The following is a 55,416-nucleotide window of genomic DNA, read 5'->3' as shown; positions in this document are numbered from 1 at the left end:
TGAGACCCGAGGGGAAAGTGTCAGGCAGAAGGAAGGCATGCACGAAGGTCCTGGGGTGGGGGGACATGTGGAATGTCAAGGAACTCAAGGGACAGGGTGCCTGCAGCAGAGGGGCAGGAGCGGGAGGGAGAGCAGGGAAGGGTGTGCTGCACGGGACGGGCTTGCAGAGGTGAAGCGGGCGGGGAGCAACTGGGATTTTATTCCCAGTACTGGGGAGAAGCCAGGGAGGGTTTCAGGCAGGGGGCTGCAAGACCTGATTCTGGTTGTAAGATCACTCTGGGCTGGGGGCGGTGGCTCACGCCTGTAATCCCAGCACTTTGGGAGGCCGAGACGGGCGGATCACAAGGTCAGGAGATCGAGACCATCCTGACTAACACGGTGAAACGCCGTCTCTACTAAAAATACAAAAATCAGCCGGGGGCGGTGGCAGGCGCCTGTAGTCCCAGCTACACGGGAGGCTGAGGCAGGAGAATGGCGTGAACCCGGGAGGCGGAGCTTGCAGTGAGTGGAGATCGCGCCACTGCACTCCAGCCTGGGCGACAGAGCAAGACTCCATCTCAAAAAAAAAAAGAAGATCACTCTGGTGCTGGATGAAGAGTGAGCTGAAGGGGGTGAGGTGTGTCCTTGGGGGCCCCCACTGCTGTTGGGGAGCACATGGACAGCTCTGATCTGGGCTGTGATTCCTTCCGAGTTGTGGGGGTCCTCCCTGCAGACTGGTTTTAGGAAGGGCAAAGTGGAGATGAGTCCAGGGCAGGCTCCAGCTGGGGCATCCCTCCACTGGCCGAGACCACAGCCCAGCCCTGGTCACCAGCAGGTGGAGGCCCTGAGGTGTCCAGTGCCCAGCAGGGTGGCAGCATCTGGGTCAACTGACCCAAGGGCCCAGGGCCTGGCTTAGATCCCAGCTTGAGGAACTATGCTGTGAGGGCCTCGAGCAAGTCCCTTTGCTTCCCTCAATGAACCTCCTCTAAAACATGTTAGCAGGGCCTCTGAGGCCTGCTGACAGGGGCCAGCTCAAGATCAAGGGCGGGGCCCGACAGACCTCAAACTTCAAGTCCGCAGACACTCAATGAACACTCACAAGCTCTCCAACCCCATGCCAGCTCTACCCGTTTTAAAGCAGATTCTGAGTTGGGCTCACGTCATCCCTGGAGAGGCAGGGAAGTGCACAGAAGTCATGCAGACCTGGGGTTAGGCCTGGGCTGTGTGTTCTTGCTGTGACCTTGAGCCAGAGCAGCGCCTCTGCGTGTCCCTCAGGAAGGCAGGCAGTGCCAGTGCAATCTGACTTAGCAGGAGGCAGGCACCGAGGAGCACTCACTATGTCAGGGTACTTTCTCCTTCTTTCCAACAAATCTGCAAGCTGGCCATTCTTATGAACACCCCCTTTTTGCAGATGGGGAGACCGAGACCGGAAGGGGAACGTAATTCACTGGCGGTCCCCCAGCAAATGAGTGGCCTGGATTCTGACCCAGCGTCCTTTGCGGCATTCGCACAGCCAGGACAGAGCACCTAGAGACTCTATGATAAATATTTGTTGAGCACCAACTGGGGCCAGGGCCTCATGCCTATCAGTCAGGGCCGTGGGAATGGCCCGGAGGTCTTGAGTGGAGTGGAGACAGATGCCACCGTGTTTTGGCCCCAGTTGGCTTAGATTCTGCTACTGGGGTCCCAGGAGGGCTCCAGAGTCAGACAGGAGGTCCCCACCAAACCCAAGCCACCTCCAGGGTCCCCCTGTCATCCCAAGTCCAACCCAAGGGAATTCCCACTGGGAAGCCTTCATGACCCTCTAGGCTCTGGCACCCAAGCCCCTTCTCCACGTTCTGCCATGCACGGCACCATCACCCGGGAATGACTCGGGCAGGGGATTCTTATCTGGGGTTGTCTGGAATCATCATCTAAATCCTGCAGGAAGAGGGTTCCCCGAGTCCTTTGCTGACGCAGAGGAGTGGAGAACTCTCCACTCACATAGTTTGGGAAGGGAAGGAATTCTCTCCCCACAAGTCCTTACTGAAGACCTTGGAGATCTGAGCCTGAGCTTCAAGGTACAGATGAAAGTCTAGTTTCCAAAAAATAGGCCATGTGTGTTCCCCCACCCCACCCCAGGCTTGTCTCGTCACCTCAGTGGAGACACCAGCATGCTCTGAAACTCCTCAGCCCCTGCCTGCTACAAGCTGGAGCAGGGCTTCCCCTCCTGGGAAAGGAGTTGCCCGTCTCAGGTCAACTGAGGAGGTCAACTGGGGCTGGGGAGGGCGCTGCTGTAACAGCAGGCACCCAGCACATCTTTGCAGAAGGAAGACAAGGCGGGAGGCTCGGCCCCGCCACCTGGGAGGGGTGACATCATGGGACAAGCCCTGTGTGCTTGCTGGAGACCACTGGGAGCTGTGAGGAGGCTGAGTTCTGTTTCACCTCCCAACAGCTGCCGCCATCACCCATGCCCCACCCTCACCCATGAGGAAGCCCCAGGAACCCCCAACCCCAAGGCAGAGGCTGAGGAAGCCGGGCGGACGCCCAGCACGCTGTGGAGCCATGCAGGGGAGCTTCAGAAAACACATCCCGACACAGGGGACCTCAAAGAGATCAAAATGCATTTAATGTGGTCTAGTCTCATCGCCTACGTCTTTAGATACTGCTATGTATTGAAAATAACATGAAAATTCTCCAGTTTCACCATTTAAAATAATTTGACATTCTTTGACCTCACGCAGGGCAGACACCCTGTACAGGGGCCTCCCAACAGTGGCTCCTCCCCGCCCCCCAGGACCCTCTGGGCGGGGACCAGGCAGCACAGCACCAGCAGAGGCTCAGGGGGCGGCCACCGTGCTCTGAGCAGCAGGCACAGGCTGCGCACAGACACACACTCAAGTACACGGGTTCACATGGGCACACACACAGCCTCCTACACACAAGCCGGATGCACACGCTCACCTCCAGGTGCCTCATCCTGGAACACAAGCTCCGCTCAGGCGCAGACGTGCGTAATCAGGGCAGAGGGTCGGGGACCGTGGGGTTCAACTGTGCCAGTGCCCACCCTCATGGGTAGGTGCCCACCCTCACAGGAAACTTCCACACGGACACACCTGTGGGTAGACAGACACAAAACCACCTGCATACACACACACACGTATAGATCACATATCTGTATTACTAACCCAGTCATACACGTGAAGAGCCGAGTGTGCATGTGTGCGCCACACATGTATGCTATGCAGGCTCACACAGGCACATGCCTCCACACACACACTCCCCAGGGGCCAAGTCTTCCTCGCTCCTGGCTCGTCCCATCCGCCCTCCCGCTTCAAGTGCACTAAAGAGGGAGACTATTTTGGTCTTTAGCACAAGCAATAAATAAATAAATAAATACAGGGGAAGGAAGAAAGAGGGCAGGAGAATCAAGCATCTGCCTGCCTTTGGGGAGACGAGGTGCTGGGGCTGCTCTCCTGCAGGGTGGGGGCTGGGAGGCAAGGGCACAGACCTCCAAGAGGGCCAGGGGGTGGGCCTGGGGCCCCTGGACTCAACTCTGGGTCAGGGGAGCAGAAGGCTGGCTCACTGGCCCTGGGAGGGCACAGGCCCCTACACCAGCACCAAGTGACCAGGGTCACCACTGTCCCTCAGCATGGCCATCAGGGAGGTGAAGGGTCAAGCTCTCCGCTGCCAACTTCACCCCAGCACCCAGGGCTAAGGCTGAGAAAGCCCCTCAGGCTTCGGGGCCAGGCCTGGGAGCAGGAACCGGCTGAGGCACCCCCGGCAGACCCCGAGAGGAAAGAGCTGTCTCGACGGAATCTTCTATGCCAGAAATGAGTGTGGGGCTGAAGCTGGGGCAGGATGCTGAGTCGGGCCTACTCCAGGGTGTAGGGGCCGGGTGTCTTCACTTCCATGGCCCCAGACCTCAGGGCTGAGTCTTCAGCCGCTGAGGAGCGGAGGAGGTGGAGGGAAGAGGCAGACGCCCCCACCGCAGGCCCCCGGCCCCTCTCTGCCTCCCGCACCCCAGCTGCTCACTGCATGACCCCCTCTGCTCTCTGCCTCAGCTTCCCCACTTGGGCCAGAGTCCTTGGTGCCTTCTGGCTCTGAGCTGTCTCCGGGGCAGAGTTGGAGCAAGAGACACATCCTTTCTGATTACCAGCTTCTGGAGAGGTCCGACTAGAGAGCAGTTTTTCTCCGCGGTCCTGGGAAGGGCCTGGCTCCATCACAGACCTGACCCAACCAGCTACCATGAACAAGATGGAGTGGCAGAGCCAGCGGTGACAACAAGGGGACCCCAAACCTCTTCCTGATGAGGGTGCCACAGTGCCTCGACCTGGGGGAGGGTGGTGGAGGAGCGACCCCGGAAGCCTCGGCAGGAATTCTGTTCCGTGGCTGGTTTCTGATTCAGCTTTGAATGGGCGTGGCACTCCCCGGTCATCCCAGTTGATGGGAGGGGGTGATGATTCCTCTCCTTTCCTAAGATCTTTCCTCTGCCATTCAGCGCTGACCAGGGCCTGGCTGTGCCCTGCCTGGACTCCGCTGTGCTGCCCCAGGTGAGGGAGGGACACGACGTGGTCCTATGGCAGGCAGACCTGGCCCCTGCCACCTTCACAAGGCAGACAGAGGGGCTGGAGGAAATTCAGCAGTGGAGGTACGGGCGGGGAGGGGTGGGACAGGGTCGGGGAGACGAGCGAGCCCAGAAAGAACAGGACAACCCGGAGTCTCTAAGGCACGACTCACACTCTGGGCCCGGTGGGGACAGGGCTGCCAGCTTCCTCCTAGCCTGGGATCCCGACTTCCCTTCCAAGGAGCCATCGCGGCCTATGGCTCCTAACCACCCCTCGCTGTGGAAGGGGTGGAGGCCTGGACAGAAACGGAGAGAGAAGCAAAACAGGAAAATCGAGGGTCGGGGGAGGAACCCTCGAAGGTAGGTCCCATGCCTGGCCCTGAGACGCATCTCTAAGGTACAAAGTCAAACTCTAAAAGCTCAAACCAGTTTCTTCCCAGCCCCCACCCACCACCCCAATGACAGTAGAAAGCTTTTCTTATGATCATTAACATGGTCTTGATTTTTCTATCACAAACAGAGCCTAGCTGGTTCGTGAGCTCGACGAAGTGTGGTCCCAGAGCACCCTGCTTGCCCAGGGACTGCGGTGCCCACACACACAGGGAGAGGCCAGTCCCACCTCGGGGAACCCTCTGGAGCCTCCAGCCAGCTGCTGCATCCTGGCAGACCCATGGAATTCTAATTGTTCTTTTTGCCCCCATGAATTAAAAAATTTTTTTCAATTGCATGGTAATTTTTTTTTTTTTTTTTGTAAACAGTCTCACCCAAGCTAAGGTCGAGAAAGCTGAAACCCGGTGTTTCTCCCCAAGTTAAAAACCAGCAAGGAGCACCGCAGCCGGACAGCCTTGGACAGCAGAGGCTGGGCCCACCGTTGAGCTGAGCTGCTTCCCCGCAGGCTGCAGCTCCATCTTCAGGCAGAAGCCCTGGCCCCCGTGGCCTGGACCCCCAGGAGGCCACTTCTTTGCCCTGAGCCTGCGATAGCCTCTGAGGCCGGGGGCTGCCGCTCTGGCTGCCCCCTCTCCGGCCAACCTTCTGAGGCTGTTGCAAAGAAACATAAAACGACTAAAACGCTACTGAGTCTGCAACCCAGGGCACCGGGCCCGTTCTGCTCAAACCCGGGGCCCCTGAGCGATGGCGGGGCCTCTCCCCGGCTGGGGGTGGATGCTGCATGTTGGCCAAGGCTGGCTCAGATCTCTGACTCCCTTCTGTAGGGCCGCTGCTCCAGGGCCCCGCTGCCAGCCTGGAGTCTGTCAAAGTCATGCCTGGCCTGGGGGCTGAGGCCGTCCCGGCTTCGGCCGTCCTGGTCTCCGTCCGCCTCATCCTCCTCGTCACGGCTCAGGAAGGCCAGTTCGTTCTCGTAGCAGAAGGAGTTGGCACTGGGCAGCAGGAACTTATTCTCCACCAGATCCTTCGCGCTGCAGCGAGGCGTAGAGGGCACCTCATAGGTCTTGTGGAAGTGCGAGTAGTCGATCTTGTACTGGTTCTTCTCCTCAAAGAGCACGGGCTCGAAGCGGTGGCCCCACAGGATCTCGTTGGCCAGGTAGGAGCTGCGGGCCTGGGTGGTCATGGCTGTGGCCTCCACCATGCCTTCCAGGATGACCACTATCTCAAAGTCGTCTGTCTCCAGGTCCTGCCGGCTGATGCCGAACAGCGGGCTGGCCTCGTCAATCTCGTGCAGGATGGTGATGGGCGACACGAGAAAGATGCGGTCCAGGCCCTTGTCGAAGCCCACATCGATGTCGATCTGGTCCAGCGGGATGTACTCGCCCTCCTCGGTGACCCGCGGCTTGATGAGCTGCGCGCGCACATGGGCCTCCACGATGTGGCTCTTGCGCAGGTTGCCCACGCGCCACATGAGGCAGAGCTTGCCGTCACGCAGGGCCACCACGGCGTTGTGGCTGAACAGCAGCGTCTGCGCCCGCTTCTTGGGCCTCGCCATCTTGGCCATGATGGCACCGATCATGAAGGAGTCGATGATGCAGCCCACAATGGACTGGGCCACCACCATGAAGACGGCCACCGGGCACTCCTCCGTCACACAGCGCAGCCCGTAGCCAATGGTGGTCTGCGTCTCGATGGAGAAGAGGAAGGCCGCCATGAAGCCATGCACCTGCATCACACAGGGCGTGCGGCCGCGGCCCTCGGCTGGCTCCAGGTCACCGTGGACCACAGCGATGACCCAGAAGATGACGCCGAACAGCAGCCAGGAGGCGAGGAAGGCCAGCGAGAAGATGAGCAGCATGTAGCGCCAGCGGATGTCCACACAGGTGGTGAACATGTCAGCCAGGTAGCGCTGTGACTTCTCGTCCATGTTGGCGAACTCAATGTTGCACTGGCCGTTCTTCTTGACGAAGCGGTTGCGGCACCTGCGCCGCGTGTGCACCTTGCCGTTGCCGAAGCCGTTGGCGCCTGACATGGTGACCAGGTGCAGCCCGTCCTCCTCCGATGACACGATGCTGTAGGGGTTGGCCCGGCTGGCCGCGGTCATCCCGGGGGTTGGAGGACCCTGGCTTGCCCCCAGGCTACCTCCAGGCAGAGCGGCTCCTGCAACAGAGAGGAGGGCATGTCTGGCTGGGCTGGTGGCTCCAGGCTCCTCCACTCCCATCCCAGGGCCCCCGGACATGACTGGAGGACACTTCCACCCTGATTGACCCATGAGTGCTCTGGTCTTGCCTAAGCCAGCTCCCCACTCCACCTTCCCAGTGCAAGTGGCCACCCACTTTGTCCCCCCAGCAACTCCAGCCAGAAACCTCAGCTCCACACCTCACTCCCACACCGAGGGCTCTGAAGAGTCGATTTAGGATCTGACCCTTTCTGCCACCCTCAAGGCCTGAATCTCACCAGTGCCTGCCCAGCCAGTTCGGGGGACACCATGCCAGCCTCTCTGCCTCTACCCGTGGCCCCCCAGTCTCCATGCCAGCCATGGAGAGCCTATGGAAGCTGAGTCGGTGCCTGTCCCTCCCCCGCTCAATGCCAGAGGCTCCCCAGGACATGCAGGACCTGCACAGGGAAGCCACTGACCCCTCAGACCTCACCTCCCAGCCTCCTCCAGCAGATTCCCCTTCCGACCACAGCCCCTGGCCCCAGGCTGTAACTCAAATCCACCCTGGACACCCTCCCCCAAGACATCCTGCCACTGCCTCACCACCTTGGCACCAGAGGTCTCCCTGTGCCCCAGGTAGACCCATGTCCCATCCCCGCTATAGCCACCGCACTGCCCTTTCTGAGGGCACAATGGTGGCAGCAATAACAATGTAGCCGGGGGCACTCACCCATCAACCCCACCCTGAGACCACCACTCCCCAAGGGCGGCACGTTTTCTTTTTCTTTTCTTCTTCTTTGTTTTTTTTTTAAGACTGAGTCTTGCTCTTGTCACCCAGGCTGGAATGCAATGGTGCGATTTCAGCTCACTGCAACCTCCGCCTCCTGGGTTCAAGCAATTCTCTTGCCTCAGCTTCCTGAGCAGCTGGGATTACAGGCCTGCGCCACCACATCCAGTTAATTTTTGTATTTTAAGTAGAGACGGGGTTTCACCATGTTGGCCAGGCTGGTCTCGAACTCCTGACCTCAGGCGATCCACCTGCCGCAACCTCCCAAAGTGCTGGGATTACAGGTGTGAGATGTTTTCTATTTTGCTTCCTGTTGTCCCTCCTAGGGCCTAGAATGGGGCCTGCCACCCCTGTCACCACCCACTTTGAATACCCCAAGCTGGGTCCCACCACCCTCCTGATACCCACACGCCCCAACCTACAGTGTCCACCCACATGCCATGCTTGCAGCCTCTTGGTCACCAGCAGTGCCAAGGAGGGTCAGATCTGGCACCCAGACATGGGCGCTCCCTGGCTGACCTCAGTCGAGGGCCCTCCCCAGCCCCTGCTTCCCATGTCTCTAAGGAAGATTGCAAGGCTACCACCCTGGCATCTGGGCAGTGTTCAGGGGTGTCACCTGTTCCCAGGACCGCCCTCAGCTCACTGCAGGCAGCGCCTGGCTCCAGGCCAGCCTACTGCACATTCAGGCACCCCAAGACAGGCCCTGCAGCAGGGCATCCATGCCAGCCAGAACAAAGCCTGCTCTCAGCCACCGACGTGTCCACACCCAGGACACACAGGCTGCACTGCCCCCACTAAAGGCCCCACACTGGCCTATCAGTGACAGGCTAGGGCATCTGCAAGCTAGGGGCTATGGCACCGCCTGGCCCGCAGCCGCATCTGGATGGCCGCCTGCCTCGGCTAGGCTAGGCTGGAAGCAGGGAGACCTGGGCCTTCCAGCACTAGCCCCACACTGAGAAGCTGGACAGGCCCACCCTTCCCCGCTCACGGGGACCCAGCACCCCCAGTCCCAGTCCAGTCACACCATGACCTCAGAGCTAGACAGAGCCTTGCCCCTTGCATACCTGCAGCCACGTTACTCAGTTACGAAGACACTGAGGCCCCAAGAGAAGGTCCTAGGGGGCTGGGACCACTGCGGACCGGGCGCTGCACACAGCCTTCTGCAGGCCTCTCAAGCCCTCCAGGGAGGGGTGGGCCACCCTGCTTTACAAACAAGGACCTGGAGGCCCAGAAGCCAGAATGGCCTTGCCCCAGTCCCACAGGCAGGAGGCAGCAATCCCAGGATTCAGCTCCGGTCTGGGTGACCCAGCTTCTGGCCACGCCCACACTAGTCCCGGCCTCAGAGCAGGCGCGGCCTCTGACCTCTGCTCCAAACACCTGAGCAACAGGTGACGGTGGAGCCGCCTGCCCAGCCAGGCTGTAGAACACTCCCGAGGGCTGCACCGGTTGCTGAGCCCCGAGCTGGCCAGTCCGAGCAGCACACAGCAACTGCCACCTGAGAGAGATCCAGGGAGAGCAGGCGGGGTCCTGAGCGCCTCGGGGAGCAGACCCATCAGGAGTTGCTCTCAGATCATCTTCTCAACAACCCGGGGGTGCAGGTTCAGAGAGGTTAAGTGACTCCCCCCAGGCCACACAGCCATTAAGCAGGACAGCTGAGATTTAAACCACCTCTAGCGCAGTCTCCCACCATGGGCCCCCAAGCTCTGCAGCGGGCACCTCTCCTCACTCTGCCATCCTCCCCCAACACCGCTGCAGCTGACCACCTCACCATGACGCTGAGGAGCTGGGACGCAGGGCCGGATTGGTGGACACTGCTTCTGCCTGGGCCAGGAGGTGGGGAGCCGGTGGCAGGGGGGACCCCTGAGGCTGTGCTGGGAAGGGGGCTCAGACCCAGATTCCTGGGAGGCAGCCAGGGCCGGGGCACTCAGACGCCGGCGTGAGGCCACCAGCTGACAGGGGCTGGATTTGTGTGGCCCAGGGGCCTTGAGGGACTTCCAGCGGGTCATGGTTGCTCCAGCCCCTGCTCGGAGCAGCTCAAAGCCTGCAAGGAACAGAATCACAAGAATCAAAGGCCAGAGAGCCCGGTCTGCACGTGCTCCCAGCAGCTGGCGGCCTCGAAACTGGCCAGCTACCAGACTGGTGAGGGTGCTGCCACAGCGCCTGGCATCTCTGCCAGGGCTGGGCACCCCGGACCTGCCCAGACAGTGTCGCACAGGCCTGGAAACCCCCACTTCTGTTGACATTCCTCTCTGTGTGGTTTTACCACACAGAGACCATCAACAAGGTCAAGTTCACGCCCCACTCCCTCATTTCCCAGAGCCAAAAACTAACAGACACTTGTCCCAGGACCCTGGAAACTGAGCAGAAGAGAGAGTTGAAGCCCAGAATGTCAGTCCTCAGCCTCACACAGCCCTGCTCTGCCATGTGTGCGTGTGTGAGAGAGACAGACACCCTCCCCGGGGGTGCTGGGAGCTCCCCTCACTGGGTACTTGGTGAATCCAGCACCATGAAGACAGACCCAGAAGGGGACCCTGGCATAGAAACCCCAGCACCACAAGTTAGACAATGTCCCAAGAACACTCCTGCATAAACACAGGCGTGGCAAGAAGTTACACAACCATGCGGCCTTTAAGGACGCAATTTAAAAAATATAGGACAATATCCTCCACCAGGGACACATAGGCCTTTTTGGCTCCTGCTCAATGGGGTGCATATGGTGAAATCAGACAAGACATGAAATCAGAGAATTTGTTTTGCTGCAAGAGGGCTTTTAGCAAGCAAGGAGGCCGGCTCCCCATTTCACAGATGGGAGAACCAAGTCCAAAAGAGAAAAAGAGACTTGTCCCAGGTCACAAAGGAATTCGAGGGCTGGGACAAGGTGCTCACTCCTAAAATTAGGATTGTCTTTCGCAGACACCCAGGTTGGCCTTCCAGGGTCCCAGGGTCGCTGGGAGGGGAATGGGAGAGGGGTGCTGGGGTACACTACCTGAGCTAGACAAGGCGGTTTCAACACCAAGGGGCAGTGAAGCAAACCCAGCAGGCAGAAAGCAGGCAGTGGGGGAGAGCACAGGCCTGGCAGACCCCCGGAGATCCCTGCTTTTCTGCTGGCCACGGTGCCTACAGACGCAGCCTCCCAGCGACCAGTCCACTTGAAGAATGGACCAGGGCCTGGGCTGGGAGCTTTTAGAGAGGATGCCAGACGGCAGCTGCCACGTGACCTAAGGGTAGGGTCCAGGAGTCACCGGGAGGTGCTTCCGGATGGAGCTGGACGCCCCATGCCCACTGCCCTGAGGCCCTGGGCTTCTCAGGTTTCGGTGACATCCGGGAGGAGCCCAGGGCGAGGCCTGGACTCACATTCCCAGACACCAAGAAAACACTGACCGGAAGGGAGAGTGCAGGGGCCTGCACCACCCAGGCTAAGACATAGGGACTCAGAGCGGGAGACGCCATCAGCCCCCATCCCCCACGCAGAGACTGTTCAGCTAGCTGGGGCGCCTCCCGAGGCACGAGCACAGCACTCAGTATCTATCAAGTGCTTACTATCTGCCAGGTGCTCTTCTAAGAGCTTTAATAAACTGATTCATTTACTCCCTACCATCACACTGTAACTAGTATCCCCATTTTCCAGATGAGCAGACGGAAGCTCAGAAAGACTGAGTCACTGTGAGGGTCACACAGCCTTTCAGGAGTGAAGCTTCCAGACTAGGCTGTGAGGGCAAAACCAGTGCCCCACAACACCAACACTGGAGGCCTGACTGTGTGCGTGGCACTGCCATCCTTTTGGTCCCAAGCCCCTGCAATCCCAGGTGGTAAAGAGACATAGACTGCCGCAAATCAGCACTCAAAAGCACAGGTTCAAGGGCCCTCACCAGCACTCCGACCCACAGCCATTCACCCTCATTCGGAGACGGGGCACTCGACCTCATGATCGAGCCTCACCGTTCGAAGACCCCTCAGAGATTGCTCCGGGCAGGGAAGGCTGGCACACGCCCCCCGCCCAAGGTGCCTGCTCCAGCCTCGCCCAGGCAAGCACCATTCCTCAGCCACAGAGCTTCATCCACTGCATCCAGGGCAGCTCAGAATCTTTCCTAATCCAGTCACCATTCATCAGATGCAGCACGGGGGCCTGGAAAGCCCAGCCCTTCCTTTGCAGATGGGGAGACTGAGGCTCTGAGCCAGTGAGAGGCAGGGCTGACTGCAGGGTTTGGGGCTCTCCCTCATGTCAGGCCCTGCCCGGGGTGTAGGATCACAGGGAGGCTAGGCTGGGCACAGGCAGCCAGGAGGGGCACTCCTGGGGGGCACTGCCAGAGTCAGGAGTGGGGGGCAAAGATGTGCTGGGCACCCTGGGGGCAGTGAGGAAGCTTGGCTGGATGGGGGAAAGCCCAGGCTGATGTGGAGGGGAGAGGGAGAGTTGGGGGTTGCATTCCTATGTCTCATAATCTTGGAGGAAGATGATGACCTCTTGTGCCCAATCCCCTTTCCAGGCCAAACTTCCCCACCAGAGACTCAGCTGGCCTCTGTCCACCAAGCTAACCCATGGCCCACAAACATTTGGGTCCAATGCCATGCCGGCTTCCCATGCCAAACGCAGGCTAGGCCTGAGGAGAAAGGTAGCAGCAACACATCACTGTGTGTGGGGCATGGGGTGGGGGGTGCCCCGCTGGTATCTCAGGCCCTTGCCACCTCAGGCCCACCTGTCTCAATTCCTACACCAACCACAGTGCTTCTCTGCCCAAAAGCTGTCTCTAGCCATGGGCACGCTCTGCCATTCAGAGGGCAGGCTGGGGAGCTGATGCTGCCAGGACAGCTTTTGGTCAGTGACTGACAGGAACAGGTGGCTGGGCCCTGGCGAGTTGCCCCTGGGAGGGGCACCACTTCCCTGGCCTCCGCATGGGGCTCCAGTGCCCCAGCAGTAACTGTATCAATGACATGCCCTTTATCACCTCCTTCTCTTTCTCACCTCATTTCCTTACTCCTGAGATCACCTCCCAGGAAACTACTTGCGCTGGAACCTTTGTCTCCTGGGCCTTCCTCATAGGGTCTCTGGTAGCCTCTCCACAGCAAAGGCTCCTTAACCCTGGCATCCCCTCCTGGATGCCCCAGACATCAATTCTCCTCCTCCTCCTCCCCTGGCCCCCTTTAGGGTCCTCTAGCACTGGGCTTTTCCCGTTCAGGCCAGAAGCTACTTCCCAACTCGTGTGAGAGTTGATCTTGCCCAGGCCCTTCTCTGACCAAGCTCAGAGGCCCAGAGAGGCTGATGCAGGTACTAGCAAAGAGGGGCACCCAGGAAATGCTCCCCAGCCAGATGAAGGGTGAAGGACTAAGCGGCTGAATGGGATGGATGAGGAGATGGGTGGAATAGTGATTGAATTAACAGGTGGGTGGTCGGGCAGATGGGTGGATAAATTGGATTGACAGATGGGTGGGTGGACAATAGGGGTGACCAGATAGATGGACTGGCTAGGTGGGTGGAAGGGTGAGTGGATGGATGGTTGAGCAGATGAATGGGTGAGGGAATGGGTGAGGAATGGATGGCATGGGCAAGGGAATGGGTGGAGGGGTGGAGGCATGGCTGGGTGGATGGAAGGCTGAGCAGATAAATGGGTGGGGGAATGGGTGATGAATGGATGGCATGGTGGGTGGAGGGGTGAAGGATGTGCAGATGAGAGTCTGGTGGAAGGAATGCTTAGATGCACAGGAGCACATCAATGACTTCACTCTTACCTCTTGAGTTCTGTCTTCTACGTAATGGTGCTGAGTGGGCAAGGTACTGTCTTCAAGGCTGAATTAGTAGTGGCTGCCATTTCCCAGGCACCAGCTAGAGAGGATCCAGTCACTAGAACACCCTAAAGTTAACAGAGTAAAGCCAAGTTACTGCAGGAGGCGCTGCTCTTCCCAGAGGGGCTCACAAGTAAGACATAATCACATGAACCCACATTTCTGCTCACTTCCCCGGGGCTCCGCAGGAGGTGGAAGAGACTCTGGCCTGCTCCTTTGATGCCCCACACCTTCACAGCATAGCAACCATCCAGAACCAGAGAAGGGCAGAACAAGATGGGGTGTCAGAGAAAAATAACAGCTGACAATTATTGAGTGCCTATTGCATGCCAGACACTATAGTAGGCAGTTTACATACATCATCTCACATAATTCTCACAATCCCACAAGGTTGGAACTATTGTTGTTACTATTCCAGAGAAGTAGGTAATGTGGTAATTCTCCTACTATCACAAAGGAATTCAGGCCCTCAGCCTGTACTCCTATCCACCACCTGCAGAGCCTTCCCAACACCAACCTTGGAGCCAGTTGTGAATAGCTGGGTAGGTGAATGAATGAACGGATGGATGGATGATGGATGGGTGGGTGGATAAATGAATGCAGGGATGAGTGGGTAGGTGGATGGATAAATGCATGGGTGGGTAGATGGATGAATGAATATATGGGTGGGTGGATGGATGGATGGGTGAATAAGTGGTTGGGTGTGAGGGTGGATGGCTGGATGGAGGAAAGAATGGATGAGTGGATGAATGGGTGAATGGATGAGTGGATGAATGGATAATAGGATGGATGGATGGATAAGTGTGAAAGTAGATGATTGGATGGATGGATGAGTGGAAGGGTAGATGGGTGGGTGACTGAGTGGATGGGTAGATGAATGAATGGAGGGATAGATGGGTGAATGTGTAGATGGATGGATGGATGGATGAATGGATGGATGAGTGGATAGATGGGTAATGGCTGGGTGGATGGATGGATAGACGAATGGGATGGATGGATGGATGGATGGATGGTTGGGTGGATGGATGGGTGAGTGAATGAATGGATGGGTAAGTGGAGAAGTGAATGGACAGAGGGATGGCTGGCTGGATGGGTGGGTATATGGGTGAGTGGGTGGATGAACAGATTAATGGATGAATGGGTGATGGGTGCATGGATGGATGGATTTTTGGGTGATGGATGGGTGGAGTGGATGAGTGTATGGGTGGATGGATGGACAGGTGGATGAGTGTATGGGTGGGTAGAGAAATGAATGGATAGAGGGATGGATGGATGGATGGGTGGGTGGATGGATAGATGGGTGAATGAATGGGTGGGCAGATAGGTGGGTAGATGGATAGATGGATGGGTGGATGGGTGCATAGGTGTGAGGGTGGGTGATGAGTGGGTAGATGGATGGATAGGGTGTTTGGGCGAGTGGGATAGATGACTTGATGGATGAGCAGGTGGGCACATGGCTAACTACATGAATGGGCACACATCAGTGATTTGCCAGAGACTTGCCTTGGGTGCACACACATCCTGCATGGTCCCTGCAATCCCCAAGATGCAATTTCCCCACCTGCCAAAAGGGGTACCCTGCCTTCCTATCCAGTGTGCCGTGAGAATCAGAGAAGAGGATGGTGGGAAGGGGCTCTGAGGATCTCCAAGGTAAGCCACCTGACATGCAGCTCACCTCCCCACCACCCAGCCAGGGAATTCATGGGGCCTGCCCTTTCCAAGGTTACAGCCAAGGCTGGTTTGTCACACTGGTTTTTCTGGCTGGGATTAAGCAAACTGTTGGTGAGTCATCCCCACCTCATCAGCCTCCTGGGACAGGTGACAGTGGTTTAGAGGCACATAGACCTAGATTCAAATCCAAGCTCTGCCCCTCATAAGTTGTGTGACCTTGGGTGAGTCACTTCTCCTCTCTCAGATTGTTCTGAAAGGGGATGGCCTGCCTGGTCTCTAGTGGCCCTTCAGTCCCTCTTCATCCTCCAAGTCCCCCAGTCCCCAGCCCCTGCTTCCCCATCCCCCATCATTCTGGGAGCAGATGCCACAGGCCCGCACTTTGCCTCTCTCAGTCATTCCACTCTCAAAACTGATGGGGACACAGAGGTTCAGAGATGGATGGGTGGATGGACAGACAGGTGGATGAGCTGCAGAGGTTCAGAGAGGTTCTGTCACAAGCCAACGTCACACAGCTGGGAACCTCCATGGCAGGGACTTGGGTCCACGCCCTTCCTCGAGTGGGCCAACACTGTGCCTAGCCCTGCATACTCGGCAGCTGGCTGCAGTCATCCCGACACTCACAGCCCTGCCTTGGAGAGGGACAATTCTCCCCTCTGGGCAGATAGGGAAACTGAGGCTGAGAGAAGCTAAGTCACCTGCCCAGTCACCTGGAGCTGGAACTCTGAGCAGTGAAGGTGGATGTTGCCACAGGGCCATGGGAAGCCAGGCAGGGGTGGGGGCCAGAAGCATGGGCAGCAGCCTCTCCCCACATCCCGCTGGTCACCTGGCCTGTACCAGGCTCTCCCAACCTCGTCCCTCACTCCCTACTACCTGGAAGGGGCATTCTCCAGACCACAAGTCCAGCTGGATTTGTTCTTATCTAGGAGGAAGGCAAAATTAGCTCTACTCTACACAGAGGGTACTGAGACATGGGACAGAGAAGTGACTTGCCTGAAGCCACAGGGCAGGGCAGGACCCTGTAAACAGGAGCCAGCTTTCCAGACGCCCCGGCCAGAGCTCCCACCACCTGCAAGGGCCACGGCAGCCACCACGTGAGCTCACCCTGCCAAGTGTAAGTCCCACCAATGTTTCCCGGGGTTATGGTCACAATCCTGGATGGGGAGGTGCGCTGCGGGGGCACTGCTTCCCCATGACCATGACTGAGGGCCAACAGGCCGGGCTGGCCCACAGCCTCCCGCAGGGAAGGGCAGGGCCTGGGCTGAGGCTGGGGCTGAAACTGCCCACGGAACAGGGCAAGGCACTTCCCCTTCCTGAGGTTCAGCTTCCCCTGAAAAACGAGGCTGGTGACGCCTGCCAGGCCTCCCAGAGGATGTGCCATGAAATTGAAGGCGGTGACGAAGGTGCAGGCCAGGCACTGGGCCTGGTCCCAGCGGGTCTCTGGGAGGTGGCAGCTGTCACCCTCCCTGGAGGGGTCTGGCGGCCCCCCAGCTCACTGGGGCCTGAGACTCCTCATCTGCAAAATGAGGAGACCCCACACACCTCAGGAGACTGTCCTGAGGGTAAGCCATGCCCTGGCTTCGGTGTCTGGCCCGCAGAGACTATGCAGCCGTGTGGGTCCTGCAGGCGTTCACTGTGACGGGCGTTCCTGACACCACGCGGGCACCGAGAGCAGAAACAGGCTTCCCAACCAGAAGGAAAGCTGGCTGTGCCCAAGCCTCCCTGTGGCCTGCTGGATGTCCTCAGAAACCCCCCGGGCCCGCAAGGAACCACAAGACACACAAGCCCCCAGGACAGGATCTACCTCGCTGTTCGATGCCCAAGATGTGCCTGGACCACAGAGGATGCTCAGAAAGTGGAAGCTGCAGGAACCTTGAGTGACACTGACCCCTTAGGCCCCTCACATTCTTTGGCATAAAGATGGGGGCTGGACGTATCGACCCCAAGAAGAAGCTGCACCAAGTGGCCAGAAAAGGCAGATGTCCACCCTTGAGCCTTGAGGTGAGGCCGGGTCAGAAGATTCTGGCCCCACAGGGTGGACGACAGTCACACCAAACACCAGGGAATGTTTCTGACGGTATTTTTATCTTGAGAACATCCTTCTTCACAGAGGGTGGGGGCAGGAGGGAGAGAGGATGTCCTTGGCCCCAGGCCCCTGGGAGAAGCAGGGAGCAGAGGCCCCGCAGCAGCGCCCTCTGCTGGTGTGGCCATCGCAGACACTGCCCCTGGGCTCCGGTAAGTCCCAAGAACAGGGGAGACCTGGAGGGTCTTGGGGCCCTCCTGGAACTCCTGGTTCTGCCCCAACTTGCTGTGTGACCTGGGGCAGGGCTCTGTCCCTCTCTGGGTCTCCCTCTTCAAGTCCTCACTGGGCACCAAGGACTTGAAGAGGAAGCACTGGGAGCCTGCCTTCATGGGGCACCCTGCCTCACAGGGCAGACGGTGAGAAGTCAGCAGTCACAACTCACTGGGCCCTCAGGAGCCCAGGGGAGGTGTCTAACCCAGTGGCAGGAGGGGTGCTTCCCAGAGGAGTATCTGCCAGTGGGGAGGCAGCAGCAAGCAGCAGGGGAGAGAACCCCGCCTGAGACCAACCATAGCACAGTGACACAGCTAAGAACAGCTCAGGTCACCCTGGGGGGTTGTGGGGAGCACCAGAGTCCTGCAGTCTTGGTGCAGATTCCAGCTCCATTCTCCAGGCACTGAGCCTTGGGCAAGGCCCTCCCTGACTCTGCAAACCAGGGGGCTGGCCCAGCTACCCCACAGAAGCCCTGCCAGCCCTCCATTCCAGGATCTAAACTATTCGGGGTTTGTGGGGAAGGTGCTAAGAGATGGGCACAGCCTTGACACCGTCCTATCAGGGAAGCTCAGCGTGTGCAGGCACAGAGCCGAGGCAACCCAGGAGACCTTGGATGTCATATTAATGAGCCCAGACTTGATCCCAAAGGCAATGGGGAGCCCAAGGGCCATAAGAGAGCTTGAAACTGTAAGAGTTCTGGGGCAACAAGGCATGAATTCAAATCCTGTCTCCATCCCTTCCTGTGTGGCCTTAGGCAAGCCACATAACCTCTCTGAACCGCAGTTTTCTCACCTGTAAAATGGAACTAATTGTAGCACCTATCTCATGGGGTTTTCATGAGTGAATACACGGAGACTGGACAGCTGGGAGCTCCCTGTCCGCCCCCTCTCTCCCCTCATCACAGCTATGAGGCTCTGCCTCACCCTGCAGAGTCACAGGCCCCTTTAGGGCCTCAGCTGGACCCCACTCCAGGCAAGAAGGAATGATGGGCAGGAACCCCAGCGGGAGGCACAGGTCAGCAAAGGCGCCCTGGCTTCTGATGTTCATACAGCTGTAAATTTTCCAGCTTCAACTTAATTTGAGTCTCAGACATGTCCTGAGCAGCCAGCATGTGCACAGGAGAGCAAGGACCCCAGGTAAGGACACAAGAAACATCCTGGGACCAGAAAGACCACCAAAGGAAAGGCTGGGAAATTTGCCTACGTAAAAATATGTATGATGTTGTCAAAACAAATCATAAGTAAAATAAAAGATAAATAATAAGTGTTATTAAAAAGAACCCATGTGCTTAATATATAAAGAATTCTTATAAATCCAAAGAAAAAAGGACACAGTAGGGATGAGCAGAGAGCTAGGGTTGGGCTTCCAATGTCTGTGGAATGTCCCACACCTCAGCCTGAACTGTCCCCTCACCATGAAATGCCTTTCTCTGTCTCTCAGAATGCAATGCATCCTCCAAGCTCAAAGGCTGCCTCCTCCATGAAGCCTTCCAAGATTTCCCCAAGTCCCTTGCTCCTCCATGAGTACTCCTAGCGTGTTTCTTGAGCCCCTAAGACCCAGTACTTGGCTTCTGCTCACTGCATCAGAGACGTCCCAGGTGAGGTGGCCCAAGCTTCTTTGAGAGAAGGAAATGAAGTGCAGAGAGGAGCCATGCCCAAGGTCACCAGGCTGAGCCGGAGCTGGGCCTAGCACCCAGGTGTCCTGCGTCAGTCCCTCTGTACTCCAGCCACCAACCCTGCACTGAGCCCTCCAAGCCTGTCTTGCTCCCAGCAAGGAAGTCCCCAGCTTGGGAGGTACATTGATCTATTCACAAAGGGCCAGCCAGGATGAGGGCCTCAGCCCCCCCCATAACCTGACTGCTCTCTGTAGGGGAGCACATGACAGTTGCTTCCTTAGCTTCCTTCTTTTGGTTCCCTATTTTGTAAATCTGGCCTTATTTCAGGTACAGAAGATTCCCTGGGAGGACCTGACAGACTCTTAGGGCTCTGGGGTTCACCCTACCATGGGCAGGAGGCTGACCTCAGAGATGTGGAGTCCAGGAAGACAGGGTAGTGCTTTCCAGAAAGTCTATCGCTCTGCCCCAGGCCCCATCTACAGCTCAGATCATGAGCGCAACATGGCCTGGCTCTGCTGCCAGAATCACACTCAGCATTGACTCACTCGCTCGGCGGCGGCTGCCCAGCCTCTACTATGCGCTGACATCGTGCTTGGGGGCCCACCTGCTGCTGGGGCAAGACAAACCAAAAAAAAAAAAAAAAAAAAGGCTGGGGAAAAAAAAAAGAAATTGAGTAAATCCAGAGACGGGTGGAGACTATTCCAGAGGTCAGGGCAGACTGTCTGAGGAGGTGACATCTGATGGAGAGCTGGTGAGAAGAGAATGGTACTCCTTGAAGGGGGAACTGTAGCCACAAAGGCCTTGAGGCTGAGGCGGGGGAAGGGCAGTGGGGCTGGAGCCGAGTGTGCCAGGGAGGTGGAGGAAAGGGAGGCAGGGACAGCAGATGGATGGCGAGACAGAGGCACACGGCTCAGAAAGGGAGCGGACTTGGCCGACAACGCGCAGGTTGCTGGGCAGATGGGAGCACCTCTTCATCGACGGTGCTCAGAGGAAAGGCTTCCCATCCCTTGCCTCGCCACATGCCAGACGCTACCCAAGGCCCTCTCTTCCCCATTCTCCCTCAAACTCCTATGCATCCTTCAACACCCATTTCCAAGCCCATCCTTTGTGCTTCCCTCTGTCTTGGACCAGACCATGCTGGGTACAGCCTGTATTTCTGAGTCCACCAGGCCAAGGGTCTCCTGAGGGTAGAACATGGGTCTGACTGTGTTGAGGGGCCTCAGCACAGAACCTGGTCCCTCGGGGAAGTTAAGGGATTGGGAACTAGGATTCCGTCCCTGGGCTCCAAGAGTGCACTCCTTAAAGTCTGCATCACAAGACGCCAGGGAGCGCTGCAGCCCACCCAAGACCACTCCAGCTTCAGCACACCACGGGACCGCCCCTGTCCCCGTCCCCTCTGGGGGGACCGCTCCTGTCCCTGTCCCTTTAGTTTCCCCATTTGTCAGATGAGAGGCCCCAAAGCTTACAGGGCGTCTCCACCTTCCTCCCTTATGAACTGCTCACAGCAGGGTGGTCCCTGCAGGGGGAAAGCATGGCTGTCACTCCGACCCCTGCTGAGCTCTGAGCTCGGCCCACAGGGCAGGAAATGTCAGCTTTCTGCCAGGCCAGCAGGAGGGTTCCAGCTGAGCCTGGGGGTGATGGGAGATCCTCTCTGCTCTATGGCCTTGCTGGGGGGACTCACAATGCCTGACCTGGGCACTTCACCCACATCGGCCAGGTGTGGGGGCCTGGGGATGCAGCTGACCCCGACCACCTCTCCCCCACCATGGCTGGGACACTAAAGCTTAAGTCACAGTCGGGATGCCTGCCTTGGTCCTCAGACCCACAGAAGGCTGCCCAAGGACCCTGGAGGCCACGCAAGGGGGCCGGGCAAAGCAGGGGCAGCCTTTGCAGTCCCCGAGACAGTGGAGCAGGTTCTCGGAGGTCCTGCCGCAGGGTCCAAGGACAGAAGCCAGGGCTTTGTGAACTTGATGGAGGAAAAATCATCAATTTGCCCGCCTTCAACCTCTCTGTGAAATGTATGTTGGACACACCGAGCCCAGGCTGCCCCCAGGCCCTATAACAATGCAGACTGCTGGAGCTGCACGGCTCTCCTCCCCGCTCCCACGGAGTCGGTAGGACGGCTGCCGCCAGGTCTTGCTAGTTAAGGCGCTCATATGCAACAGCATGCTAATTACTAGATCACACATTTTAAAATAATGTTTTGATAAGTACTGCAACACTTACTTCTAGTTTCCTCTGTAGCCCTATATGGGTTCTCTCTTGCATTCAAAAGTGTTATTCTGAGAAAGAGGATGTCAAAGGCATACCTAGCACACGAACAGCTCAGCACGCTGATCTGACGGAGAAGGGCGGAGCATCTGGCAGCTCAGGGCCAGGGCCTTGTCGGGAAAGGACAGGGCAGCCTGACCCCTCGCCCACCCACCCAGCCACTTGTTCATTACCCGTTTATTCCACAACCAGGTCTCTCCTGATCACCAAACCCGTTTGAGGCTCTGTGTGGGGTGTAGCATGAAAAAGGGGGTCAGCCCTGCGCCTGGCTCCTCACAGATCGGGGGAGACAGACATCCCGGGAGAAACTGGAGAAACAAGCAGATTCCGGCTGCAGGAGGGGCTGTGTGACCACCCGGGAGGAGGGACTCGAGGCCGGCTGAGGGGCAGTAGGGCTGCAAACAGGAGCAGGGCCCCCGGCCCAGGACACAAGGCAGGGTGTGAGGAGACAGGAGGGAGGGGCAGGGAAATGAGCTCTGAGAGGGGACAGGGCTGGGGCAGGCCGCTCAGAGGCCAGGAGCTTGGTCCCCACCCCCAGGTCGCCTCTGCATGTGCAGCCCACCCAGGTGGGGTGGGGAGCCCTTCAGGCCACAGGGAAGGGTCTGGACAGCATCGGCTGCACTTCTTCCTGCACTTCCTCTAGTACTAGGTAGCAGGTGGCTCTGCATGGCCTCATTTCACAGTGAGGAGACTCAGGCACCCCACAGCTAGAAAGTAGCGAGCAGGGCCCCACAGAGGCTGTTCTGACCCCATGCCGCCTTGCACGGACCTCTTACTGCCACACACGCTTTCCAACCCCAGTAAACTGGGACTGCGCAACTGCTGTGCGTCAGGAACACCCGTCACTGTGACACATGCCACTTCCATTCACACCAGTTTCTTTTGATAGAGGCAAGAAACTGGGGCTCGGATAGGGTGAGTTCCGTGCCCAGGGACACGCAGCCAGTCCATGGCAAAGCTGGGATAGAAATTCAGGACTTCCAGGGCTGGGGAAATAGAGACCTAGGACTTGACCATGCACGTTGGCCCTGGTGTCTCTAGGAGACACCACAGCCTCTCCAGGTACGGCTTGGACCACCTCCTCCAGGAAGCCTTCCCTGACTATGTGGTTCTTGCCTGCCTCTCTCCCATTCCTTTGGTGGCAGCTAATTGATGATGTGAGGAGGCAGGGGCTGTGGGAGTGGTGGGGTAGGGCCCTGGTGCCTGGCCCCTGTTTGGTCCCTGCTGTGCTGTGTTGACCTGGAGCTACGGTCTTTCTCTGAGTTGGGTTCCAGCAGGACATTTGTCCCAGAGCAGAGGTGTGACCAGCAATGTCTGCTCAGAATGCAGGTGGGTGGCTCATGCCTGGAGCAGGAAGAAAGGACCTACTTTGTGCATCTCTTGACAACCCCAAGAGACATGGCTAGGGACTATCCTTGCCCCAAGAGGAAGAAATAAGCTCAGAGAGAGAATCCAGAGCCCCAAGGTCACACGGTCGGCCAGCATCTGGGGGCCAGGCGTCCTGGAAAGGGCACATGCACCCAGTCACTGGGGTGCAGGGCCAGAAGCGGGCATGGGGGACGCCAGCTTCGCTCTATGGGATCTGAAGATGAATGCAGCTGCTGCCACCTCCAGCCTCCTGCCACATCTGCACGGCTTGGGGTGGGTAGTGCAGCAATGCTGAGCGGGTGCACAAATTCTCACTTCCTAGCGTGGGTCCCAGCTCCTGCGAGGGCTCCACCCCCAAGGCACACCTTTATGGAGTCGTTACCTCAGTTTCCACATCTGTGGAATGGGTCTAATCATTCTGCCTCCCCGGTCCAGCAGACGTTAGTCTATGCACAGTACCCAGAACAGGTCCAGCACACAGTGCTATGTGCTATGCACACTACACACTACGTGATACATGCTAGCATATGCCTGCTCTCACCACCACAGCTCTGTAAACGCATTTTTGCTGGCAACATGTCACATGTGTACACAGGTACACGACCTGTGGTAAGGGTGTGTTCTATTCTAGTCCTTTCCCCAGAAACAGATCTTGAGTCAAGGATGTAGGAGTAGGGAGTTTACTTTGGAGGTGACACCAGGAAGCACCAGGAAGGGAGTGGGGACTTGAGATGCGGACAGGACGGCAGCCAAAAATGATTGCATAGATGAGCAGGTCACCACTGAGGATACCTGGGCTCCAGCCTCCTGGGCATAGAACACACCTCAGAGTTATCCCCAGCAAGGAAGCCCTGTGCAGGGATAGCCCAGCATGCTGTGGGCAGTGGGGGCCGTAGAGGTCTGGCCTGGCGTCGGGATGCTGCTGGCCACGGGGGCTGCCAGGCGGGGGAGGACACGTTCATTCCCTCGGCTGCACATGCAGGAGGCTCCAGTGGCCAGAAGAGGCACTGGGCAGGGCCTCGGGTGCCAGAGAAGTGTGGGGTATAACCAGGGAGCTCCTGCATGGGCACATATGGGTGTGTGCAGTCCACCTCCGTGTGCCTCCAGCGTGCACACAGACTCAGGCCTGCATCCTTCCTCAAATGATGAATCCATGCCCACATTTGTGTGGGGCTGTAGACCCGGGGGTCTCTGCGTGTCTGCTCTTGTACACATATGTACATAGGTGTGGACACACACACACACACGTCCAGGGCTATGTCCCTCGCCCAGCCCTGGCAGTGGCCGCAGGGTGGCAGGGATGGTCTGGTCACCTTGGCAACGGGGCAGGAGCAGCTAAGTCTGGGACAGCCTTGGTTCAAAGGCAAAAAACCAAACCGAACCACTGAGCACAAAGAGGCCGAAAGAAGAAAAGGAGAAGGGCGGGGTGGGAGGGGGCAAGTCTTGGCCCCCAGGCTCTGCTCCTGGTTCACCTGCCAATCCCTGCTGTGCCCTGTGTCAGTCCCAGCTGAGGGCTGCCGGCGGAGCTGGAGGGGGCGGGGCACAGTGTGAGGCCCTGAGTCAGGCCGCAATGGCTGAGTCCTCCGGCTTGGGGTCCTTTCCCAGAGTCGTGGGGGAAGGCATCCCAGACATCAGGCACTCTGCAAACCAGTGGACTCTGGGCCACACCCTCACAAAGTCATCCTCTCTGGACAATTAACGCACTAATTGCACACACTGCCCGTGGCCAGTGCATTAGCCCAGCTCCCACAATGATTTATTCAGGAGCTCCCATCTCCTTCCCGTCCCCAGGCCAGCTCATCAGCCTCTGCCGGGTGGGGAGGACGACCCACAGACGCTTCCCTAGCCTTGCTCGAAAACATCGCGTGCTATTTATATTTCATCAGACAAGAGTGCACGGGGATGAAACTGCCGGTGATCCGCTCCCCACAGGCAGCCGGGCGCTGAAGCCCCACACGGCAGCGATCTCAGGCAGGAGAAGCTGAGGCCTCCTGCATTCTTTGGGGTGGCCCTTGCTCAAGAGCCTGCGGCAGGAGCTGTGATTGCAGCTACAGGGATGTTACATTGACTACCTCACTGCGCCCCGAGAAAGCTCTGCAGGGAAGAGTCTGCTATTATCCCCATTGGGCAGATGAGCAAACTAAGCTTCAGAGAAGCGAAGTTTCTTACCCAAGGCCAAACAGCCTATAAGAGGCAGATCTGGGGAACAAGCCCACGCCTTTACTGTCAAGCATCTGGCCTCCCAAATTCAGTCCCTGAGCATCCCTATGAGGATCTCTGTTTTACAGATGAGGAAACTGAGGCCCAGAGAGCTAAACGGACTTGCCCTGGCTCACACAGCTGGGAATGGAGGCCAGGCAGATGACCGTGATGGACAGTGTGCTCCAATCTGTGCTCTGGGAGACCACCTTGAACTATGACCCCTGGCCAGAGCCTCCCAAACACCTGCGTGCATCCAGGAAGCCTCCCTGGGAGGTTCTGCGCAGTCCATGCCCACGGCTGCCTGAGGCCATAGCCACGGTGGGCCACGAACCTGATGCCTTAGCCCCGCCCCCAGACGCTGGGTGGAGGCTCAGCTTGGCCGGCTCTAGTGACTCCAGGGGTCCAGTGGTTAGAACAGTGATCACTGTGAAGAGCCCTTGAATCATATCCTCTTGTCATCATCCTCACAGAGAAAGGGCCCCTCACCCCAACCAGGATGGCCCTCCCCATCAATCGGGGCTGATATCCACCCCCGGCATCCCATAACCGCTGGTTCCTGAGACTGGTACGTACTAAGCTGGCTAGAACCCCAGCCAGGCACGGGGGTATCTCTGAGCCTCGGTGTCCTCATTTGTAACATGCGCACTGATAGCCCCTTGGAGGACTGGGATGGGCATGCCAAGGCTCACTGCCCGGCACAGACCTGTGCACAGCAAGCACCAGGCAAGCAGAAGCCATGGTCGCCATCAACATCATCTGCAAAGCAGGAGGAGACCTTTGCAGCGAGCTAGCTCTGTGACTCCCTGGCTATGTCATCTCAGATTCCTGGCTGCCCCTCTCTGAGCCTCAGTTTCCCTGCCTGTTAGCTGAGGATTTCTCAAGGTTGTAGGAAGAACAAGGAGTCCAGGTGCATGTAGCACTCAGCTCTAGCCTCAGCAAGTTCTCGAGAGCCCAGCTAGCCCCTCACCCCCATTCCAATCCTAAGGCCAGGCAGCCGGCACCTTGGAATGACCCCTGGCCCCTGTCTGCTCCCAGGGGCCCAGGGCAGCCACCATAACAAGCCTGGCAGGGACCCAGGTACAGCAGGGCTGTGGCCCAGCCGAGAAGCCTGAGGACATCCTGGGCTGGCTGCAGAGGCTCAGAGCCCAGAGAGGGCAGGCCACGCCTGAGCCACACAGCAGGGCAGGCAGGGCACGGCAGTACACGCTCTGGAAATGGCCCTGCCCACCAAGCAGAGGGGCTCCAGCCACTCCTCTGCCTCAGCTGAACCCCAAATACTCTTCCCTTCTCCCCAGGCCAGTGCACAACCTCTATCTGACCTCTGTCACTCAGTCGTGGTGAGACCTTGGGCAGGTCATTTCACCTCTCTGGCATCAGTATCCCTATCTGTAACATGAGGGCGATATGATGTAATCGTCATGAGGATTAATGACTTCATAAAGAGCTTAGAGCCATGCTTGGCATAGAGAAATATTATATTTATATCACCATCCCTGTTATCATCACGTCCATTATTTCCTTTTTTTTAGAAAAAGTCTCGCTCTGTCGCCCAGGCTGGAGTGTAGTGGCGCGATCTTGGCTCACTGCAACCTCCACATCCTGGGTTCAAGCGAGTTTCATGCCTCAGCCTCCCAGAGGCAGGTGCCACCACGCCTGGCTAATTTTTGTATTTTTAGTAGAGACGAGGTTTTGCCACGTCAGCCAGGTTGCTCTCGAAATCCTGGCCTCAAGTGATCCACCCGTTTCGGCCTCCCAAAATGCTGGGATTACAGGCATGAGTCACTGTGCGCTTTTTTTTTTTTTTTAAGACAGGATCTTGCTCTGTCGCCTAGGCTGGAGTACAGTGGCTTGATCAGAGCTCACTGTAGCCTTGAACTCCTGGGCTCAGGTGATCCTCCTTCCTCAGCCTCCCAGGTCACTAGGAATACAGGTGTGCTCCAGCAAATCCAGCTAATGTTTCATTTTTGTAGAGATGGGTCTCACTATGTTGCCCAGGCTGGTCTCGAACATCTGGCCTCAAGCAATCCTCCTGCCTCAGCCTCCCAAAGTGCTGGGATTACAGGTGTGAGCCACCTTGCTCAGGTGTCATCAACACTTCTGTGCCAGGCACTGGGTTGACGCAGGACATAGCCCATGGATCCCATGTGGTCATGGTCTGTGTCCAGACCTGCCACCCTCAGCGGTCCCTTAGCACTTCCAGGGACCCGCTTGCTGTGGCCCCAGCAGGGCCTGGAAAGAATTTCTGGAAATAAGATGAGCAATTTCTAATGGTTTACCCCTGGCAACACTGAACTCCCAGCAGTTCCCACCTCCAACGCCTCATGCCAGGCTGGTCCCCTCCCCGGGTGCCTATGCCAGGGTTTCTCTCTGTCACATCCCTGACCACACCAGACAGTCTCTGTCTTCACCTTCCCCACCCTCTGCCTGGAGTTGAGCCTCCAGTCCTCATTCATCTCCAGAATCAGTGCATCCCCCAGCACAGGGCAGGCACAGAGCCGGGGCCCCGTGTCTGTTTTCAGAACAGCAACAGTGATCTATGATGAGAGCTCAGGATGATTGAACATTTACTATATGATGTGTCAGACTCAGCTCCTGAGTACCATACAGTCATGCCTCGATTAACGATGGGATACCTGCTGAGAAATGTGTCATCAGGCAATTTCATCACTGAGCGAACATCATAGAGAGATTTACACAAAGCTAGATGGTACAGCCTACTGCATACCCAGGCTGTGTGACGGAGCCTGTGGCTCCTAGGCTGCAAACCTGTAGAGCACGTACTGGACTGAACACTGTAGGCAACTGAAACACGATTGTAAGCATTTGTGTATCTAAACATAGTTAAACATTGAAAAAGTACAGCAAAAATACAGCATAAAAGATAAAAAGTGGCACACCTGTATGCCGCAGCCCCTTAGTGATCTTATGGGACCACTGTCATATGCACCCTCCGTCATTGACTGAAATATCATTAGTTGACACGTGACGAGATCCCCATGAGATAGATATTATAATTTTACAGATGAGTGCACTGAGGCCCAGCGAGGTAGCCTTCACTGGACAGTTCAGGTAGACCACGGCCCAGACCAAAGCCCTTGTTATTCCAACCTGTCCTCCTTTGCCTGGGTCCTGTGGGTGGGGCATAAGAGGCCAGCACTAGAGACCAGCAGTGCCCTGAGTGGCACCCTTGGCCCCAAACTTCGGCCACATGCTCCATGGGCCCAAATGAGTGGCCCTGGGAGGATGCGCTCAGCCTCAGGCCACTGGCCAGGTGTTTGCCCTACTGCTCAGGGTGGAGGCGGGCGGTGAAGGCCTGGGGACTTGGGGCTGGTGTCAAACACATGGGATTAAATGGTGCCTTCCAGGCGCCTGTGGCTTCATCTGTAACATGGGCCACGAGGGGACTAAGTGAGACAATCCCAGCGCCTGGTACGGAGCAGGTGCTCAGCAATTGTGGAACCATGAGGTGGAGCCCCAGGACCCAGGGCCTGCCAGGCAGGCTGCCCTCAGGCCTCCACCCTTTGCTGGCAGCTTAACCTGCATGGGGAGGGGTCTGAGGCTCCCAGAGGGGCATTACAGGGTTAGCTGGATAAATGACCAGCAGGCAGTGCTGGCCTCGTAAGCGAGAGTGGAAACATACCAGAGGCAGAGGGGAGGGCGCACGCAGAGGCCAGGGGCTGTAGAGGCTCTAGCCATGGGGCAGGGTATACAGGTCAGCCCCAGGGTGCAGCCAACCTCAGGGACAAACTCAGACTGTTTGAGGGCCTGAAGCAGGGCCTCTGAGAGCTGCCACATCAGCCAGAGCCAGGCCCCTCTACTGTGGCTCAGGAAAGCACCATGGGCCCCAGAAAATTCCCTCCACCTCTCTGAGCCTCGGTGTCCCCATCTGTAACACGGGGACAAGCACAGAAAGCGATGAGTCAGCACCCGAAACTCCTAAGCAGCACAAGCTTCTGACAAACGTCCTTTCCAGTAGGGGAGGGCAGGGGAGGGCAAGGGAGATTGGTACGGCCGTGCAGGGAGGCACACGGACTTAAAATTCCAGCCCAGGCCTGGGAACAGCCTCGGCCCCTCCCCAGAGAGTGGGGGACTGGGCAAGAAGGGGCAGAAGTTAGGAGCCCATCCTGTTCCCAGACCCAGGGACACTATCCACATCTTCCTGCCCTGGCCTCCCTGACCCCCACCATCTGTCCATCTCCACACACACCCCACCAGCCCTGCCTACGAAATTCAGACACAGCTACATGGCCTATGCCCGCACTCACACCACCAAGGTTGCCCCAACCGTGCTGCCCACACCCACCTTCAGGCCTTCCATCTGTCTCCACAATCCACCTCCCCATCTATACTGCCCAAATGCTGTGGCCACCATCACGGACCACAGGTGTCTGCCATTTAGACAACCCATCTACACAGCCAGTCTCAGGCCTCATTCTCTGAACCCACTTGAGGAGGGTGGGGGTCCATGAAACCCCCACCCCACAGAACCAACACTCCCAGGCCAAGGGAACCTGGCGGCTTGGAGCCCCTCCAAGGGCTCCTGGTGGGGCTCCTGCCGGTCCCAAGTGCCAACAAGATGATTAAGGAGTGGGGACCAGCTGGGCCCCTGCCCCCTGCCTCGAGCAGCTGCAGCCTGGTGGGGCCAGAGGCAGAAGGCCCCTGTTGCAGGGCGTGTGTCCCTGTCCACCTTTGCTCCCTGCTGCAGCGGCCAAACTTGTCCTTTCCGGGGAGCCCAGCCCACCGAACTGGGTTCTCGGAACAAACACAGCCGGCTTCCATGACCCACAAGTGAGCACACACTGAGCACCTACTATGTGCCTGGACCTCTGGGAAGCCCTTGACACAGCACCTCCAGTGGGTCCAGTGGTCCAGTGGTGCCGTGTGCAGCGGGTAGGGCAGCTTCTTATTCCCACTCACACCTGGGGACACTAAGGATCAGGAAGGCTCTGCTAGAGCCTGGACCACCTCCCTCAAAGTCACTGCAGCTCAAGAGAGAGGGAAGGAAGTTGTCCAGGAGCCCACAGGCCCCACCACCACACTCAGCATAAGTCACCCGGTTCCACCTCAACCACAGCCGCAGGAGGCAAGACAGGGATTCCTGTAGCCACTTGCAGATGAGCGGCCCCGGCCGGTAACCTGGAGCCATGCAACGCCCCACAGCGGGGAGGCCACCTTGCCAGACATGACCCCATGCTTGGCCCTCCCACCCACTGGCCAAGGCAGACCTGGTGGCAGGGGAGGTCCTCGGCCTGCCCCCCTTCCAGTGACAAGGAGACTGGGGTGAGGGGACCACAGGCTCAAGGAAAGTGGGAGCCCAGTTCTGGCCACGTAGGATCCAGGTGCCCACATACCCCAGGGGAGATGTCACCTGGGCTGGTGGGGGAAGAAAGGCCTGGGCTAGACATGAACCTGGGGCTGGAGGAGGCCAGGTGTGCAAGGGAGCGAGTACGGATGGGAAGATGCCTGGCCTCCGGAGAAGAGGTGGAGGAGGAGGAGGAGGAAGAGGGCTGGGCTGGGCGCGCAACGCTGGCGTTCCCAGAGGGCAAACCAGGTGACTGGTGACCCTGTCCTAAATGTTTCTGAGGCATTGCAGGGGACGGCCGTAAGGAGAATCTGGGGAGCAGCAGGACAGTCTTGTGAGGAGGTCTGTGGTCCTGGGGTACAGCAATAACGCAGGCTGGAGGGGGACAGGGAGGGTGCCCTGGAGTCAGAGTCTCTTCCAAAGGTAACAGCCCCTGCAGAGTTTGCTGGGGCTGCCGCAGGCCCAGCCACTTCACCTCTAGGTACATGGAGAGACCTAGAAACCGGCATCCAGGGGAACCTGTGTTCCATGTCCATGGCAGCACCGTTCACAGGTGCCAAAGGCCGAGCAGCCCAGCGTCCACCACTGACAAATGCTCAGGCAGAGTGTGTCCATCCACACCCAGGCATCCCTCAGCCATAGCAAGGAAGGTGGTGCTGACGCACGGTGCACCACGGCCGAGCCTGGAGGACATGACGGAGATGGAGAAGCCAGCCGCGGAAGGTTGCCCGTGCAGGGCCCCACGCACACACGACGTCCAGATTAGGAAGATTTACAGCCACAGCAAGTGGTTTAGTGGCTGCCAGGGGATGGGGAGGGGTGACTCCCCAGCAGTGACTGGGGAGTGACTGCCAATGGGACAGGGCTTCCTTTCTGCATGGTGGAAAGGCTTTGGAACTAGACAGAGGTGATGGCTGCACGACATTGTGAATGCACTAAATATCACTGATTTGTTCACTTTTAAATGGCTACTTTCATCTTATGCGAATTTCACCTCCAAGAAAAAAAAAAAAATTGAATTTCACCTCCAAGAAAAAAAATTGGGGGGAGACACACAAAGGAGATTTGAAACCAATCTCCGCCTGACAGATCCAAGCCCAACGCCTCCCAGCAGCTCAGCAGAGCCACAACCAAACTCTGGACCAGGGAGCGGGAAGAAATACTTATTGTTACAAGAAAGGAGGGAAGGAACGAAAGAAAACCAGAAATGCTGCTGCAGCCTCCAGACCCTGCAATTGCTCCCCCTCCCCATTCCGGTGCCCCTGCCCCTTGGTCAGGCTCCATCCACCTCTGGCCACCGGCCCTGCTTCCCTCGGATGCCCTCCCAGCTCCCGCCCTGACTCCATGCGGGTCTGGGCCCCTTTGGAAGCGAGTCCCTGTCACATGGAGTCTACGGCCAGTGGTCCGCTGGCACCGCAGCTCTGTGGGGCAGGACTTTGTCTTGTGCCTTGCAGCATCCTGGGGCCTGGGGAGCAGTGCCCGTCCCGGTGGGCCCTTCATTGTCACCGTCGGAAGGATTCACTCCCAACCAGGGTGTAGTGCAGGGTCCAGCAGAGGGAGGGAGACTCAAGACAGCGTTAGCCTTGGGTAGGCAAGAGGGGTGGGCCCTGTTGACGGGTGACAGTCCATCATGGGGAGGGGAGCTGTGATGGGCATGAGTTGAAACTCTCTTTGATTTTCTCAGTGAAAGAGGTGATCACCATGCTGGCGGGGAGTCAGGGACCTTTGAGGGAGAAAGCCAGGCATGGGGCAGGAGTGGGGGCCTGGCGGCTGGGCCCAAGGAAGAGAGAGTGGGTTCTAGAACGAGACAGGAGGAGGAGGGTCCGGGACCAGCACCCCAGCTCAGAAGCAGGACGTGCAGTGAGAGCGGAAGCAAGGCTGATGGCCAGCCCTGAGCAGCAAGCCCACAGTTGGACTCGGGGTTTCGTGCCCTTTAAGTCTTGCTCCCTTCATGTCACAGGGAGGGCTAGGAAGCACGTGGCTGGGGCCCTCCCTGCCTAGGGCCCAGGGATGGTTTTGAAAGGCTCTCTAAGGGCTCCCCTGAGCTGAACACTGGTGCTGAGGGACACTGGTGCCACAGCAGCCCCCAAACCCCCACGGGGCCGGGATCCAGGGCCTCTTCCCCAGGAAACCGTCGCTGCCCCACAGCGGCACCACCCTCTGCAGAGACCTCCACTCAGCCATGGGGCTCTGAGCGAACAGCTGCTTCCCCCTCAGGACTGGGGGTCCCCGAAGTTAAGTGAATGAGTGAGTGGGCAAGTCATCGACTTACTCCCCAAGCAGCGAAGCTACCACCACAACCTGTGGCATCACACAGGACCCACAGATTCATGGGAAGCCTGAGCTCAGCCAGGGGGCAGGGGCTCCGGGATGCGGCGCACATGGAGACAGGCCGTTTCACCTCCAGGGAACAGGCGAAGCGGCAGGCCCCACCCTGAGAACAGGGTCTCTCCCTGCCTGTGCCCCCAGCACACAGCAATGCTCAGGCAATGGCCTGTCCTCCTAGCTTGATCTGGAGGCAAGAAAGAGGCGCCTGGACCAGCCATGCTCTGTGGCTGAGGTCACAGGTGGGAGGCAAGGCTCTGGGCAGTCCCTCCTCTTCTCCCAGCCTCCTTTTCTCCACCTGTGAATGGCAGGATTCAGACCCCGTCATCTGGAATTCTGAAACAGCCTAATGCCTGGCCGGGCAAGCTCCCCGCACAACTGCAGTTTAAATGGGGTAAATTTGGCTCCATTTCTCACAGTAGGGAAATGAGGTTCAGAGAGGTGATGCGGCTTACCTCATGTCACACAGCAGATGGGGGTAGGAGAGCAGCCCGTGCCACTGCAGGCCCCCAGTGCATGCCCAGTGCTGCCATTCCAAGACAGAGACATTTCAGTGGCAAGATACCTCCTGCATCCCGGGCCCGGGACGTCTCTATCTTCCCTCATGAGGGAGCCCAGCGGGGCCTTCTTCAGAGAACCGAGGCTTCCCGATTGGGGTTCAAATTCGACTTGGCCACCGCCTCCCCCAGTGGCCCCATCTCTCAAGCCCCACTCCTTGCCTGGCTGGGACATTTTGAGAATTAAGTGAGATAATGTTCGGGAAAGCACTGAGCACAGCGCCTGGCACCAGCCGCCGCCGGGTAAGCAGTCATTTTCATTATTGTTTCTGGGTGCCAAGCCTCAGCACGACGTCACACTGCTTCCTGAGAAATAAAGGCACCCGGTGACACCACAGGCTGCCGGATTCACCACCGGGCCATTCGTATTGCTGGGGGTCCCAAATTTCCTAGTGGCAACTGGGAGCCACAGGAGGGGAGGGCCAAGGACACCCAGGCTCCCTTGGGCTAGGGGCATTATAGCGATCCCACCTACACCCACCTCCAGAGGGACTAGGGCGTGGCAAGGGGGTCACAGGTGTGATCCCAGCCCCTCCCTCCAGGCAGTGAGGAGCCCCACTCCGGGGTTCCATGCACAGGCAGGAACACTGGCATGGGATAGGGTATGGCAGGTCCTCCCGACGCCCCGTTCAGGCGTCTGTGAAGCGAGGCTGCTGCTCCCCATCCTTGGGTGAGCCGTAGAGACCCAGGAGGATGAGAGAGGGCTGGCCCGTGGCCAGGGCATCCCACCCACTCCCTGAGAGCTTCTCCGCCGGGAAGGATAAGGTCAGGAAACACCCTCCCTGCAGGAGCCGGCAGCTGCCGGAAATGGAACTACAACAAGAGGTTTTAACTTGAAAAGCCACTACACCTCTAAAACAAAGGAGACGCCAAGCAAAACGATGGCAGCGGGGGTGCCATCTTCACGGCCAGGACTAGTGGCCTCAGTGGGAGGAGTGGAAGGTAGGGACCCAGCGCACACGGACTCTGCCAAGGGGGCGACCCACCAGCACGACCCTCTGGGGGCACAGCGGTGACACCTCAAAACCACAAAGGCACAGCCCCTCGAGCGAACAGGCCATTTCCAGAACTTTCTCTTGGACAGCCGGGGCAGGAGGACCTCTGTGTCCAGGTACTCCAGCAGCATTACATCACTGACAGCTGAGGGTGGGAGGGAAACCTAATAGTGAGCGAATCATGAGGCAGATTGACTAAGCAGAAATTCAGACTCCTGCGGGAAATACCAGTTAGATGTTCAAACCAGTTGTTCACGGATATAACAATAGAAGGTGTCATCTCCCACACCCTCCGACAGGGGAAGGACCATTCAGAGCTCCACTTCCCAGGTGAGGAAATTGAGACACAGGGCAGCTGGGAAATGGGAAACCCGCCCGAGGATGCACTGCTGGTAGCTGATCCCAAAACACCTCACCCCAGCGCTCGATGTCTCCAAAGTATGGTTCTAAAACAGAGCACGTGTCCTTTTTTTTTTTTTTTTTTGACGGAGTCTCGCTCTGTCACCTGAACTGCAGTGCAGCGGTGCGATCTCGGCTCACTGCAAGTTCTGCCTCCTGGATTCACACCATTCTCCTGCCTCAGCCTCCCAAGTAGCTGGGACTACAGGCGCTCGCCACCATGCCTGGCTAATTTTTTTTTATTTTTAGTAGAGATGGGGTTTCACCGTGTTAGCCAGGACGATCTCGATCTCCTGAACTCATGATCTGCCCGCCTTGGCCTCCCAAAGTGAAGAGCACGTTTCTTAAAAGAGAAAAAGGATGCAGGGTGGCGTATCTGTGTTGGCCATGAGTAGTGGCTGAATGGTGCCCTCCCCAAAGACATGTCCACACAGAACCTGTGAATATGACCTTATTTGGATGAAAAGAGCCTTTGCAAATATAGAGTTTGGATATGGGATCATCCTGTGTTATGGTGGACCCTGAATCCAATGACAAGCATCCTTAGAAGTAGAGGTCCTGGTGCGGTGGCTCACACCTGTAATTCCAGCACTTTTGGAGGCTGATGCAGGAGCACTGCTTGAACCCAGGAGTTTAAGACCAGCGTGGGCAACACAGTGAGACTCAGTCTCTACAAAAAAAAAAAAAAAATTAAAAATTTGGCCGGGCGCGGTGGCTCACACCTGTAATCCCAGCACTTTGGGAGGCCAAGGCAGGTGGATCACAAGGTCAAGAGATCGAGACTATCCTGGCCAACATGGTGAAACCCCATCTCTACTAAAAATACAAAAATTAGCTGGGCGTGGTGGTGCGCACCTGTAGTCCCAGCTACTCAGGAGACTGAGGCAGGAGAATCTCTTGAACCCAGGAGGCAGAGGTTGCAGTGAACCGAGATCATACCACTGCACTCCAGACTGGCGACAGAGGGAGACTCCATATCAAAAAAAAAATAATAGTTTAAAAAAATAAAATAAAATAAAAATGTGCCAGGCATAGTGGTGCACATCTGTAGTCCCAGCTACTTGGGAGCCTAAGGCAGGAGGATCACTTGAGCCTGGGAGTTCCAGGCTGCAGTGAGCCATGGTTGACAGAGCGAGACTGTCTCAAAACAGTAAGAGCAAGAGAGAAGAGAGGGAGAGAAAGCACAGGGAGAGGAGACCATGTGAAGATAAGAGGCAGAGACTGGAGTGATGCCCACAAGCTGAGGAATGCCTGAACTGCCAGGAGCCCCCAGAAGCTGGGGGAGAGCCCCAGAACGGCTTCTCCCTCAGAGGCTCCGTGAGGAACCAGTCCTGCAGACACCGGTTTCAGACATCTGGCCTCTAGAACAGATGCTGCATTTGTACTGTTTTAGGCCACCCAGTCCGTTATGGTGGCAGCAGCAGGAAACCGACACAGGGTCTCACTGGCTTGCCGCCCTCTGATCCCTGCCTCTGCTTTCTTTACTGGACTTGGTTGGTGGTGCTGCCAGACTCCCGCCCCAGTGCTCCTTCCACATCTCAGATGCAATGATAGGCGTGTGGGTTTGCCCAACCCACTTTCTCTAGTGTTCTCATTTCACAGGGGAGGACACTGAGGCTCCCAGGGCTCCTGCTCCTCACCCACTGTCCTCCTAGTCTCCTCTCTATTAACTGCCTTTGATCTGGGGCATCCCCACCCAGCGGCAGCGGGTCCTAAGGCCACCAAGAGCCTGGTCATGGGTCCTGGAGCTGCAGTCAGGGCATCTGCCGTGGGATGGAGGCCAGGACCCATGGGTGGCCTGGAGGCTGTGCTGGCAGGACCCAGGCCAGCCTCCATCCCACAGAGGAGGAGGGCAGCAGGGTCTCCTCTGTTACACAGCCCCCAGGGAGGGCCTCAGCCACTCCACGGTTGCCTCCTAGGGCACCGCCTCCAGTGGTCTTCAAGGCTCCCAGGGCCTGGGGAGGGACCTGGCTGCTCCGGCTGGGCAGGTGCTGCTGACAGCTTGCAGCCCAGCAGGCCGAGGCGATGGCAGGGCTGAGCCTCCGGCCACACGGCAGAGTGGGGATCAGGGAGGCCAGGAAGCTGCCCTGTCCTGCCTGCAGTGCCCAAGCCCAGAGGGGAGGAGAGAACAGATGCCCAGACACGAGAGTGGACTGCCTCCCCGTTTCACAAACAGGGAAACTGAGGCTCATAAAAGAAGGGCGTCAGGTTTATCTGATCCCCACAGACACTGAGACAGCTACTGAGAGTGACCACAGACTGGTCACTCTCCCAATCAGTGTATCAGATCGTTTCTAATAAGGGGCCCCGGTAGAGCAAGGCGGGACCATCCTGCTGCGTCTCAGGCCAGGTTCCAAGGAACGACAAGGAGGGGACAGACAGTGAGATGCGGAAGCTTGGAGACAGGTCAAAGTGACATTCCCCACACAGAGGCCTGCCCCAGCCTGAAGACAGTGAAGGAGCAAGTGGCCCTGTTTCCAGGAGGTCAGGGCTAAGGGAACAAGAGAGGCAAGGACCCCAGCGGGACCAGCGGTGAGCACTTCCTCTCCGAGCTCCAGCGTGTCTACTCCGCCCTGAGTGGGAGCCGGTTTGCCCGGAGGTCCCGAAGCCCTAGGGGGCTTGACTGCAGCAGGGGCTGGGCTGCGACTCCCAAGCCCCCCAGACCCTCTGAGCTCTGGGGATAGAGGCAGGGGATCTGGATTATCCCGACTCCCAGAGGGATCTGAGGGAGGAGACACCCAGGCGAGGACTTGGATACCTCTCCTGGTACTTAAAGCACCAATCCTGCAATTCCAGGATCTCCGTCTCAACGCCGCTAAAATGACAACGAAAAGAACCCATGACTCACGGACTTCGGTGGCTCTGTGCATTCAGATGCCACAAAGATCCTACGGTCCTAAGACTGAGTCCTCAACCCACGCCCAGGAAGACAGGATGAGACCCCTGGGTCCAGTGGGCACGGGCACCACACAGCAGCACGCATGGTGCAGGGGACACCATGACATGTATGCAATGATCCCACATGAATAAAAAAACAAAGGCAACTTAGATGTTAGCACATTTCTATGCCTCTATTTACATATTCACGTCTGCATAAGCACTGAGAAACCCAGAAGGCTCTCTAATGATGGTCACCGCAAGGACATGAAGCTTTGGGGGTGGGGGAGGCAGGGGGTGAGAAGGAGAAATTCACTTTTCCCCTTGCAACCGTTTATCACTTTACTGTGAGCACATAACACTCTTATAATTAAAAACTGTCATATTCAACAAAATACGACAATGTCTGTGATGGCTCATGTGTTTCTTGTCTATTTCATCCTGCCCCACCCACTGAGATGTCAGTCCCCCAGGGCAGGGGTCTTGTGCAGGCCACATCCCCAGCCACCTGCTGAGCTCAGGAATGAGGCCAAACTCCTGCATCCTCAAAGCCCACCACGCAAATACCTGACCTCTAGGACCTCTGGGATTCTCTGGGAAGGATGGAGGGGATGGAAAGAAAGGGACACCCAGGGGACAGGCTGGGGGTGGCTTGTGAATGGGGATCCCCAGGGCCAAACAGGTGGCTATGACCCCTGAGTTTGCCCCTTCCAGGCCCTATTTCTACAAGACCCAAGACTGTCAGAAGCCCTACTTTTGAGCATCCCCAACCTGCCCCAGATCCCAGCACCCCTGAAAGCCCCAGGTCTCCATCTGCCTCTGCCCTCCCTGTGATCAGGCCAGAACCCGCCCCCTCTGGCCACGCCAAGCTCCCCTGGGCCTTCCCTGGCCTCGGTAGCCCCCAGGCCTGAATGGAAGCCTGACTTGGCCTGGAACCAGAAACCCCGAGGCAGAGGGTCGGGGCGGGGGCGGCTCGGCTGCTGCCACACAGAACGCCAGCTGCTGGCAGCGATTTATTTTTGCTTTAAGTGCTGGAGAATTGCAGGCCTGGAGCCGCCAGCTCGGGCCCGGCTGCAGCTGGAGCAAGTGGGGCGGGCAGGGGCAAGGGCACGCCTCCGGCCACCAGGCCACCCCATCCCCCTTGACCTCTCCTGCCCCCGGCCTTTCAGCCTCTCTATCATACACATCCCAGTCTCCACACACTCCCTTCTCCCCGGCCCTCCCCTGTCAAGTCCCCAAACAGCTGCCTGGAGGCTTCAGGGACAGAGGGTCTGTGGCCTCAAGGCTGCGCCCCAGCCTTCCTCTGGGAACTGTGTGACCTCAGGCTGTGGGGACCCTCTCCGGCCTCAGGCTGCCCACTGGGGTGGAAGCAGGGAGGGCTGCGAAGTATCCCTGCCGCCAATCCCCATGTTACCTGGTTTCCCTTTCTGCCCCCACTCCCCAAGTGAGCCTCAGGAGACAATTCCCCACGTCCGCACACCTGGCCACACACCTGGCCAACCGGGCACACCTGGCTGAGGCCCAGGACCAGAACCTGTCTGCTCCCCACAAAAGGGGCCGCCAGCCCTGTCTTTTCTGAAGCAACGTGGACATTCAGAGGAGGAGGGACAGGCTGTGCTCAGGCAACCAGAAGGCATTCCAGTCTCTATAGTTGCAGAGGTGATCACTGCTGGTCACTAAAGCCGCTAGAGTTGATCATTGCAAATCGCAAACATTTTTAAACATTTTAAAACCTGGGTGTCCTGTTCAAAAAAAAAAAAAAGCTTGGAAAGGAGAGATGAAATGCACTGACATGAAACTCAATGACCATTGGGAGTTTGGAATGCTTAACTGGGCAAGAAACAGAGTCACTGTCCCCTCCCTGCCAGCCCCACCCCCTCAGTCGCCCTCCACACATGCGTGCTGAAGGCAGGAGAAAGGATTCAGCCATCAGCTGAGATATGAGAGGCCCCACACCCCAGGCCTCAGTTTGCTGGGATCTGCAATGGGAATGGCTTGTGATCCTGGGAAGGAATGGGGTGGGGACGTCGTGAGCTGAAGCAGGCCAAGTGCTAGGAGACACAGCAGGGCTTGGAGCTTGAAGCAGTGAGGCTACAGATACAAAGCACTCCACCCAGAGCGAGGGCCTGAAGGAAGCGTCATCTCCCTCCCGCTCAGCCAGACAGAGAGACAGCAGGCCAAAGACTCAGAGAAAAGGTCAGAATCCAGCTATGTCTACCGACAAGCGCCACAGTTCTTGGACAGTGACCTCTCTGAGGCTCAGTTTTCTCATCTGCAGAATGGGCTGATAATGCTGGCTACCATTGCTACCAAGCACTCACTGCATGTCAGGCACCAGGCATGGCGGAAGCAGCCAGTTCACTCTCTGTGTTTACTGGGCGCCTGCCATCTCCTGCCTACCGCTTAGGCACTGGGGACACAGCTGTGGTAGAGCAGGTCCAAAAAGAAGAGATCCTATTCCAAGGGAGAGATGGACAGTAAACAAGATCAACAAATAAAACATATTGTGGCAGATAGCATTAAGTTTTACAGAGAAAAAATAAAGCAGGAAAAGGAACATGGGGGAAAGGGAGGCTGCAGTGTCCTACAGGGGAATCAGGGGAGGCCTTGGAAAGAGGGTGGCATCTGGGCAAGACACGAAGGTGGTGAGGGAGGGGCCATGCTGAGATCTGGGGAAGAGCATTCTGGGCAGAGACAGCAGCACATGCAAAGGTCCTGAGGTAGGAGTAGGCCTGATCTGTTGGAAGCACAGCAAGGCAGGCAGAAGGGTGGCCCCGGGGAGGGAGCAAGAGTCCTGGAAGTGAGGCCAGACTGTGCAGGGCCCTGAGGGTCCCAGGGAGGAGTGTGGTGGGAATCAACAGAGGGCCCTGACGCCCAGAGTGCACCAGGCACATAGTAGGTGCTCAAGGAACAATGGCCCAGAGTGGCTCTGGTAGAAGCCTCTACTCCATAAGCTTTATTGTTTGTTCCCTGGCCCCTCTCCAAGCCTGAGTCCTTTAAAGAGGCCTGGGCTGCAGGTGAGGGCAGGAGAGGGAGGCTTTGGCTGCCCAAGCAGGAGGGAAGGCTCAGTCTAGGTGGGTGGGGGTAGTCAGGCAGGATCCAGGAAGCTGTGCCCACCGATCCTAGGACAGCATTAATGGACAGCCAAGGCGAAACTGCTCCCTGGGGCAGCTGAGAAAGGGGCTTCCACTCCTATCTGGCCAAGCAAATGGAACCATGTCCAATGATGCATGGCTGCAGGCTAATTAGAGGGCTGGGCGGGGATCCCCAAGGTCCCCACAGCCTCATGCTGCCACTTCAGCAGCCAGGCAGGAAGGGGTGAGCGATGGAGCACCAGTGGTGGTGGTGGTGGGGATTGGGGGACTCTGAGGATGCACCAGGAAACAGGAGGCCTGCATCGGGGCCCACTGGCGTCTGGGGCCCACTGCTGCAGCAAATCACTGCCCTGCCCTGGGCCTGCTTCCCCACATGCCCAAGGGCAGGTTGGATGGGGAAATGACGAGTTCCCCAGGCTCTGGCTCCACAAATGCTCACAACGCCTCCTTCCCAGATACCCCTCTCCACACATCCATTTCTACTGAGACCAGCCCCTCCCCACCCCCAACTCCCAGAGGCACACTCCAAGTCTCACATTCCTGCTGCCCCATCCGGGGCGTTCTCGGGAGCCCGTCCCACTTCACAGATGATCAACTGAGGCCAGGAAGAGCGACGCCATCTTGGGTGCAACACCTGTCTCTCTTGCCCCCCTGAGTCTGTCCAAGAGTCTCCTCTGAGAGAGTGAAATCCTTGAGGGCAGGGGCTGGGTCTCCCCATATGCAATGTCCATTTATTAAGCACTTCTGTATGCCTACTTTGCACAGGGGCCACAGCTAGGCAACAGGGCCTGGGGTCTCCAGCCCCAGAACTCAGCCCCCACAGCTCTCGCCAGCACAGCGAGGCCTCTGTGGCTGGAAGAAGCAGTCCAGACATGGAATCTTCGAGCATTTACTGAGCACCTACTGTGTGCCAGGGCTTCACTAGGTGCAAGGAATACAGCTCCCAGGAGCTGGGATGGCACGCAGGCCCCAGGCCCTGTGTGGGACCCGCCTGGTGGTAAGGCAGGGAGAAAGCTAGCCTGACAGTCAAGTGCCCCTGAGCCGCGCGTCTGTGGAATGGGGGAAGGTGCAGTTCTGTCCCTGGGAAAGCACCAGGGCTCTGGGTCTGAGCCCTACAGGCTGGTGCCTCTGGTGCCTCCCTTGGCCTCCAATCCCTGTCTGCACAACAGAAGCTGATGCCACTCTCTGCACTGGCAGGCCATTAGGAAATTAAGTCAGCTGACCCAGGGCTGGGTCCTTGGCCGGTGCCCAGCGGGGACTCTGGTCCTGCCCCGAGCTCAGCACCTCAGCAAACCCACCTGCCTCTGCCAGCCCCCCCCCACCCCCAACCCCATGGTGCCTCTGAAGCTCTGGCCAACCTGCACACGGCCCAGTTTCAGGCCGGCTCTCTTTTATCTTCAGCCTTTCCCTGTTGCTGTGTCCCCATCACGCTGCCAGTTCCCGGCACAGCCATCCCGTGGGGCTGAGCCCCTGCCCACTGCACCTTCCATGTGGCTGGCCAAGCCTCCAGCCCTCCTGCTGCCCATGAGCTGCCCCCTCCCTGACTCTCCTCCGTGCCAGCCTGTGGCAGGGCTCCAAGGGCAGGCCCAGGGGAGGGGCAGGTGTGCCCATGTGTCGGTCACAGTAAAGCCCTGGCCAGGGCCCAGCCACAGGCACCAACTGCACCTGTTGGAGGAAGGGCCCTGCCCAGACCTGGGCCTGGGAGCAGGGGGGTGAGGGTGGCCACTGGGTGGGCACCGTGTGTACCAGTAGCCTTCTGCCTAGGGACCTGGCGAGGGCCACAGAGGTTGATGACAGTAATGATGCAGTCACTTCCGCCCCAGCTGTATGCCAAGGCCTCCGGGTGCCATGCTTGGTACTGCCAACTGTGGCCCAGAGTACCGGAGGCCTGGCTGGGCAGAGAAAACTGCCCATAGGCAGAACCGGCCCCAGTGCTGCAGAGCTGCAGGTGCTGCTGCTGCTGTTACTACTGTTATCACTGCTGTCATTATTATTTTGCTGTTGCAGGGTCACTCAGTGTTACCTTGTCCTGCTTCAAGGAGACCCAGGGATGGGGACACCATGGCTCTGGGGCAAGAAGGCTGGCGGGGTAAGTCCCTGGCCTGGAGAGAGCTTAGGTGAAGGCATCTGTCCAAACCCAACCTACTGCGTGGCTTTAGGAAATACCCCTCCGTCATTTCCCAGGCATCTCTTCCTTCCAGCACAGTTGAGGCACAATCCTGGAGGGGTCCTCTCCGGGGCAGCCTGGAAACACTATGGGGGTTTGACAGGCTAGCTGCAGGGGGAGTGTCCAGAGATGGACTGACAGCTCCGGTCCTGCCCCTCCCAGAGAAGGCTCCACCCCTTCAGTGCTGGGGATGGGGGGTGTCAGCCATGCCCTCCCCTGGGAGGGGAAAAACGAGGTGATAGAGGACTTGGAGTCCCTACCTACCAGCTCTGGGTCAACAGCCCGCATTTACAGACTGCCTACTGTATGCCCACAAGGGCGCTCCAATGGAGAAGAGAGGTGTCCCTGTGGCCCAGCACTCTGGAGCCACCCTCCTTGTCTCCAGGATGCTCGAGTGAGTGCCCTCCCCCCTCACTCCCTGCTCTCTCTCGGGGGGCTTGGCCCCACCAAATGGCAGGCCCAGGGTCCCCCTTCCTAGAGCGGCCAACCTCGGGTCCCCTGTCTGGTCGGGGGTGCCACCAGAGAACTGAGGGGCAGACTTTGCTGAGAAGTCTCTTTGGGGGGGGGGTCCCAGCGACACTGAAGGGCTCTTCTTAGAATACAAGAGGGATACCCCTCAAAAAGAGAGCAAGCCTCCGGTGGCGCCCAGGGCTGAGTTGCACCTCCCGTCCCTGACCCTCGCCCGCCACAGGGCGGCGGTCCAGGGCGGAGCTGCGCGAGGAGGGGCCGCGGAGGTGCAGCGCAGCGCGAGGGAGGCTGAGGTCCAGCCCCGCGGCCAGGGACCGGCCCTCCTCTGGCATCTCAGAGAGGGCGAAGGCTAGGCCCAAGGCTAACGCCTCCCGGGTTCGCACCTTCCAAAGGCGGCTGCCGATTTCAACGGCGTGTGGGTGCCTCGGCGCTCCAGGAGACGGAGCCTGTGAACCCGGGTTTGGGGGCTCAGATGTGGGGGCCAGGAGGTCCCCCAGGGCTTCATTGCAGGGCTCGAACCTGGGTGTAGAGGAGCAAAAAAGAAACTAGAAATGGCCACAGGCAGCGCGGCACTCTAAGATGGGAACGCCCCCTGGGAAATGGGGAGGGGGAGGTCCCAGGTGCCGGCGAGCCCAGGCTGTGAAGAGGCAAGAAAACCTCCCAGGACAAGACCGTCCCCAGAGAAACACTTTGACCCCCATTCCGATCACAGGTTTTAAAATATTCACATGACATGAGCACGCTGGATCAAAACCGAGGCACAGACACTCGCTTGGGCCTCAACTCCCATCTGAACCCCTCAAGAGCGCCCCACCCCAGCTGCCTCTGCCCAAGAGCCCCTGATTCCCGCCCCGCTCCCCCAGAGCACCCGGAGAGGCCATGTGCGCGCAGGGTGGACCCTGGCCCTGAAACCCTGGGAGCTTCTCAGCCAGCGGCCATCCCCTCGGAGATCAAGGCCGACTTCTAAAAGCAAAAGGGAGCCTCGACTTGGCTGACTTGCTGGCGTGGAATCATTTCCAGAATATTTTTACTCCATTACAGCACAGGAGGTGAGAAAGAGACACGACTCCAAGGACCCGCAGGTCTCTGACGGGAGGCATTCTCCGGGCGGCTCATATAGCCCGGGCGCCCATCTCCGAGCCCCACCTCGATCGCGGGGTCTCCGGGAAGGTCACGCGTAGGACCCGTGCCGCGCGCCAGAGTGCTTCCGCACGCTCCCTCCCGAGCCCCCTCGTGCAAACCAGCCAGAGGGGAGCCGAGGGCTCCTCAAAGTTTCCTGGAGCGCCCCCCAGGACGAAGGTTAGCCAGGAGCAAAGTTCCTTGTGGTGGTAGCCGGAGACATGGCAGGAAAAGAAAAGCTCGCAGTCAGCATTTCCTCCGATGTCTCACCAAGGGAGGAAAAAAAATGAAAACGAGAGGAAGAAAACACCCTCCCGCTCCACCTTCCCTGTTGCTGCACCACCTCGTGCTCGCTCCGGGCCGGGCTAGAGGCGGGGGGCGGCCTGAGGGGAACTGGGGCCGGGTCCGGGAGGGACCATGCGCCCGCGGCCGCGCACTTACCTCGGTCAGTGGCCCGGGCGCGGCGCGCTCGGCGTCCTCCCAGCTCCGGGCGGCCGTTCCTGGCCCCGGCAGCTGCCGCGCTGGCTGCATCGCCGCCGCTGCCGCCACCGCCTCAGGGCAGCTCCCGGGGGCGCTCCATGCCGAGGGGCACGTCTGTCCGCAAAGCGGATCGCCCTGGTCCAGCCACGGGTCGGGGGCGCGCGCCTGGACGGCGCCCCCGGCCGCTGGGCGCTCGCTCGGGCCGGGGCGGCTGGCGTCGGTCCCTCGGTCCGGCTGTGAGCACTGCCGGCCCACCCCCTCCCCCGCCGGCTGTTATCTGATCTCGGGCAGGGCCCGGCGAGCTCCCCTACGCCTGGGCGCCCGGCACCTCCGCTCAGGCTCCGACCGCGCCAGTCCCCCTCCCCCGGCTACTGTTCCCAGGGAGGCGGCATCAGTGGCGGCGTGGCCCGGAGAAGACGAGGAGCGAGGAATGGAGGGCGAGGAGGCGGCGGGAGGCAGAGGCTCGGCGCGCACCCAGCTCAGCGCCTCGCTCCACCGGAGCTCAGCTCGGCAACTCCTCTAACTCTCCGCGGAAAGCACGCCCGCCCCGCGCCGCGCAGCGCCGCGCCGCCGCTGCACCCGCCTACCATGGCTCTGGCCTGGCCCGGAGCCCCTCCTAGTCCCGGGCCGCCCCCTACACATACACCGCCAGCCACTTGCGCACTGGGACGCGCGCGCGCGCACACACACACACATATACACACACACACACACACACACACACACAGAGGCACGTCTTCCCGGGGACATGCGCGCACACACACATACACACACATGTAGGCACGTCCTCCGGGGGACACGCGCGCACGCACAGGTGCATGACGAGCACACACACAGGCATAAACATACAGGATACATGCCCCTATATGCATGATGTTCGCAGGTGCACAGGTGCACACTCGCTAGTGTGCACATGCAGGAAGGCATCTGCACGTGTGCATACGCACACACAGGTCTAAGCTTGTGCATTCCCACAGAACCCTTTCCCCCTGCACACCAGGCACGCACCCTCTACACACACCATCCCACCCTAATAGCATTTTTCTCCTCTCCATCTTGAGCTGTTTGGCTTCTCCCATCTCCTGCCTTCTCTGTGCTCGTCCCTGGACCTCTGACCTCTCTCTGCTGACCCGATCCCCATGTGACCCCCTTCTCTTTCGAGCCCCTGTCTCTGGAGACTCAGGCTTTCTTCCCAACCTGTCCCCAAATGCCCTGCCCTCCCAGCCTTCTGAGGCCTATTGTCTGGTCCTCATATCTCTGAGCCTCCCGCAGGGGCCAAGCCTTTCATCCTGGCAGACAGACCTGCTCGCCTGTACACTGACCCAGGGAAACCCCATTTTGTCACCAGTCTGACCCCCAGCTCGGCCCTAGGGCCTCAGAATTGGGCCGAGGAGGCCAGTCTGTGCCCAGAGCATGAGCCTCAAAGGGCTCCTTGGCCCCCTTGGCCTCCAGCTTCCCCTTTAATGTGAAATATAATTATGTGTCTGCACAGCAGGGAGACTGGCTGCAGGATTCTAACCAAGGAGGACGGCTCTCTGGCCCGCGCCCAGATTGCTGGCGGCTTAGAGCAGAGTGATCTGCAGGCCCCACCAGCCCCAGGATCCTGGCCCCAGGCAGCGGTGGGTGCAATCCAGCCCAGCACTCACCGACATCAGTCTGCCCCGGGTTTGAATCCCACCTCCTCAACTGACTAGCTGTGGAGACAGCTCACTTCACCACTCAGTGCCTCCGTTTCCCTGTTGTCAGTAGAACTCACTACACTCATGGAGCTGTAGCAAGGATTAAATGAGATGAGTCTATCTAAAGTGCTTAGCACTTGACCTGGCTGGTAAAACAGCCAGGCGGAGCGCTCAATATGTTCTGAGCTCTGTGCTGCAGACCCAGCTAGAATTATTTCATTACCACTGTGGCCCCCTGGGATAGATAAGCTCCTTGGTTCCATTTTACAGATGAAGGAACTGAGGCACAGAGGGGTGGTCACTTGCTTAATTACAGAGCTACCAGATGATGGAGCCAGCACTCAAAATCAGGTGTGTCGCCAACTTAGGGCTGCAGTGGAGAAAGAAGGGGCGTCGCAGGAGCCTGCAGCCCCCACCCTGCCCTGCCTGGCACACTGTGTCCTGGTTTCCTCCTCCTCCTGGGAGAACAGCCTCTCAGGGGACCAAAAGCTCTCAGGAAACTTCCTCCTTCTCCCTCCAAGTGACCAAGGAGGGAAATGACTCAGCTCCCCACCTGCCCCTGCTCCATTTCCCAGATGGGGAAGCCCAAGTCAGCTGCGGAAGAAGCCTCGAACCAGCTCCCGCCCTCAGAGGTCACTCAGCTGTCCCAAGAGGAATGGGGCCTGAGACATCCCTCCCTCGAGGCCTTACTCTGGGGGCCCAAAGAGGGGCAAGGAAATGGACGGGAGCACCTCAGGTCTCCTCTGGGTCTAAGATTCTGACAGCTCCTGGGACAAGGAGCTGTGCCCAGGGCATCCGCAAGCCTGGAACAGCCCAACACACCACACACACACACATACACACACACACACACACGCGCACATACACACACACACACGCACATACACAGGGCCCCTGCCCAGGGGCGCGCCACCCAAGATGGCCAGTGTGAGTCAGGCCAGGTCTCCGCCCCTCCCCACCCCCGCCCCCAGAGCCATTATCAGACCCATTTCACAAAGAGGACAAGTGTCTTGCCCTAGGTCACCCAACAGAGAGGCCAGCCTGAGTCCCTGGGCCACTCCCTTGGGTTCCACATCCCACCCTCCCAACCCACTTGCAAGGTCAGAGTTCAATTCTTAATTGTAGTTGCAACCCATAAGCAGCCATTAAGGGCCTCTCAAAGCAAACCCCCTCTGCCAGGCCACTGGGCACCAGCCTCCCTCCAGGACAAGCTGGGACACAGAGATATAGGCACATGTCTCTCTAAGCAGCTCACACATCTGCCCCAGGGATCCCCACGTGGGCAGAGGGGCTCACAGCCCTCCCGGGATGCTGCCTGAAGCCAGAGCAGGGGACATCCTGCCCCCTATAGTCCTATAGTGTCGAGAGTGGCTGGGTGAGGCCAAATGGACTGAGCCCAGTGCCAACACTGCCCAGCAGGGGACCTGGGACACGTCCCCTGCTGAGGCCCCGCTTCCCTCTCTGTAACATGGGGGTGATAGCGACAGCCGAGGCCGTGAGAGTAGTAACTCCCTGGCACAGCCATGGGAGAGGCCAAGGAGATGAACAGCAGTCAGCTGTTCCACCACACACCCACCTTCCCAACGCGCCGAACTGTGTGCCCTGCACCTGGCTTTCCCTTGATCCCAGATTCTTTCTTCCCCTCCAGGATGGGAGCTTCTCCAAGACCGGGGAGAGACTGAGGCTTGTTTGCAGCCCAGTCTCTCCCAGCTTCGGGTGGGCGTGTTGGCTGTTCAAGACGCCTTTGCATATCTATCTGAGTGTCCTCGGAGCCACAGGCCCAGGAGACAGAAGAGCTCCTCAGCTCATTTGGAATCATGCCTTTGTTTTGAGGAAAGCAAGGCCCAGGGAGGGGAGGTTGCCACTGTGACCGCTAAGCTGTCCGGGGCAGGTGTCCCGAAGGCTGGTTTTGCTGCCCTGTGTGTAGGAGCCCCAGAGCTGCAGCCTCTTGACAGCAGCTGCCAGATCTTGTGGTAGTCACATCTTGACGCCACAATGCCGATGCGCTTGTGGGAGGCACAAGTCCATCACCGAGTGAGATGTGAAAACCATACGGCCCTTCCCCGGCGGCTTTGCTCGTCCCACAGGCAGCTGCACCCAGTGCCCCCCATAGTCCCAGCATCTCCTCCCGTCCAAAATGCCTCCTCCCGAGAGCCCACTGAGACTTCCCCTGCCCACCCTAGACCTTGGCCCGGCTTTGGCCCTCACGTCCTCCCACTATCAAAATGTAAAATGAGCTCTCAGCACGGCCAGTTTAACCCTTCTAGGAGCGATAGCAAAAGTCCCTGAGGCCCCAGACACCGTCCCCGTCAGCCACTCTCATCCAGGCCCTTGGACAGCAGGAACCTGATTCTGTCACTGGGCCTTGGTGCCTGCCTCCCCCTCAATCAGGAGCACTGTCTCTCTGAACTGCCCTGCCTGCAAGGGCAGCTGCGACGGCACGGCTGTGAGAGGCCTGCCGACCACCAGGACTCATCTGCTGTGCCCAGCTTGCTTTCTTCCTGAGCTGGCCACTCTCTAAGGTGTCTGGCTCACTGTCATCTCCTGCACCATCATGGCACCTCCATGAGGGCGGGAGCGTGTCCTTCAGGCGTGTCTGCAGCCCAGGACCTCGCACGCCGAGGGCTTGCAGGGAGTGCAGAGCAAGTGCCAACAGACCCGGCTCAGAAACGTCTCATCCAGTCTCATCCATGAGGGATTCTGCCGCCCTGCTCTGCGCAGCTTGGCTCTCATAGCCGCTCCCAACTCCACCTGCACCATCACAGAGCCGCGCCGGCCCCTGCAATCACAGGCTGTCTGTCAACACAAGCCTTGCCCCCTCCTCCAGGCAGGTGGCCAGGGTCTCACCCTGCCTCCCACCCCCACCCACCATAAAGCCAGCAGGAGGACCTGTGCTGGCTGGTTCTGGGGATACGCACTTCTGGTGGGGTTGCTTTCCACCTGAGCCGGGTCCACACGCTGGCTGGACAAGGCAGAAAGAGGCTCTGTCACTCAGGCAGTGAGCCACAAAGCAAAGACCAGTTCCAGCAGCCCTGCCCTCAGCCCAGTCTCTTCCCTCAACACCTTTTGTCACTAGACACTCCGATGATACTAACAACAGCAAAGGTGACAAGGGCCAATGCCCACTCTCCACTTGCCATGCACCAGGCTCCAGGCTAAATGCCGACCTGCACCACAGGCCACAGGCAGATGGACAGAGACATGATGCCCGGATGGGTAGAAGCACTTGCCCAAGAGGACGTGGCTGCCCCCAGGAGCATTGTGGGGACATGACTCAGACCCAGGACACAGTCACACCCACATGCGCACGTGCATGCACACACGCCCCTCCCCCTGCCCAGGTGCCCGTGGGCCCCTGGCTGACCCTGCAGCATTGATCCGAGGCACACAGAACTTCAGTAACGGTTGGCGGCCCTGGAAACAGGACACTGAGTCCCTCCTGCCCCGTCAGGAGGCAGGCATTGATCAGCTGGGCCTGGAGCTGACCAGTTGACTTATTTCCCGTGTGCCCGTGTGCGGGCTCCGGCACTCCCGTGGCCCCGCCCTATGATGGAGGAGCAGCTGGGAGGAGGATGCGCTCACTGTGGCCAGGAGGGAGCCACCAGGGCCAGAGCTGAGGCCAGGACGTTTAGCCATGTTCCATCTGGCATCTCCTGGGCAGGCCTGGGTGTCAGGGTTTCTGTCCTGGCTGAGAGACTTAGAGGCATGCTGGACGCTGGTCCAAGTCCTCCCATGTCCAAGCTGCTCTTCTGAGAGCCTTGTTCGCAGGGTCTCCCTACTCCTATACCATACTCTCCACCATATGTTTCCTGTGGGCCTGGGGCACCCCCAGGGCCCAGGGGTGAGTGAGTGACCCAGGTCTGGCTGTGAGCATCACAGCAATGGTAGACGGATGGACACGTGATTGAAACCAGCCAATGAGAATCAGTCCTAGGACTTTTACTGGGTCTGCAGGAAAGCAGGAGCTGTATTTCCCAGGGCTTTGGGGCTGGCCAGGGGCTCCAGGGACAGCTTTGTCCCCAGGTAGGGTGAGTCTGCGTGAAATGAGACCCACCCAGAGAAAGCAAAGCTGAGATACTGCGAGAAACAAGGTTCTGGGCTGGTGTCTGAGCCCCTTAGGTCCACCCGTGGGCTTTTTATTATAAGCCAAAACCATCCCTTTTTTAATTTAGGAAATTTCTAACAGCCTCAAGGGGCTGCTGGTAGAGGCAATAGATGTAAAAAGACCAGCAAGTCCTCCAAAATGCCCCTCAAGCTTTCTGAAGCTCTCTCTCCTCCTCTAAAACGGGGCGCACGAGAACCCTGCCTGGCAGAACCATGTGGGGACCATACTCTATGGTATGTGAGGGGAGCGTTTCATCCCTCCCTGCCTGTAAAGGGACAGAGCTTCCAGGAAAGCAGGCAAAGCCTGCAGGCCCCAGGAATAAAGGGCAATAAAGAGAGGGAGGGAAGTGGCTGCAGCATCTCTCAGAGTTAAAAATAGCTTCCCCAAGGAGGCCTCCCCGCTGGGATAATCCGGCCAATTATCAGCCCCTCTCTACCCTGGTGGGCACTGCCTGCCTCCTCCCTGTCCCCACGTGGGGCCATCACTCCACAGATAGGGCCTCTGCCCCAGCACCAGCCCCGTGACCCTCCTTCCTCGTGGGGGCAGGGCTCCAGCCCTTGGCCCGGGGCCCCTCTGAATTGGGCTTGACTGAAATAGAAAGGTCGATCTGCCAGTTCTGACAGCAGTGTGAACTGTCCAAAACACACTGTCCCCCAACACACACAGAGAAAAAAACGAATCAAGAGGCAGCGTGGGGCCTGTTGCACGATTCTGTTTATGTTAAGAAAAACGACAGATATATTTGCATTAGCAAAGAGAAAAATCTGGAAGTTTGGAGGCAAATTGGTGGTGGTTGTGTCCTCCTGGGACCTTTTCCTCATTCACTGTGGTGCAGAGGACAGTGTCTAGACCTGTTTCCCCAGGGTTCTGGGCTCAGACCCCCCTGGTGGGATCCCGTGCCTCCCATCATTGGCGAGAGACGTGGGCAAGCGCTCAGCCCAGCCTCGCTGGGCCCTGAGGAAGGAGAGTCGCTTGCACTTTGGGTGTGTGGGCACATCGTACGCTTTCAGGGCTGTTTGTTGGCATTTTGTACAGCAAGCATTTATTGTTTCAGCAATTTTTTTAAGTCAAGTTATTTTATAAATGGAATAAAGCCTGATGACCGGGCACTGGGGCTGGGCAAGGCTTCCCAGAGCTGGGAAGGCTAGAAGCCAGCCTTGAGGACCTGCCTCACAGCATGGCCCCTGGCTCTGGGGCCTCTTGAGGCCTCCATTCCCCACTGTCCCCTATCCTTGTGGTCAGGCTGAACTCAGAGCCTGGTCAGAGCCTGGTTCTAGAACTCATAGAACTTCTAGCTGGACTGCGGGTGTGTCTGGTCTAGGCTTCCCGAGAAGTTTGCAGTTCTGTGCCTGGAGTTTAGCAGACCCTGGGAGTGACCCTCTCAGGGTCTCTGTCTGTGAAACAGGCTTGCACTTCTGAGGGCTCAAGCCAGCCCTGTGCCCTGGACCTCAGTGTGCCAGGGTCTGGTCTTCCAAGGGGGGGGGCACTGGGAGCCCAGTGTGGGCTGGGGATGAGTCAGGGCCAAGTCACCTTGGTCCTAGGAGACCAGAGCCACAGGAGCAGGGCTGGAAGGCTTGTCAGGCCAGGGCAGTCTCCGTGGGCGCCTGGCACCTGGCCTCTGGCCCTCTGGGGCAGGGCTAGAGGGCTGGCTTGGCCTGGCCACCTGAGGTTCATTCTCAAGAACCAGCTGGGGCCAGACCCCTCTTTATCGGAGCACCCACAGCCTGAGCAGCTCTCAGGGACGGGCCAGGAAGGAAGGAGATGATTTATGGGACCCAAGCCTTTGCCTTCTCCCTCAAAGCCTCGGTTTCCTCAGCTATAGGATGGGCGTGATGTCCTGCTGGGAGGCTACTGCTTCAATATTTACAGTGCCCAGCGCCAGGTAGGCACTCACATCATCCACTGGAGGGGTGAATCAGTGATACAGACTCCCAGGAGATGACACGTGGGAGGTGACCCAGCACAGGGGCTGGCGCACACTGGGTGCTCTGTGGAGAGGCCTCCTCCCAGCCTCGCTGGATGCCCCACCCTCCCAAGCCAGCCACTCACCTCCTCTGGGCACCCACAGCCTCCTGGGCTTCCCCACTACAGCTCCCTGGGGACGCTCTTCCTCTCCGATTCTGCCCCTTCCTCACACTGGGGCTCCTCAAGGGCAGAAGGAGGCTCTTCCCAACCACATCCCACCTCTGGCCCCTGCACCTTCTTTTCCACCCATGCCAGCACCATCCTCAGCCTCCGTACCAGCCTGGGGGCACCTCCCTGCCCATAACCTAAACCCTGACGTTTCAGCCGCAATCTGGGAACAGCTGGTCAAGCTAAGAAGACACATCGCCTTTTATCCTAGGAGTTCCACATCTAGGAATTTATCCCACGACACCTGGGGACTCACCTTGAAATAGCAACCACCTGCCCAGCATCCCCAAGGAGGCAACCATGACAGGGCATATGGGTGCAGGGGAGCAGCCCCCAGCTGTGAAGGAGCCAGGCCAGGCCCAGGCTCCATAGGCCAGGGCAGCTGCCTCTGGCCTCGAGAAAGCAGCACCCAGCCCTTGGTAGGTGCTCAAGAAGTATTTGTTGAATGAATCTAGTAGGAAAAGTGCTCTAAGACAAAGTAAAAGGCACAGTGCAGAAGAGAGAGTCTAGTTCACTGAATGTTTAAAAGGTGGCATATGTATACACACACACGCACATGTGCGCACACGCACACACACACGTGCGTTGGTAGAATATTCTGGAAAGATGCCAGAAACTGGCCACCAGGAGGGCAACTGGGAGGTTAGAGGGAGGAGGAGGGGACCGAGCTGTTCTCTGTAGGGCCATTGTATCTTTAGACCATGTTCAAAGATTTCATGTCTCCTCAAATTAATTAAAAAGCTGAGAGAAGGGGGAGGCTTCCCCTCCTATGGGAGGCTGGACCAGACATCCACCCTTCTCACCCGTCCTGAACTCCTTTCCCGCAGGGTTCCCTCCCACTCCCAGCTCCCGGTACAGCTGCTGAGCAGGCCCGACCCCATCCTGTCTGTGGTGATTAATAAACATGCCATGACGGCCTGAATCTTGCAGAAGCTTCAGGGAGCCGGCTGCCTCTCCTGGGACAGCCTAGCCCCGTGGCCCTAGACCAGGAGGACTTGCTGGTATGAGGGACACGTGCAAGACTTCTCAGCAGGTCCCTAGGACCCACCTCCACACTCTTGACCATGCTGTCCCCTGGGTCCCGAGTGCCCACGCTACTCCTGTCTTGGCCCATTTAAATCCTCACCCTAGGTTTGGTGCAGGTCCATGCTAAGGAATTTGGTCCCAGGGCTGGAGGAAGCCCTCTCCCAGGCTGGCCCATCCACAGTACGGGGGCAATTAGTATCTACTCCATTTAAAATCCATTAACCTACCTAGAAATGGGGATGATAAATATAGAACCCATTGTAAATCTGCAGAGCCCAGCTCAGCCCCAGGGAATGTCCCTCTGTGAATATAGAAATTGAGCAATGACCGTTTCGATGGGTCAAACATCCATTAAACCCCACCTGTGTGCCAGGCATTCTAAAGAGGAACAGTACAGCCTCTGGGGTCAGACCCGCTTGGGTTCAAACCCTGACACCATCGCTCACGAGCCGTGTCACTCCGGGCAAGTCACTTAGTCTCTCTGTGCCTCAGCTTCTTCCTCTACAAAATGAGGACCACAACAGTGGTTGCCTTGCAGGGCTGGGTGAAGGTTGCATGAGGGATGCCCTCAGCCCAGTGTCCGGTGGCTGTTGCTCATCGCTGTCATTTACTGTGTGTGGCGCTGCTGAGGCTGCTGCTGCCACTGTTCCCGGCAGAAAGCTCTAGAGCTGGGAAATGCCAGGACGGAATCAGGGGTCCGTGCGTGGGAACGGGGAAGAAGTGTGGGTCAGCCTCCAGCTGAAATGAGGCCTTTTCTTCCACTGTGGACTGGGATGGCAAACCCCAGCAGCATTAACACACCTGAGGCTGTCACCAGCAGAAGCCACAGATATGTCCACATCCCACTCTGGACTGGCAGACGCCTCCAAAGGTCTTTCACATTTGTCTCTGGGTCAAAGTTACAGATGGGCTTAAACCTGCCTTGCAATCGTATCATCAGCGCAGCCATAAAGGAAGGGAGCACACAGTTCACCCTATCGCAATCGTGCTATTTAACAATTTTAATAACTGGCTTCCTTTGGAATCCTGGGTGTTGTTGGATGCATTAAGACTCGGATTCTGCAGAGGGGACAGGAAAGGGCTGGACCCCTCAGGAGGATGGCAGCAGGCGGCGCTGGCCACTGACCCTCTGCTCGCTCCAGCCAGTCTTGGCCCTGTCACCATGGGCAGTGGGGCGTCCTCTCTCACGGCCTTGCACATCCACCTGTACAAACTCCAGCATCTCTACCACCCTTCTAGGAGGTCAGACCGAGAAGAGGATGTCTGAGCCCTGGGCCGGGAGGCGTGTCATGGTTGGGGGTACCTCTGTCCACCTCATGTCCTGTGGAGGCCTCACGCATTCACCCCCAGAACCTCGATTTCCAAGTCTGCCTTGAGAGTCCTCCCACCCTTGGCTGCAGGGGTCACTCCCTGCCCAGCCTCCTGGCCGGGTCTTGGAAGCCCTTGGCCACCCCAAAATCTCCTCCAAACCCACCATCTCCGGCCCCCTGATGCTGGCGTTCAGAAGCTGAGGAAGGCAAGAAGTGAAAACAAGACCTGGGGTGGGGCCAGCTCCTCCCTGCCAGGCTCCCCCGGCCTGAGTAGGGGGAGGCAAGATGGTAAAGAGGATAGGGGTTGTCCACCTGCAAGGGGCTCTCGAA

General features: G+C 58.2%; 1 protein-coding gene across 3 annotated transcripts; it reads right to left on the bottom strand.

The window, feature by feature from the left end:
• Positions 1-2,565: 2,565 nt before the first annotated feature.
• KCNJ12 (potassium inwardly rectifying channel subfamily J member 12) lies at positions 2,566-44,905 on the bottom strand. 3 transcript variants are annotated; one of them, XM_077970542.1, is made up of 4 exons: positions 44,795-44,905; positions 13,579-13,700; positions 9,623-9,895; positions 2,566-7,069 (listed from the first exon to the last, which is right to left on the bottom strand). In XM_077970542.1, exons 3-4 carry the CDS (start codon positions 9,858-9,860, stop codon positions 5,712-5,714), a joined length of 1,596 nt encoding a protein of 531 aa, XP_077826668.1. In that variant the 5' UTR covers positions 9,861-9,895; positions 13,579-13,700; positions 44,795-44,905; the 3' UTR covers positions 2,566-5,711. The 3 variants fall into 3 exon arrangements, with proteins under 3 accessions (XP_077826668.1, XP_001104273.1, XP_077826669.1); XM_001104273.5 differs by lacking the exon at positions 9,623-9,895; XM_077970543.1 differs by lacking the exons at positions 9,623-9,895; positions 13,579-13,700 and having other exon boundaries at positions 4,999-7,069.
• Between the last annotated feature and the right edge of the window lie 10,511 nt (positions 44,906-55,416).

The sequence above is a fragment of the Macaca mulatta genome, chromosome 16 (genome assembly GCF_049350105.2).
Source record: "Macaca mulatta isolate MMU2019108-1 chromosome 16, T2T-MMU8v2.0, whole genome shotgun sequence".
Classification (NCBI taxonomy): Eukaryota; Metazoa; Chordata; class Mammalia; order Primates; family Cercopithecidae; genus Macaca; species Macaca mulatta.
Note: the sequence above shows the minus strand (reverse complement) of the source record. Positions and strands in the feature narration are given on the sequence as shown.

Excerpts from the sequence above, each read along its gene's own strand:
- KCNJ12 (XM_077970542.1), bottom strand. The coding sequence starts at position 9,860 with ATGACCCGCTGGAAGTCCCTCAAGGCCCCTGGGCCACACAAATCCAGC. Across the intron at positions 7,070-9,622 it reads CCCAGCTCCTCAGCGTCATG|GAGCCGCTCTGCCTGGAGGT; the intron begins GTGAGGTGGTCA and ends TCTCTGTTGCAG.